Source organism: Phyllostomus discolor, chromosome 1 (assembly GCF_004126475.2).
Source record: "Phyllostomus discolor isolate MPI-MPIP mPhyDis1 chromosome 1, mPhyDis1.pri.v3, whole genome shotgun sequence".
Lineage (NCBI taxonomy): Eukaryota > Metazoa > Chordata > Mammalia > Chiroptera > Phyllostomidae > Phyllostomus > Phyllostomus discolor.
In genome coordinates, this window is record NC_040903.2 from 215,816,930 (window position 1) to 215,887,404 (window position 70,475).

The window sequence follows — 70,475 nt, forward strand, 5'->3', positions numbered from 1 at the left end:
TTAGCTCCGTGGGCAGTGCGAGCAGCCCGGTCTCAGTGACAGTCAGGCGCCCTGCCCTGGGCACTGGCCACATGCTAACACACGCAGACAAACATGGTCCAGACAGGAGGGGCTGACCGAAGACAAGGAGGCCAAGCTCTTCTGCATCAGGGATGCGCGGCCTGAGGTGCTGGGGTCAGGGGTTCTGGTGGAACCCTGGCGCCCTGAGGCCATTTCAGGAGGAGCGTAGTGAGTCCCGCTGTGTAAACCTACTGTGGTCCAAGAGGGGAGGAGTCAGCAGCACCCTTCTCTTGGGCTTTCTGCATCTTGGGCATGGATCTCCTTTGCTTTTCGTAATTACAAATGAGGTTACGAGTGAGGAAAGAAATGGGAGAATGAATGGAGACCAGGGAAGCCGCACGCTCAGTAATGAATGTTTTGAAACATTTCGGAAGCCGATAGACAGGCAGGCGTGAGATTAAACGTCGGGATTTCCGATCGATGGTGGGTTGCTGGTTGTTTGTTTTTATTAAGAAAAGGGCAAAACGTTCGCATGAATAAATAATAAATTAGCTGATTAAAAAATAGAACAATCCTGGAACAATGATGAGAACGTGTCCTGTGACAAGAATGATGATTAATTGTATGATCACCCACTAATATCATTCAAAGTTTTTGTCCAATGAGTTATAATTATAATAATGACATAATTACATATTATTGTAAGGGAGTGAATAGATTCATATTTTATTTAAAAGATGACAGGCACATACCAGCGAGGAGCCTTATTATGAAATAAGGAGAATGATTGCATGATTATCCCGTTTTACACAGCTGACATCCGTATTTCTGAAAACCCACGCTTTTCCCATCTCACGTGGTGTGTATGTGGTTGGCCAGAATAGTGTGTGTGGTGGTCCTGGGTCGCCGCCCATCTCACTGTTTTGCCTGTTCTTCGTGTAGTAAACAATCGGGGAGACCCTCCTAAGAGTCATGCAATCAGTGAATGAGTGAATGAGTTCAAGAACGAATGCATTAGGTGGAGTGAGGCCATTGTCAAGACTATGCCATAAAAGGATTTAACTTCTGTAGTCAGCACAAGAAAGGTCCGTTAAAGAGGACGATTTAGACTTATGTATAGCATTTGGACATATTTATAATCGTCGTAGTTCTGACTTGTGGGTTAGGTGGTAGAGTCAGTGATATTCAGTATATTGATTAAAATTAAATAATTTTCCCTGGCTGGCGTAGCTCAGTGGATTGAGTGTGGGCTGCAAACCAAAGCATTGCACGTTCAATTCCCAGTCAGGGCACACGCCTGGGTTGCAGGCCATAGCCCCCAGCAACCGCATATTGGTGTTTCTCTCTCTCTCTCTCTCTCTTTCTCCCTCCCTTCCCTCTCTAAAAATAAAATAAATAAACTCTTTAAAAAATTAAATAATTTAGTTAATAAAAGTTGTGATATTCTTGGACTAATGAAATGAAGTTTTACATCTTATTTATAACTCTACAATTAATACCCTTTAAATATACTTAAATTTACTTTTAAATTACTTCAAAGCCTCCTTTTCCCCCTCAACTTGGCACACCACAGCTGACTTACTCACGTTGGATGGTGGACACTTTCCCCCCGCAAGTCTGTGCTGTAGGAAGCTCGGACACCGGGGAGAGGAACACCCACAGTTTGTGTCCCTGGCCGGGGGGCTGGTCCCTGGGCGCCCACAGAAACATTTCACAGTGTCGGCAGCTCCATAAAAGTGTGACGTTAAAGAATGCTGTACCTCTTTGATCAAGTAAAGAGTGCTGTGCAGTGATGGGAACAGGCTGCGAACCATCGACGATGATGATGAACTCGGTTAATCCTTAACACAAGGATTTCATTAAGGGGGCTCCTCAGCAGAAGGGGGAAATGTTTCCTTGGTTTTCAGAGATGTTCACTCCCCCTTTCACACTCACACTCACCGCTGACCCCTGTGGGTGTTCGCTCCCCTCTATCACACTCACACTCACGGCTGACCCCTGTGGGTGTTCACTCCCCCTTTCACACTCACACACGGCCGACCCCAGCGATGTCCCGACAGGGGCTCCCGCATGCCTCCCCAGCACCACTGTGAGCGGGCGCAACCGGGCGAGCTCGGTGGCAAGGGCCTGAGCGTAGACAGGTCTTAGTAACGGTCGAGAATTGTGCTGTTGAGACTTTGTGCTTTACATGCATTGATTATATTTTCATTGGATCGCTGAACAAATCAGTACACAAAGGGATAAAGAACGGAAGGAGAAGAGTGCACAGGTTAGGCCCACGATGACCCCTGGAGTGGGGGTTGAGTCTGAATCCAGAAGTATAATGAATTTGCCTGGGAATCTGTGGATTATTGCAAAAAGAGATGAGGCGAGCTCTTTGGGCAGTAAAGGCAGGAATGGGGGAGGAAGTATGTGCGTGACTGACGGCGGGGAGGGGCCCCCGTGGACCAATAGGAAACGACGGAGCATTTGTTAGTGCCTATTTGAGACACCCTGACCCCTCCTGTGATGACAACGTGGACAGAGACATCCAAGAGTCTGTGTCGCTACTTCGATGGTGTGGTGGGCAGTTTTAATTAGAAAAGGACAAAAAAGAAGCTTACATACATACACAATTGCCTTGATGGTTATCTTTCTGAGAGAGAGGCCAAACATGAACCAATATTGAAAAGGTGTCATACGACTGGAGTTATGATTAGTCCAGCTCTATTCACTGAGTGTTTTAAACGGATAAACAAAGCAGAGCCGGAGGCGTGGACACCTGGAGCAGACGGACAGACCTCCGGGGGCGGGGTGGGGGGCTGGACGGAGGAAGGTGAAGAGGTCAGCCGAAGAACATGCATGCATCGCCCTCGGACACTGACAATGTGACGGACGCCGGGGAAGGGGGGCTGGCTGCAGGTGGGCACGGAGGGAGAAAATGGGCGACATCTGGAAGGGGGTCAAAACTGTGAAAAGCTAGAAGAGGGTCTGGGCAGGCCTTCCTGGGCCATGGGGGTGCAGACAGGGTACCTGAGGCCTCCGTCCAGCGCCTGGGTGTTAGTACCACTGTGCGCGCATAAGGGACCGGAGGAGTGCGTTCCCATGAAGATCAATGGTTCAGAGGGAGGCTGAGTGGGGGCTGATGGGGAGCGCACGTTAGGGGCCAAAGCTGGTGGTCCCCGGAGGTTTTCCAGATGAAGAAATGGAACTCTTGGTGTCCCCCGCTTTGGCTAAAGGACACATAGAAACTTGTCTGAAAGAAGTTCTCCTTTTTTTAAAAGATTTTATTTATCTTTAGAGAGGGAAGGGAGGGAGAAAGAGAGAGAGAGAGAGAAACATCAATGTGCGGTTGCTGGGGGTCATGGCCTGCAACCCAGGCATGTACCCTGACTGGGAATCGAACCTGCAACACTTTGATTCGCAGCCCACGCTCAATCCACTGACCTACGCCAGCCAGGTGGAGAAAGTTCTCTTAAAAAATGGGTGAATGATTCATGTACTTTAAGCCTCATGCTTTATGTGGATAAATAATCTTGAGCCGCATAAAATCAGAACAGGTTGTACACCCTTGGTGAGATGATGCTGTAAGACAAAGACTGACATTTACCCCATTCTGCACGAGGGAATCCCACTAAAAGCCATCGCCGAGCTGTGAGATTTATGAGTAGGGGGTGTGTGGGCAGATACTTAGGAAAAATCATAGTTCTTCTTCTCACGTTGCTGTGTGTTGTATTGTTTAAAAATAAAAATTAAAGAAGTCAATAAGAGACAGTGTGTGATTCTTGAGCAAGGAAAAGATTAGGAAATGAACCAAGTGTATAATTATTTTAATATTAACAGACTCGCTTCCATTAAAAAATACCTGACTGTACGCTGCTTCTTCCCCTTTGAGAGCCTGCGTCTCCCGACCCGCACCGCCCTGGACGACGCCCTCATCTCCCGTGCCGAAGTCTTTCCCGAAGTCCTTCCCCAACGGCGGGCAGGCAGAGCACAGCGCGATGTGAGTAACAGAGCGTCCGTGCTTGGGCCGGGAGGTTGGTTTCTGGGTGCGTCTTGAGTTTTTCTGAGTAATCCGTGAATACATTAATAAGTCAAACCGAATAGCGCCAGCAGAGGCCCAGACTGGGATTCTCGGTGCACCTGGTTCCGTGGCAACCGGTTCCGCTGCAGTTAGGAGCAGCGGCGAAGGGCTGGCCCCGGAGCCTGGCTCTCGGGGTCTGTGACGCGCGTCCCGAGTGGAGCACTGAGTGTCGTAGCCTCAACAGACCAAGTCTCTCTTCCTGTTTCCCATGAAGCACCGCTCCTGCTCCGTGAGAGCCCTCGCTGCTCTGGGTGGGTGGTGGGATGCGGGCTGTTGGTTTTATTTAACAAGGGAGCAAATCGTTTCCATGAAAATAACTGTTTAAATAAGTGCCTACTTGAAAGAAGACCAAGCGCAGACGGATGCTGAGGACATGACAGTAGGTGTGCTCACGGCGAGTCTGTTTACTGACTACGGTTTGAAAGCAAAACAGATCCGGCAGGCGGGGTCTGTGGACAGTGGGCACCTCGTGTATTAGAATTAGCCGACGTTGCCGTCCACTGTCCAAGCGCATTTGTTCTGAAGGTATTGTTAAAAGCGAATGAATGAATGAGTTCATGTTTTGGCCACTTAGTTAAAGAAGTCTCATTTGAGAGATGATCGGGTACAGAAGGTGTGGTACAGGCCCTGGCTGGGGTAGCTCAAATGGTTAGAGTGTTATCCCAGTTCGCCAAGGTTGTGGGTTCAGTCCCCGATGAGGGCACATACAAGAATCAACCGATGGGACGATGGATGATTGCATGGAACAGCACCCATAAATGGAACAACAAATCCGCCTTCCTGTCTCTCTCCCCCTTCCTCCGAAGAACTCCTGGACACGGACAGCAGCGTGCTGGGTCCCAGAGGGAAGGGGACTGGGGAGGGCAGCGGAGCGTCAAGGGGGCCAAGCACACAGTGATGGGGGGTGTGGCTGTGGGCGGTGGGTGGTCACAGTGCACAGGTGACTGTCACAGCACGGCGTCCTTGAGGCCTCTGTGATCTCGTGGACCAGTGGCACTCCCGCACGTTTAGCTAAAACCAGAGACAAGGCAGCGCACAGGTCAGGGAGGACTAGGTGTCATGGAATCGTTCCAGACGAAGAAAACGAAATCGAGACACAGCTCCCTTCAGTCAGAGGGCGTGTCCGCAGAGGCACGAAATGATATTTTAATTGTGGACTACTGGTGGGTTTTACTCTTTGTCTTTAAAGAACAAATCCACGATCACGGTATTCCTTGAGCAAGTAAATGAGAGAAACATGGGGCAGTCGGAACAGGTGTTAGTCAGGGCAGAGCTTGGGCCGATGCTTCAGAGCAGCCTCGGCGGCTCGCGCGAGCGGTCCTTCCGAGTCCGCGCGGGGGGCCGAGCACTCCCCGGTCTTGGCGTGAGCACTCACGGCGGGGGCTAGCCCTGGTCGGGGTCGGTACTCCCGTGTGGGGCGGCGCATCTGTTCATGAGGAGTTAAACGGGAGTGACGCCGGTGCACACAGAGCAGAGTCATCCCGAGTTGATGAGGAGAACGTGGTAGGAGCCAACACTGAGGATTTACCCAGAACCTCACGACTCAGGTCCACAGGGGACCGTGTAGTCTGTGCCGCTTCATTCTTGGTAACGTGTGCATTGTACTTTCCAGAATGACAGCACGGTAGCGGATTGAACCCTTTGGTGCCGGGGGGCAGTGTGGACGGGGGTCTGTCGGGTGGTCCCAGGAGGGAGCAGGGTGGAGGGTCCGCCGCTAGGCCGGTGGGTGGGAGGCCCCAGCGCGGTCACGGCCTCCTCACAGGGCCGGCCGCCCGAGTGAAGCCACCAGCCACCCACGGCAGGACCGCGGGCCTCCCCTGCAGCAGCCGGTGCAGGAGACGAGCGTGGCGGGCTAGGGATATTCACCGCCCAGGCCCGGGGGTCATCCACCGTCGCTGCCGCAGGGTTCCACTGGTCACGAGGCCGGGCGGGATGTAGTGTAGGAGGGCATGGCGGGCCGTGGACGCCCCCAGTCGTGGGTCACTGGGGGCCGTGTGGGAGGCTGACGACCCCACGAACCATCCTCCAAACGTGGAACATTCACGAAAGGAAGGGTTCGCGCGGACAGAATGTGAGGAACACGGGCTCGATGTGAAGCCAGGAAGGCGATGGATGTGCATGATGCTGAGACCCCCTGCAGAAAAGGTGTCGTTTCTGAGTTTTAAGGAAAAACAAGCCTATAGGTGCAGTTTGGGAGTATCCCAGGTTTTTGCTTTTAGGTTTTTTGATTCATATATATTGACGTTGTTAGTAGTAGCGACTTAATGAGGGGGTCAATACACGAAGGTATGAACGATACCGAGATGCATCGTTGGTGACTGTTTTTCCCGTTCACGGGGTTGTCCTTTCATTTTGTTGCTGGTTTCCTTTGCTGTGCGAAAGCTTTTTAGTTTGGTGCAGTCCCATTTGGTTATTTTTTTGTTTGTTTTCCTTGTGTGAGGGGATGTATCAGAAAAAAACATTACCAAGAGAAATGTCAGAGAGTTTACTGCCCTGTGCTTTCTCCTTGGAGTTTTAAGTTTTGAGCCTTACATCTAGGTCTTGAATCAATTTTGAGTTTATTTTTTATGTGGTGTAAGAAGGTGGTCTAGTTTCATGTTTTTCTGCATGTGTCTGTCCCATTTTCCCAACACCACTTATTGAGAAGACTGTCTTTACTCCATTGTATGCTCTTGCCTCTTTTGTCAAATACTAATTGACCATGTAGGTGTCAGTTTATTTCTGGGCTGTCTATTCTGTCTCATTGTTCTGTGTGTCTGTTTTTATGCCAGTGCCATGCTGTTTTGATTACTGTAGCCTTGCAGTATAGTTTGATACCAGGTTCTTCTTTCTCAAGACTGCTACGGCTTGCAGTTTGGGTTGTTGATGGGTTGATCACTGTGCTTTCTCAGAAAAAGTAAACTGATGTTTCAGTTATTCATGAGTACAACAATAAATGAATAAATAAAACCATGAATGAATAAATACATACATGCAGTAAGATCTAGCAGGGGCTGTTGGTGAAATTATGCCATGAAAAGATGATTTAAATTTATCCAGTCCTGCATGAGTGACTTTCATTCTTAGAAAAAATGTTCTATATTCTTACTAGGTGGGTAGAGGGGTACCGAGGACACTTGTAATAGTTTCACCTTCTTGTGCTGCAGTGTCAAATGAGTCAGTAAGCAACATGCCCAGGCACACTTGGGCCAGTGATGAACATGGGGCATGCATCGGTCTGAGATGGATCTCGTACGGGCTTACTGATCTTCTTCAAAAAATTGAAGTGTAGACTCTTCCATTCTTTTTAAATCTGCTTATATGCCACACAGTGGGTACATCACACCCGACATAATTATTCTCCGTCGGCGAAAATCTTGGCTGTCATTTCTGTGTGTTAAAAACTGTTGAAACAGGTTTAAGTAACAGTGAAAGTTCAAAGTTCATGTTCTTCAGTTAGGGGAGTGTTCAGTGGGTTTTATAATACTTTAATAGAACAACAAATGGGCAGATCCTTAAAGAAAATAGAAAGCAACATTCACTAACTGATTAGAGGGCCGTACTGTGAACGAAAACTAAGATTATTGCAATTCAACGGAAGGAGCCTGCCGCAGGTGACGGCATGCAGGGCGTTTCCGTCACTCTGTCTAGATTGCTCTTCCCCGTTGCCTGTTCGTGTAACAGTTACACAGGATCAGCCTGTGCACATCCCCAGGACAGCTGGCAGGGGGTTTTGACTGGTGTTGCACTGAATGTCAACACCGAGCTGGAAAAAACTGACGTCTTGCCAATCTTGAGTCTTCCTGTCCATGAACATGGGATACCTTCCCACTTCCCTCCTTCTTTCTCAATGACTTTCCTCAGCGTGTTTTAGTTTTCCTCGTCTCGACCTCGTACATCTTTTGTTAGATTTCTACCTAAGGGTTTCATGTTGGGGGCGCTAATGTGAATAGTGGTTTTAATTATAAATTGCGCTCTTTTCATTGTTACTATATAGGAAAGTGATTGACACCCACACGCACATGCACACACACACACACACACTTTCTACAGAGCTGACCGTGCCACACTGTTAACAGAGACAGTTTTACGTCTTCCTTCACTAATCATACACCTCCTACCTTTTCTTGCCTAACTGCAGTAGCTACACCTTCCAGTCTGGTGTTGAAAGGAAGTGATTGGTGGGACCATCCTTACATTGTGCTCGATCTTAGTGGAAAAGCGTCTCGTTCTCATCATTAAGTAGGGTGTTGCATACAGGTTCTTTGTCAGCTTGAGGACATTCCTCTCTGATCATACTTACTGAGTGTTTGTCATGAATGGGTGTTGTATTTTGTCAAATGCTTTTTTCTGCCATTGATATGATAATGGGATTTTTTTTAACCTGTTGATGTGATAGAGGACATTAGTTGATTTTTGAATGTAGAACCAGCATCGGTCATTGTGTATTTCTTTTCAGAAATTGCTGGGATTTGATTTGCTAGTATTTGTTGAAGATTTTTTTTCATTTTTTTCATGAGAGATGTTGATCTATAGTTTTCTTGTAATGTTTTTGTCTGATTAGGTGTTAGGGTAACACTGGCCTCACGGAACGAGTTAGGAAGTATCCCCTACTCCGTCCGTCTTCGGTAAGAGATGGTAGAAAACCAGTGTGATTTTTTCCCATAAATGTTTGGTAAAATTCACCAGTAAACCCACCTGGGCCTGAAGCTTTCTATTTTAGAATGTTATTAATTATTGCCCTGGCTGGCGTAGCTCAGTGGATTGAGCTCGGGCTGCGAACCAGAGTGTCGCAGGTTCGATTCCCAGTCAGGGCACATGCCTGGGTTGTAGGCCATGACCCCCAGCAACCGCACATTGATGTTTCTCTCTCTCTCTCTTTCTCCCTCCCTTCCCTCTCTAAAAATAAATAAATAAAATCTTAAAAAAAGAATGTTATTAATTATTGATTCAATTTCATTAATAGATATAGGCCTATCCGTATGGTCTATTTGTTTCTTGTATGAATTTTGGCAGATTTTGTCTTTTGAAGAATAGATCCGTTTCATCTAAGTCATCAGTTTGTGGCCATAGAATTGTCCGCATATTCTTGGCCTGTTCTGCTAATGTCCATAGGAACTGCAGTACTTTCGTCTTTCATCTCTGACATTGGTAATTTGTGTCCTCTCTTTTTTTGTTAGCCTGGCTAGAGGCTTACTGATTTTATTGATCTTTTCAAAGGACCAGATTTTGGTCTCATTGATTTTCTCTGTTGATTTTCTGTTTTAAATTTTATTGATTCCTGCTTTAACATTTTTTAGATTTTATTATTATTAAAATTTTTTTCAATAGTGGTTTGCACCCAGTGTTATCGTGTATTAGTTTCAGGTGCGTCGCCTCGTGGTTAGACTCTATTTTTAGACTCTATTTTTTTAATTTGTTCTGACCTTTATTATTTCCCTTCTTTACTCACTTTGGGCTTAAGTGTAGATTGTTTATTTGCAATTGTCCCTGTTTCCTGAGGAAGGCCTGCGATGCTATGAATTGCCCTCTCAGGACTGCTTTTGCCTGGCCCTACAGATGTTGGGGTGTTGCGTTCTCATTTTCATTTGATTCAAGGTATCCTTTGATTTCTTCCCTGATTTCATTGTTAACTCATTCATTGGTTAGTAGCACACTATTTAGCCTCTGTGTGTTTTTCAGTTTTTTTCCTCTTGATGGATTTTTAGGTTCATATAATTATGGTTAGAGAAGATTTTGCTTTAGTTTTTATTTCTTTTATTATGCATTCCTTGTATATAATTTGTTCTTTTTCTCATTCAATAAAGTAGAGACTTAGATTACTGATTTTGAATTTAAAAAAAAATAGTTGTTTATATTTAAGGTTCACATATGGTGTTTTGACACATACACATAGAGCATAATAACTGTAATCAAACTAATTAATGTTTCCATCTCCTCATATGGTTTCTTTTTCTTCATTTTTGTTTCTGTGATAAGAGCACCAGTAGCCTACTCTCTTAGCCAGTTTCCCACATACAAGATGACGTTATTAACTATAGTCGTCATGCTGTACGTTACTCGAGCTCCAGAGCCTACTCCTTCTGTGTAACAGCGACATTGCACCCTGACACACATCCCGTTTCCTCCGTCTGCTCACTCGTGATGACCGTTCCTCTGTCTGCTGCGGTGACGGCACCCGTTTCGGATCCCACACCTAAGCGAGGTCACGCAGCATTGTGCTTCCTGTGTCTGGCTTCTCTCGCTTCCCATCATGTCCTCCAGGTTCCTCCGCGTCGTTTCAAATGGCAGAATCTCTTTTTAATGGCTGAATGATATTCCACTATGTGTGTATGGCCCAGTGTCTTTATCCATTCGTCTATCAGCTGACACTTAGTTGTTCTTCTCTAATATATGCATTTAATGCTATAACTTCCCCTCCAAGCACTGCTTGGGCTGCATCCACTTTGTAAATAGAAGAAGCAGGAAACGTTTACAGAAACGGGCGTGTGGTTGAGTACATGTCTCATTGAATGAGAAGCAGCGATGGACACGTGTTGACAACGTGACACACGGGAAATGATGGGATTGGCCAGATGGTGTTCACTACATTTTGTCACCGGCCCCAAGACTGGCTCACTTCTTCCTGTGACGGACAGGCACATGGACGATGTTCGCATTGTTCAGGATTTGTTTCTAGCGCACTAGCATTCACAGATACTGTAGTCGTTTTATAATTAATGAATGAAGCCCTATCAATTCTTTAAAATGAGAGAAAGCACAGATTCATGAGTACTACATTTTTATGAATCAATGATACACATTAACTTGGATTTTCACTATTGACGTTTATGGAAACAAAAATTCCTGGCCCGCTCCCATTTTTGATAAGGGGCATGTAGGTCATTGCATTTAATAGTATTTCCATCCCAGAATGCTGGCTGGCTTACCAATTTGACTTTTTTTTATATAATGAGCATATGGCTAAATTATTTCATAGGTAATTAACTAAATGAATAAGTGAACAAATAAATGAAAATATAAAATAGAATCAAGCCCAAGTTATTGAAAATGTGAAATAAGGATTTAAATATAACCAGTTCTGCAAAAGTAAGATCCATTAAAAATGATCTTTTACTCTGTTAAGATTGTTCAACTACAAAGAATTTTTGATAGATATTGTTCTTATTCTAATGGAGGTTCCACAGTGGCTATTCTCCTTAAAGGTAAAAAGTAAAGTACTGGACTAAGTAGAAAGAACTAGAGTTCATTATTACTTAGTTCCATGTAATTAATATACGATAAAATGTAAGTTGATTCTGCTTTGCCCTCCACATAGTGACTGCATTCTTGACACATTTGGACAGCAGGCTCGCTCTTTTTCTAAGAAACAAAACCTTGGCAGTTAGCTCTGTGGGGAAAGACCATAGTGAGTAAGACTTGAAGTTCCCATCCTTGGTTAGAGTGTTTTGTTCACAAGTGTTTATGGATTTTCAAAAGAAGCAATGTGCATAAAAGAAATAAAAAGTCCCCACATATGGACCAGTGACGGGAATATGCCCCGAATCAAAAACTAGGTGTCATCTAATTTGGGACAACTGAGGGGATTAAAACAAATAGTGGGGTGGGGGGAAAGGCGGAAACCTGTACTTGAACAACATCAGCAACCAGAAGGCCAATGTAGAATAAAAAAAGTGGTGATCATGCCATTTGCTTTTTCAGAACAATTTCATATCACATTTTTAAAAAAAATTTTAATTTATTTTTAGAGAGTGAAGGGAGAGATATATATATAGAGAGAGAAACATCAATGTGCGGTTGCTGGGGGTCATGGCCTGCAACCCATGCATGTACCCTGGCTGGGAATCGAACCTGGGACACTTTGGTTCCCAGCCCGCACTCTATCCACTGAGCTACGCCAGCCAGGGCTCATATTACATTTTTATTTTCCTCCACAAATGACTCAAACACTGGCATGTCTGGGTAGCCTTGGCCGCGGTCCATGCGTGTGGCGGCCCGGAGCCCAGGGAGGACACTGTGTCCCCCGGGAGGGAGGGATCAAAGACGGGGGCTTCCCCACCTCTTTTCCCTGTAGCCGTCTCTGAAACGCGGGCTAATTAAACAACGGGGAGCCCCAGAGGCCCCGCTGCGGAACGCGGGTCCGGCCGGAAGCGTGTAGTGTTCCCCGAGGTCCCCTGGACCGTGAGCTCGCGCCTCCTCACTTCACGGGGAGAGAGCCGGTAATGAGAACATCTCGTTCCTGGCATGTCGTGATCTCGCCGTGATTCATGGATCGATGGGAAAATAAATGAATGCGTGGAAGCGTAAAGACAGGTGAACGCGCCTGGACCGGGCAGGAGCACCATGGGGTATCTGAAACAGGAGTTCTGGTGAAACCCACACGCACCTCTGAGGTCCACACCGCCACCCCCGAGTGGTGGCGGGGGGAACCCCCGGCGTGCTGTGCTGGCCCTTCGTGGGTCTGTGGAGCGGATTTCAGTGTGGACTGTCGTCCTGACCTCAGATCAAGGTGAAACGTCTTCATACATGAATAAAAAGAGCGGACAGGTCATTCACCGGTCAATAGGGAATGTAACGAAACGTGGATGGTTACTGGAAGTTGGCCGAGACTCGACTCGCACAGAACGGAGAGTGCGGGCCCTCCTGCCGGGCGGAGGGGCGGCCCGGGGCCTGATCTGTGTCCGCGCCCGTGCCAGGGCGCCAGGGCGCCACGGCGTTGCCAGGGCAGAGGAAACACGTGCACTTGTCTGCACGGCCCGTGAGCTCTCCCCACGAGCGAACGCCGCGCCACGCGGAGACCAGGAGGGACGAGAACGGTTTACTCACGGCGGCCCTCCTGCCTGCCCTTTCCGCTGGTGTTCATGAAAACACGGAGCCAGGAGCGAGTCCGTTCCTCTGGGCAGGCCACGTTCCGTGTTTTTGTCCGGTGTCTGAGGTCACAGGGCACAGACACCCACGTCTCTGTTGAAGGGAGAGGGAGCGTAATCCCACATCCCAGCCTGTTGTTCAACACTCGGCCAAACACTGACCAATCAGGGACGGGTATCGTGATGGGGGGACGCCGGCTCATCCTGTCCCCCAGTAACACACGTCCCGGGGAAACTCCAGGCCCTCCTGTGCTTTGGAAGGCGCACCGAAACCTGTCCGCGTTGTCGTCACTTGTTTCTGGGCCGGCGTTTAACCGTGTGGGGTCTTCTTCAGAAAAGTGAGGGCATGGTATTTTTATTTCCTGATTAAGAAAATAAATTAGTGAACGGACCGATAAATGCATGGACTGGAGGAAGGATGAGACTGTGTTGTGAAGCAAATTAAATGTGTTCAATTCTGTATAAATAAATCCAACCGAAATGTGATCTTGCTCCTTATGTGCGTATTTTGTATTGAGCCATGGTGTTCATAGTATTTCATAGTAAAATTTAAGTGTAAGTAAATAAAGGGTTTTTTTTTAAGATTTTATTTATTTATTTTTAGAGAGAGGGGAAGGGGAGGAGCAACAGAGGAAGAGAAAAACAGTGTGTGGCTGCCTCTCCCACACCCCCCACTGGGGACCTGGCCCCCAACCCAGGCCTCTGCCCTGACTGGGGATCGAACCAGCGACCTTTTGGTTCTCAGGCACATGCTCAATCCACTGAGCTATACCAGCCAGGGCAATAAAGGGGTTTTTATGGCCATTCTTGGGAACACGATGAGAGTGTTAAATGGGCAGGGTTTATGATGACATAAACTAGTCTTTCTGACAAATTTCAATTTAAAAAGTCTCTGTCATCATGTTTAAACACAGGCCGTGTTTCCCTGTGTAGCGTGAGCACCCCCCGATTCAATCATTCTCATGTTGTGAGGACCCTGCCCGTCACTTCGGGGACGGAGGGGCACGGGCACCGATGTGAGTGAATATATATCACTTCTAGGCTTAGATGGGGGTTATGCCCACAAAGTTATTTCAATAAATGGGGGTGCCCACAAAACTATTTCAGTAAAAGAAGCAGTTCAGTAATCTATGGGGCTAAGGAACGGCAATCCCGAGCCCATGACTCCATGTGCGGTGGCTGAACTTTGGAATTCATTGGATTCAGCGCCACTACGGAGCCTTGGGGGAGTGCCGGAGGGGGTCACACGTCTCCAAAGAGGCTTCACTCCCCATGTGGTGTTCTCGTCCCCTTCGCCCCATGGGTGCCTTCACCGACAAGGAGCGCAGTTGTCAGCTCTGAGGCTAGGGTCCCTTCGAAGATGGCAGATGCCAGTTTTGTCACTTGGGGGCCGTGGGGGCGGGTCTGTGGTTACTGGGCAGGGCGGCCTGAGTGTGCGGACAGACGCAGTGCCAGGAGAGGCGGGCTCGCCGTGGGCAAGGGGCCGGCGGGAAGGACGGCGCTGATGAGCCCCGACGCGGGAGACAGGCTCGCCGTGGACAGCAGCTGAGACTCTGCGAGCAAGGGCTGGGCACGGGTCCGGGTTGCGCGGAAGGCTCTTGTCCTCTGTTTCTTTGTGTGTCATTAGCGGTGTATTGATTCTATAATTATTATCCGTGAATCTGTGAATGAATTGATCTGCTCCCAAAAGCATAAATGAGGGAAGCCATAGAAAGCCGTGCGTGGATCAATCGGGGGGGAGTACTGGTGGCTGTATCTGAGTCCACACACACCTCTGATTAAGCCCCCCGTGTGAGTCTGAGGTCCGCCACGGGGGGGAGCGCCCGTCGATACGCCCCGCAGAAATGAGCGAAGAGGAGAGGTTAGGAAAATTCAATAAACTTGTTTCTGGGCTTTTGTGGCTCATGGGTATAGACTGTGTTATTGCGGGTGAATCGATGCATGAGTAAGTAAAGAAATGTATATATGAAAGGTTGCAAGGCTTGTTCGTGGGACAATTAGGAGACTCCAATCAAATAACTATGAGTGTGAGTGTGATTCTTAGGTAAAATGAACAGGTTTAGCCTGCAATCCTTCTTCACAGATAACATGGTAGCATCTGTAGTTAAGAGGCAGTGTTTTGAGTTTTTGGAATTTGCTGGATAGTTTTTTTTTATGTTAAGAAAAGAGAACATGTTTGTGTCAGTAATCTATTAAATAACTACCTTTTTAACAGATTTCCATATAGGTGGAGATTTGGAATCATTTTAGATCTTTCCCTTGGGCTAGGTCGTGGGCTTTTTTATATTTTTTAAAGCTAAAAATCCATACTGGATGAATAAAAAAATCTCATTTTTGAACCAAAGTTTATTGTTACCCAGATCTGCCTAGCAGTCATTCAAAAAGCGTAAATCCAGTCTAAACCTGCCTTTCCCACCGCGGGGGGGCCGAGGACAGCTGAGTTGTCGTTGTGGGCAGGGGATGTAAAGACCAATATAAGTCCCCGAGTTTACATTCTTTGTTTGGAGTGTTTGTGCGTGGGTGTTATCCTCAGCATTTTAAAGTAATCATTCTGCGCTCCATACGTTAAACACTCCAAGTGTGGGCCAATGGTGGGAATGTGTTATAAACCAAAAATTATGTTTAATCTACATCAGTACAGCTGACGCGATTTTAGGAGGATGACAGAAGTCATTTAATTCGTCGTTGGGCAGTCTCATTACAGCTGCGGCTGGCTGGAGCGCGCTCCGGTGCCTAGGGCTGGTGGGGGGGGGGGCTCTTCGGGGCGGGGCGGGGCCTGCAGAAGCTGGTTTTATTGTTTTTCACTGAGCTGCCTTTGGCATATGGACACACTAAGGAAGAGAAGGCCACACAGGAAGAACACACCACGCAGGGGAGTGGCTGCACCCACACGTGCAGCAGCCTGGGTGCCGTCACACAGTTCATTAGCTCATGGGGCTGGAGCCGAAACTCAAGGATCCCGTTTGGGAATTTTGCCATTGTATTATTATTTGTGAATCAGAAAATTAGTCAGTTTTAAAAAATTCCCATCACAAACCAACGACAGAGGTCATGGGGTTTCTGGAGCAAGACTTTGCGTGAAATCACTGGACACTCTGGGGCCCAGCACCATGGAGCACCTTGTGGTCCCCTCACGAGCCCACACAACCTTATTCTGGGGCTCTGTGGCTTGGGGTACGAACTGCATCATCATCATGAAATCAGTCCACAAATAAAGAATACGTCAGCGAAGGAGAAGAGAGATATGTGTCGTTCTAAGGCATTTAGTGAAACATGGAACATTATGAAGACAGTGTTGAGATTCCCAGACCCAGTAAGTGACCGGCCAAGGCTCTCCTCACCTGGGGGAGGTGCGTGAGGTCGCGGGTTCGGAGCCGGGGTTCCGGTTCTGCGCTGGGGCAGACCGCCAAGGGGTCGTTTTATGGAGGAAGCGGAAATGCATTTACATAAATAGTTGATCGCATAAACTGTGCGACTGAATGGGAGGACACGGAGCAGTGATGAGACGGTTTTATACAAACACAGTCGTGATTAATGCCGTCTTTTAATGCAGTTTTGTGTAAGCAAACAGACGGTAAAGGAACCGGTTTGCTATTCTTTGGGCTGATGACATCAGGACCCATGTAAATATTATCCAAGGTACTTAGCCCATGTGGGTGGGCTCGCATACATCGAGGTACAATTCCACGTGAGCAAATGTATACATTTATACTTCAGGCGGCTAACAATACCTCAATGGGAGCATGCACTCGGGCATAAACATCACGGCTCATCGCGTCCCACACAACTCACGTCCCCGGGAAGACGAAGAGCTTTAGGCCTCCGCAGTGGTGTGGACAGACATTGGCAAATGATAGTGTTTCCGTTTTGCTTTGATATGGTGGTTTACGGTTTTTGGAATTCTTCTAGAAAAATGAAGGGTAGGTCTTTTTGCCCCACAGTCATGAAGGAAAGCAGTGGATGGATAAGCATCCTAAGCACGGCTAGGCTCGGACCAAGCGTGGGCGAGCGTGTGCCATGAACCGCACCTCCCGTGTCTCCCGCTCCGCACGACGTGCCGCGGGAGACAGGACCCGGGCTCTCACCTGCGTGAGAGTGACGTGGGCGCGCATCCCCGGTAATCACAGTCATTATCATTCAGTTCTCGGTTCGCCGGTGCTCACGGTCGTTGGAAATGCGAAATCGTGCATGTTGATGACTAGGAGGAGGCAGCGCTCCGTCGTTCTGGACGCTGAGAACTGGATGTCAGGCTCACGGTTGCCTGATGATCGATTATGTAAAATAGCTCCGTGAAGACCGATTCTTTTTAAAAGTTGTTTTGTGCTCCTCAGAATGAACACGGTGGCAGATTCGATTATGATGGTGCGATGATGATCTTGCTTTGCATCTCTTTGGGTAAAGGGAGAAGAAAGTTAGTGTGACAGTCCAAGTGCAGGGTCCTCCTTGGGGGGGGCGGGGCCGTCCCCCGAGTGTTCCGAGGGGAGGAGTGGCCTCGTGCGCGAGCGGATCGGAGGTGGTCTCGCCCTGACCGCTGACCGTCTCGCCCTGACCGCTGACCGGAATGCGCTGTGAATCCAGAGTCAGGAGGAGCCCATTGCGGCATTGCTGCGTCCACAGGGGGCACAGAGAGAGAAGGCATTTCGGTCGTTCTCAGAGCGCCTTAATAATTGCACTCCCCTTCATTTCCGTGCCGCAGGGGATCGGAACTCTTCCCCCTGTCGCCCTTGTGGCACATGATGCGTGCCATCTTGAACATGGGTGTTTTGGAAAGAGGCCCAAGTGCGGACCAGTGACTGACACGGGATGGGTGGGGCGCCGTGGCGCGGTGCGTGGAGGGCTCGTGTTCGGGACTGTGGGAAGTTAAGGTTCATAGACACGCTCCTGCCCTCAAGGGTCTTGGTTTCATTTTCCTAGTTCATGGACCTTGGTTGTATTATTATTATTAATGGCCCAATGACTAGGTCAAGGGCAATCATGCAGGGAAGGCACAAAGCACCAAGTCCGGGCCAATGGGGCGTGTGCGTGGGGCACCTGAACACCGTCCTTTGGTCAAGCCCAGCCCGCGACTCGGAGACCCACTCGTCAGCGGGAAGTGTGCCGACAGAGGGGCGAGGGAAGTTCAAGGGCGTGTTCCTGACCTTCTGTTGTTCGTGAATATGGGTCCTATTGTTATAAGTAAGTCACTGTGTGGGTCAAGTATAAATAAAGAGGAGGTTACACTTCCTCCGGGAGCCGATGCACTAAGGGTTAGTGTTAACACGCTTCTGAACTTCGGAGTTCAGACAGAGTCGACCGCAGGCCGCTCCCCCTTAGGGAGCGCACGGGGCGCTTGGAATGTCGGTGTTGCTTTTTGGCATTGTGGTGTCTCGTGGTGCATGCCTCCTCTGCAAAAGGGACAAAAAGTTAATGTAGTTTCATAATAATCAATAATACTAATATAATACAATATAGTAAACTCAACAATGTAACACATCACAGGTGAACGCATTAGCATAAAACTATTGTAGTATATAGTCATTTAAAATAATCAATAATAAAAATGGAATACAAATGATTACATAGATGCTGAAACATAAAAAAGGTCTAGTCCTGAACACTGAAAATGTGCATATAGTGATTACCAGTACTCTCTGTGTTCACTGATTTTTGTTTAAAAAGAAAAATGTAAATGCATTTTATTGAGTTCTATGAGTAATAAACAAATGGATAGATTTAACTCCGCTCATTGTCCTTAGGGTTCACAAATGTTGGTGCTATTATTAAAAGTGAGCTAAAGAGCCCTGGCTGGTATAGCTCAGTGGATTGAGCGTGGGCTGCGAACCAAAGTGTCGCAGGTTCGATTCCCAGTCAGGGCACATGCCTGGGTTGCAGGCCATGACCCCCAGCAACCGCACATTGATGTTTCTCTCTCTCTTTCTCCCTCCCTTCCCTCTCTAAACATAAATAAATAAAATCCTTAAAAAAAAGTGAGTTAAAGAATAATTTCACGCCTGAATCCATTGTTTCAAAAAGCGTAAAGCACGGGGCAGTGAGACGCGTGAGTGGCGTGTGCAGGAGCCTGGGTGACCCTGTTCTGACCTCTTGAAGCCCCTCAAGTGGGGAAGGTCCAGGCCCCACTCCCGAAATGCACCTTGCCATTAACATTTAAGTTCAAATTCATTAAAAATGAAAATTCAGCTTCTCGTGAACACGAGCCACATTTTAGCCGTACGGGGTGGGTGGCCACCACACTGGGCACTGCCCCGAGGGGCATTCCCATCGCTGCAGAGCGTTCCGTCGGTGCGGGCGGTGCCCAGGTAGGAAGTGTAATGCAGCACTGTTTAGTTTGGGTAGCGCATGGCTCTACCAGTTTTGTGTTTTCTTTAGGGAAAAAAATTATTAAAGAAGCGAGTACATACATTAACCAATAAATAGGTGAGGTTAAACCCAGTGTGGCCCTTTGGCCGGGTTGTTGGTGACATCATCTCATTTTGGGAACTTCCCCCCATAAGAAGCGGCGTGTTTTGCTGTTCGGTGCGGGAGTGTGGGCAGGAGTTCGGGACGGTCGGAGCCCTTCTCCTAGGCGGTAGGCTGGAAGGTCTTCGCTGGGTCGTTCACCGGAGTCGGGGGGAGAGGGTGCAGCTGTTGGATGGATGGTGCATAAGTGACACAAGCCAATGTTTATGATTAATCTAGGAATGGACAACTGACTTCTATGTAAAAATCTAAATTTACAGCTCTCCATTCTTTTACAAACCCGCCGTTGGACACGCCGCGCATGAACACGCCGCACTGGATGCAGCCCTTGCCCAGTGACGGGGGCCTTGGGCCAGGAGCCATGTAAGTGACAGAGTTTCTGCCCCTGGTGAGGTTGGTCACGTGTGGTCACTGGCAGTGCCACCAAGGCTATAGAAGGCCAAGGACCCCGAGTGGAACAAAGATGGGAGTGTGGTATGGGCCTAGAAGCAGGATTACATTTCAGCACAACTGAAGTCCATTCTTTTCAAACAATGGAGAGCATTTAATTCACGTCCACAACTGTTCGCTGCTCCGTACTGCTTCCGGCCCACGTCGATGTGAGCATGTCCTTGCTGGGTAGAAACCCAGAGGAAGCCCTCAGAAGGGGGAACACGTGTGGGTCCTGGCTGTGTGACGCCTGCTGTGGTTTGTGGTGGCCTCCGACACCATGTTTTAACTTGGCCAAACTACATGGCCCCAGCCCGGATCGTGGGCCATTTTCAGTGGTGGTAGCGCACGGAGCAAGCTTTGCACTGAGACCCAGGTCTCAGAGCTCTGTGGGAAGGCAGTTCGTTGTCACAGCCAGGACCTTGGCCGTGGGACTGTGTGAGTCGTGGGGAGGTGAAGGTGTGAATGGATAAGAGAAAGAGGGCCAAACCCGGACCAATGATGAGATTGGAGGGTGTCTGAATCAAAAGTATTGATTAAAGTCATCTGGAAGTCTGAGGTCCGTGAACTATGCAGTAGCCTCCTTTTTATCCTTCACGGAAATGAGCTTGTAGCAGAAGTTGAGAGTATCCAGGTGTGTCGATCGTGGGCACCTGCACTTTCTGGACAGAGGCTGACTTTTTCCGTGACAAACGTGAGGCTCGAGTCCCGTACAACTAATGTCGTTGCATCGGTGCCGATTCAGAACGTTCGTTACTTTGAACACTGGTGTTTTCCGACCCCACAGATGGAAGGCCGTGGCTGCTGCGACCAGTCTTCCGGCGGAGACCTGGGCTGTCGGGGTAAGGAAGCTGGAGACTGGAGTAGACGACAGTCAAAAGGTCTCGTCGATGGGGTGTATTTTTTTAGGTTCATTGAGTTATTTAAATTAACCCACACACAGACCAATAATATGAATGTGTTATGAGACAAAGACGGCGGGTGATCCAATTCAGTACAGTTGTGGTTAAAAATAAGGTGCGGGCCGCACTGTCCGATGTGGTGGCACCTTGCCACGAGGGGCATTTAAATGTAAAAGAAATCAAGTCAGAGGAATGCTATATTCAGCTCCTCAGGTGCAGTAGCGGCAGCTTGAAGTCCTCACCTACAGGACATGTGGTTACTGCTGGCCATACTGGGGAGCCTGGTTACAGCACATTCATATTATCACCCCAAGTTCCACTGGCACGCTCCTCGTGGAGGGGGGGCCCAGCGGAGATGCAGGGCCGCGGGAATGGGGCGCACGTGAGGCAAGGACGGTAACTGACCCGTCCGTGGCCTCACCGACGGCCACTGCAGGAAGAGCCTAGTCTGTTGAGAAAAGAGTTTAGGGGGAAAGAGCCTATGCACGGATCTTGGTCATATTCCAGGATCATGCTCTTGGCTTTCATAATAAAAATTATGAATATTGATTTTATTACTGTTAGTGGATCAGTGAATAGATCAATAAACCAAGGCAGAAATGAAGAAAAAGATTGCTTAGCCTGGATCAATGATGAGTACCCTGGGGTGTCTGAAATCGAGGATTTTGATTAAACCCTTAACTCTGAGGTCCACTGCCAAGAAGATTCCTCTTGGGCCCGGGTGGTTTTTAAAGGATATTTACTATGTTGATAAAAGAATCCCAGAAGGCCACCCAGGGTCCAGTGAGAAATACGACATTGCCACTATGTCATATGAACATAGGACATGCACATTGCGTTGATTAGTCCATATTGGCAAAAATGAGAATGATTAATGATAGATATAAGCAAGGCAACAGATGATCACATAGATAGTTACTGAAGATACTTCAAGGTCTTGCTCTTGAGTTGTTGTGATTCAGTTACTTATTTAGTTATTAGTGAGATCATGAATCGATCAATAAATTAGTGGAGAAGAAGAGAGCCGGTCCTGGACGAATGATGACGACGGGTGGCGTGTGAGTCGTGGACAATGAGTGCTGTGTCAGGAATGCTGGGTCCGACACTGGCGAAGTCTAGCCTGTGCCTCCTGTCGGCAATGACCGCAGTGACGGATGCCAGTCACGTGCAAGGGTCCTGTCCTTGGTTGATGTGGTCACGGATAAGGATTGTATTAGCATAGGTAGATCAGTGAGAGAATTGTAAACACACGCAAGTAATGAGTAAGTGTGGAGCATTGTAAATAAGGTAAATGCATAAAGATTTAAGCGAGGAAATGGGATGCGGAAAGTGAAGTGAGTGCAGAGATGCTCAATTTTTTTCTCCTTCTGTTTTGAACTTCCCAGAAAGGAGGCACCGGAGCTGAGGAAAGGACTCCCCCCCGTTCACGGATGTCTGCTGTCTCCGTGTTGGGGGCATGGAAACGGATGTGAGTGTTATGGGCGTGGTCCACTGGCAAATGCGGACTCGAAGTGGCGTACTGTATTTATGGATCCCTCGATGAAGCTTTGAGAGGGATTAATGACATATTTTGGTGAGGCAGATGATTCCACAGGCAGATGTAGGACGATTTAAGGCTCATGGTCTAGGTTTTGTTGAGCTTCGTAGTTAAATGTATTATACTCAGATAAACTGATGAACTGATAAACAGACATGAAGGGGCGTGGATAAGACGCACATGCCAAACGTGGACCAATGATGACACCTCGTGGCGCACTGAGTTATCGGTGACGAAACTCCGGTACTCTGAGGTCCACCCTGCGAAGGATTCCCGATCTGTCACCCAAGGTAGCAATTGTTTTATAGGGAGGCTTAGGATTTTATAAGGATCCAGTTTATGGATTTTGATTCCATTATAATAAATGAATAAAAGAATCAATTTATTAATCAATAAAGATGACGGTGAAGCATCATCCAATTATGATAAAAATGTAGCAAGGCGAGAGACAATATTCATAAATATTGAACGACTAAGTCACTTGAGAAATACATGGATCCAAGGCATTACTACTTTAGCTGAGGTTGTTATCGATAGTATAAACAATGACCCATATTCTTGTTTAGCATTAGTGGAAAGTTTAATGTTTGTTAAGAATAAATCAAATCTGTATTCCCCCCAATTAATATATCACTTAATCATCAAATAATGAAACATAGATGCAAGGATCAAAGCCGAAAATGTCTCACTCGTGTTTCCATCTCGTCTCCTCCCCACGTTTCAGAGTGGACACGGACACGCCCACGCCGAGGTCGGCGCTGTGCCCGGTCAGCGAACTCTGCACCGACCCAGAGGGCCGTGGAGTCCAGTGTGAGTCATCGTCAGAGTCCTCACTTTCCGTGGTTTGTTTGGGGGATTACACGTATATATTTTTAAAAATATTCAACATAAGAAAAAAACAGCAGCCATGTCCCAATGATTAAGTTTGAAATGCATGAAATATTATGCTGGCTAATCTGTATATCTTGGGAGTAAGGAGGATGATGAACAAACTTGAGTGAGCCAAGCGCTCTAAGGAACAGTGGTCGAGGTGCTCAGGCCCTGGTCCGTGAGCGGCCGCGGCCCGCACTGGAGCGGCCGGGCTGCGGTCGGGTGATGCACTGGCGTGCACGCCGGCGCGCGGGCAGCGGGGAGGGAGAGGCCCGAGCCTGGACCGGTGATGACGACTGGTGGCGGACGAGTCCGAGACGATGACTGCTCTGTGTCTGGAAGTCTGAGGTCCGTGCGGAATGCGTGGGGCCTGTTTCCTCCCGTGCAAACGAGCCTGCTACTGTGCCTGCAATTTTGGATTTAGGCCTTTTTATAGTATTAATATACAGGAGTCAATCCTAGCACCATAAACAAACGTATCATGAAATAAACAAGAAATACCGTTACTATAAACTGGAGAAACTGATGTTAAGATCTAAATGGACCGAGGGCATCACCTCCTAAGGAACCATGTTATATTTATATTTATTTATCCTTATGTAAAATATAATAAGTGCCTTTATGACTGAGTAGATGAAATAAGGGGGCGGGGAGGACCGGTTTGGAGGAGGCCTCAACCTTGTCATCTCCCGGTCTGTTCTGCCTCCTCAGAACGCACGTGCCGGAGCGGACGGGCGCGCCCTCTGTGGTTGCGTGCCCCGTGGTCGCCTCTTTGGTGCTGAGCATGGACACCGAGGTGAGTAAAAGATTGACAGAAGTTCATGTGTTTTTTCCTCAAATACTGACTGTATCATTAGGAGTGTGAAATAAAATGTAATCCCCGTTGCCAACTATCACAAATGAGAAGTATGGCACTGGTCTAAATGATTACCCATATGAATTCATATATGAAATATTGATAATTAATAAGAGATATATCAATGTGGCCGATGATTTTATACGCAGATGTAGAATATTTATTGCTCTTATTCTTGTTGTTTTATGAATCATACAGTTTTAAAAATTGATACTGGTGAACGAGCGAATTAATTAATGAACTTGTGCAGATGTGAGTGATAGAAAAGATGAACGTTTATTGAAAACTACTGAAGTTTATTAAGTTGTTGTCTTACATTGGGTCATTTGGGTAAAGGTATTCATTGAATTATTACAAGTGTTATTAGACACAGAAAAGTTGCCTGTGACCCAGTGACAGACACGGTGTGAAGCACCGCGCTGGGCGGTCAGCGATGGGAGGGAGAGTCCGTCCGAGTGGGAAAGGACGTGGTGGACCAACGTGAGAGGTCATCAAGGGTCCCGTCCTTGCGTTTTGTGAGTCATGTGTTCAGCTCATTGTAGTTTATGGATTAGTGATTTATCCGAAACGAATGTGGACATGAATGATGGGAAGGAGGCCCAAACCTGAATCCGTGGCAGCGGCCGATGGCGCGTGGGTCACGGGTGGTGACTCGTCTGTGTCTGGAATTCTTCGGTCCTGCCCAGAACAGACGGAGTCAGGCCCCTCTTGCGCAGATGGCCCTATGGACAGACGTTGGAAATGCACAAAGATCACCTTCTTACCCCGAATTTACCACCTTATGTTTATTATCAGTGGATCAATGACGGAACCTCCGAAGAAACTACAGCAGACCTCCCCCCTTGCCCACGGGTTTTCTTCTGTGGGTTTGGCACCCACGGTTAACTGCAGTCCACAAACACTAAGTTTCCCAGTCATCAGTGTTGTCTGTTCCTCACACCCCAACTCTGACCTTGGCACCGCACGATGACCCAGAGTCCTTGGATCAGGTAGACGGCCCCCTTTCTGCCTGCTCGCCAGCAGGTTGGTAGTGGCGCAGCGCTCCGTCACAGTGCCCGCGCCCTTCCCTCCCTGCACCTCACCTCGTCGGCGCGTGTCCCCCCACAGCACCCCAGGAAGAGTGAGGATGGCCCAGACGACATTTAGAGAGAGACAGAGGCCACATTCACGTGACTCTCACGCCCAGCGCAGAGAGAAGCACCGTCTCGTGCCTCTGCTGGAAATGAGCCTGTAGGCGGGTGTTTCAGACCTCACAGGGCCCGTCATCTCAGTTCTCGTGGCTTTCGGTCCTTTCATTGCCAACGGGGTGACCTCACACTCAGCGTGCAGGTATGGACGTGGAGGTGAGGAGCGTACACACCCTCGTCTGTGCGGAGACCGTGAACTTGGCTCAGTGGTGTTGGAAGTACCGAATTCCACGGCAAACGGCCTTGGCCGTGAGAGCGGCCCTCATCCTGGGTCCCCGGCAGGTCGGAGGGAGGTGCTACCCCACATCATTGCATCCACGTGATCAACCAAGTGCAGGGCGCGGCAGCGTCTCGGTGATGCCACCCTCTCCTTCGCTTTGTGCCCCTCAGATGGAAGCGCCCGAAGGGGTGGACGCGTCTGCCGGGCTCAGCAGCTCCACGCGGGAGCCCACAGCGCCAGTGTGAGTGGTCACGCGTGTCCTCGTCTTGGTAGGGTGGTCTCTATGTAGGGTGTCGCCATAGGAACGCGCAAGGCATTAGATAGAAGGAAAAAGACAACCGAGGTCCGGTGGTTAAGTTGGAAATGTCTGAGACGTCATGTTGACTTGTCCATCCTTGGAATAACGAGGGTGGTCAGTGAAAGAGGTGTAACCCATGAGGCGTTGGTCCTGAAGAAGAAGGACAGTGACCCGGAAGGCTCCTGTCCTTTCACGGATGCCTGTTCATTATCATAGTAGACGGGTGAATTAGTGCGTGGGCAAACGAGGGTGAGGATGAGGAGGCCGAGGCCCGAGCCTGGACCGGTGATGACGACTGGTGGCGTAGGAGTCCGAGACGATGACTGCTCTGTGTCTGGAAGTCTGAGGTCCGTGCGGAATGCGTGGGGCCTGTTTCCTCCTGCGGCCGGCCCCGCGGATCGGCGTGAGGGATGCGCAGGGAGCTGGTGCTCGTGGTTTTGGGTTCGAGGATTTAGTAGCACTGAGTCAATGACAGAACCCATAAACAAATGCATAGCTAAATAAGAAAAGGACAAAGCCTTATCGACTATGCATAGATGTGGCGAGGCAAGAAATACTGTTACTATAAACGGGAGAAACTGATGTTAAGAAATAAATGGACCAAAGGCATCACCTCTTTTTCTAATAAGTAACATTCAGGTTTACAAACCTGTGTCCATATTGAGCGAGGATGTTAATGTTTTAATATATATATATAATGAAAATGAAATACGTAAATAAGTGAAAAAATGAAACGAGAAAGACAACGACTAATGGAGGAGAGGCTGCAATCGCTAATCATGCGCTCCGTCTTGTACTCCTCAGAATCAACACTCGCCAGCTGACTGAAGGGTTTTCTATGGTAACGAGGACGGCGGCGTGCTCCGCAGAAGCTGGAACGCATGTGAGTAAAGGTTAAGTTCCTGTGTTTGTTGGAGACATTTTCTAAAAGGGTATTATTCACTATATAGCTAAAAGTATAAAATACAATCCGAAACACCAACCATGGAACATGATACATACGGGCCATGATGAGGCATTGTGTTTACCAATGCACATCAGAAATATGGGTGATAATTAATGAGGGAGAGGTAACCGTGTGGCAGCCCTTCCTGTAACAGACGGGGCGTGTTCGCTGCTCAGTGATGGGGTTCTACACATGAGCAAATGAAGGCGCGCAGGACCGGGGCAGCGCGCGCGGCAGCAAGAGCAGGAGGCACGACGCGGACCGATGATGACAGTTGGTGGAGTATGAGTCTCGGACAGACGATGATCCGACGTGTCTGAAGCCCTGAGGTCCGGTGCAGACAGCTGCGGTCGCTGCCTCCCTTCGAAGTGTGCCTGCGGGCAGGTGCTAGGGAAGGAAGCAGGACCATTTTCCTGGTTCATTTTCGGGACTTTTGCTTCTATTAACATAAGTGGCTCAAAAAGGAATCAATGTACAGATATATAAATTAAGATGAGGAGGGACAATAAAAATTATTAGCATTTATGGAAAATAACTGCAGTGCATTAAAAAATGTGCATGGTTGAAGGGTCCGCCTCTTCGGCTAAGGACGGTGCGGACCACCAACAACCATCAGAGCCCTCCCTGTGGCTCGGGGTCCAGTTCGCTACCGTGCGGTGTGTTAAGAGAAGATCAGCGAGGGCGTGCGCGTGGCGGAGGGAGCGAGCGGACGAGAGGCGGGACGAGCGCGTCAGGGCGCCGTCTCTCAGCCGCGCCCTTGTCCGCTCTGCTTGTGCTCCTCAGGGCGACTCGCTGGCGCCGCTCCGGCCCTCGGCCACCAGCAGGGGCTCCGCGCGTGGTCCCCGTGCACGGGTACACGTGAGTGATCGTCACATTCGTCTCCCCGTTTGCGTTGTTTGTTTAGAGTATTGACTATAAGGTTGAAAATAATATTAAATACAGTCAAAGAAAGCGCGTCACACCCCCAGCACAAATACGGGATTGACATGAACCCTTGTGTCAGCTGACAGGTACTGGCCATCCATGAAGCTGATGAAGAAAGGAGGCGTATTCGTTGAGGAAAGTGTTTCTGTAGCGAGATATCAGAGATATTAAGGATCTTATCCCTCAGGATTTGTGATTCCCAGGTATTTATTTTATTACTGCCATTATCAGTGAGTTGGCGAACGGCTCGGGTAACGGGGTAGGTGAGGATGCAGAAACCGGGGCCCAGCCGGCACCGATGTCTGGGTTTTGTGTTCATACAGTTTATGAAATATTATAAAAATAAATGATAAAATAAGTACGGGTGAAGAGGGTGAAGTATTGTGTATTGTTGAAATATAAAGAAAAACAATACTAGTGTATATTGAAATCAATATTAAATGCATCAAGTGTATTACATCTTTGACTAAGAGTAATATTTAAAATGATAAGTAATAGCTACTACTCTGAGTAGTTAAAACTCTGATGCGTAGTTTATTCAGAGGGAAACCAGTATTACTATTCTTCAACAAATACCTAAAGGACTAAGTAAATGAAATGTGGAGGTCAAAGAGCAGTGGAGATTAGATTTCAGTTTTATTATTATTATCATCCGCTGTGCTCTGTCCTCTCGGAACGGAAGCACGTGAGCTGATCCCAGCGTCCTCCATGCTCTCTGGTTGCCTCTGTGCTGTGGGGGCGTGCAGAGGGTGGGGGTGATAGTGGAAATTCTTGCCTTAGTGCCAGTGTGTGTAGTGTTAAAGGGTACTCACTGTATCATCAAAGGGTGTGAAATATTATCTAGTAGGGCCAACTCTAGCCCAGTGGCCAATACCAGCTTTATTTTATGTACTGATAAAAATTGATTAGATTGATGAATGGATATAAGAAAAATAAGATGAGAGAGAGATTTATGGGGCAGTGCTTCTGTGCACGGGTTAGGGTTATAAAGGCTTTTTTGAGTTTTTGAATAAGAGTCTGCTACTGAATGAATGAATTGCTCAGTAGGCAATGCGGAAGAGCAGGAAGAGCAGGAGGGACAAACGTGGATCAACGATGACTCCTGGTGGCGCCTGAGTCATGTACAACGAACGTGTGTCTGTCTGCCTGGGAGGCCCAGCACAAAGGACGTCTCCGCCCCGTTTCCCTGTTGGAGGGACCCGCTGGACAGGTGTCAGGGGTGTGCACGGGTCCCGCTGGTGGTTTATGTCCCTGTGTTTTCTTTCTGTTTTCCGTTGGGTCAATGAGACAATCACTACCATCGTAGAAGTGAGTAAAGATCCAGAAGCATTGCCCACACATAAAAATATCTAGAGAGACATTGGTTTCCTTGGGAGGATTTATTTTATTTTTTATTTTTAAAGATTTTATTTATTTATTTTTAGAGAGACGGGGAGGGACGGAGAAAGAGAGGGAGAGAAACATCCATGTGTGGTTGCCTCTTGCGTGCCCCCCCATTAGGGACCTGGCCCACAGCCCAGGCATGTGCCCTGACTGGGAATCGAACCCGAGACACTTAGGTTCCCAGGCCCATGCTCAATCCCCTGAACCACACCAGCCAGGACTCTGGAGAATTTAAACATTTTCCCAAATTGTTGGTTTCCTAAATGACTCATTACAAGGTAACCGCAAGATCAATAGATCGTAGGTGTCAACCTTTTGAAATCCTCTCCTGTGCTCTGCCTCCTCAGAACGGACGCACGCGGGCTGAGTTGGGGCCCTTCCCTGCCCTCCGTCCGGCTCTGCGGCCGGGTCTGGGCGTCAGGGCGGGGAGACCACATGAGTCACGGCAGTGCCCCGGCTCCTCTGTTTGGGGGGTTTATTTCAGGGTAATCACTGTATTCCCAAAAAGTGTGAAATGTAATCAGTAAATGTCAACCAGGGCCCCAAAATGCAATTAATGTGAAGCATTAAGTTGATTAATTCTTATTTGAAACATTGAAGTCGTTTAATGAAAGGGATGTGTTGCTCAGGGAAATAATTCTATAGACAGATGGGAGAGATTAGCCCGTGCCAGTCCCGGATTAATGAGAAAGGGTTTCAAACGCAGCCCGTTAGCTCACTTCCCCACGCACGCGGCGCTGGCGGCGATTAGCGGGGCGCATCTGGTCCGTTGGCCCGTGAAAGTCACTGTAGATCAGGTGTTCGGGGATATTCAAGTTTTTGAAAAGTCATGGGTATATGTTTTTCATTAGTGAATTAATGCTTTATGTCTTAAGGGAATTAGAGTGGCCCAAGAGCAAGAGGAGCGGGACAGATGAGTCAGGGGTGCCCGTGCCCACCTAGAAGTCTGAGGTCCCACGCAGAACAGATTTTATTGCTTATTCCAAGTTAATAGGATAATAAGTCCACAAGTGTATGAGTAAATGAAGGAAAACGATGGCCAGATGTGGAAGAACAATGGCGTGTAAAATGAAACGAACATTCCCCACCCATTTCCAGAGAACTGGAGCCCGTTAACAATAGGGAGAAGTAGGCTTTACATCCCAGCCTACGGGGCCCGGGGAGAGATGTAATTGTCGATGTTCAGTTTTTGCGTTGTGTCTGGGTAGCAGGTGTGTTGTTTTTAATTAACGAGCAGGAAAAAATCATATAATTTAATCACCTAATTGCATTAAAGAGGGCCGAGGATGGACCAGCGACAAAATGAAAGGCTTAGAAGCAGGTTTGTCACTTATCCTCCAGCAAAGATGGCGGCGAGTGGCTAGTCCCTGCGACCCACGACAGTGAGCCACTGTCCCCAGTCCGCGCTGGACAGTGTCACTGCCTTCAGATTGTCCAGATACGCTCCTCATCATATGTCAGTAATGGGCCAGTAATCGAATCAGGTCCCAGGGGACAGGGCCCTCGAGCGGGGGTGCGTGTGTGCGCGTGTCGAAGCGTCACGTCCTGGGCGTGCGCCTGGCGTGTCCCTGTGCACAAAAGTGTCTCCGCTCACACCGGTGCGAGGGAGGGGGTTAGCCAGAGGCACCCTCTGGCATTTCTCTCCTGGGCTTCTGGGGAGTTCAACAGCTTTCATTTGGTTACAAAAAAGCCCCAATAGTTTGTCCAGTTTCTCACGGATGAAAGAATGGATGAAGGAAGTGAAAGCCATTAATATATAGCTAGGCCCACATGTAGAGTACGGATCTTCGAGGAAGATACGCTGTGGGTCCATTTCAGTACAGTTTTTCAGAAGTTTGTGGATTTTATATTCACCTTCCAGATGACTTACCAGTCCCTGTCCGGCGTGCAGCACAGTTTATGAACATGCCTCCGAGGGGGGACCTGAGCTGGTGGTCCATCCGGTGACACGACTCGGCGGAAGATGCAGATGCTGGAGGCGTGCGGACCCGGTGCGGACGGTGCGTGCACGGTGGTTCCTCCTCATGTCCGTAAGGACCATACACGTGAGATGAAAAGAGCCACACGCGGGTCCGTGATGCGAGCACAATGCCTTCTGAACGTGTCTCGTGATGGGTTCACGTCTGCCTTAGTGAAGTTCATGTCTCAACAAGAGCTGGCACGTTGAGCAGCTCTTGTGGCAATGAGCTCTGAGCTAGACTTTAGTCATTTTTGAGATTCTGATTGTGGGGTTTGAGTGGACCCTGGGGACTGATTGCATTATTCCAAGGGAAGAAGTGGGAGAGTCAGTAGCTGCACCAACCAGATAGGGAGGTGATAGGTAGTTAGAAAAGGTGAAGATCGCTCAATTAAGAAAAAATATTGTGAGGCGGAAATGACTTTTAATATGACTACGAATCAGGGCGGGGTGTTAAGAAACCACAGCTCAAGGGTGTGCCCTCTTTGGGTTAGGGCACCACGGAACCGTGGTCCTTACCCCGGACCCGGAGGATCCCCTGGAGGGCGAGTGGAGGTGCAGCCTGTTTTGGTGGGGTCGGTGTGGGCTCCAGCGATCTGTGTTTCCTCCCGTGTTCTCAAGCGCCACTGGTGCCGCCACCTCCGGGGACAGCATTTGGATCGACAGACAGAGGCAATGATGAGTAGTGCCCGTCCCCTGGGTCAGAGGAGAGTTCCACTTGGCTTATTTTATCAAGAACAACAAGGCAGTTAATAAATATCTAAAATTCTAAGTAAATGGAAGGGGTATTGTGCATAGTTCCGTGGAGAAAACGTCTCATACTTTCCACCTCCTTTTTCCAGTAGGGGCCCCAGAACCGAGTGGGTATTCCGAAGGCCCGAGGTCTCCAGGCGGCCCCTGCTCCGGGGGAGAGACTCTGAAGGAGGAAAGAGCCGCACACACGAACGCAGCCAGAGGAGGAGACAGGCTTGTGCTCATACGGTTTAGGGTTCCTTGGAGTTGGTGTTGTTTAGGGTGGTTTTAATAGTCGATCGGGACCATGTCACTCATTTTAATGGCTCCTTAAATTTCTATTTTAGGTTGCACCCCAAATCCCATAACTGATGAAGATGCACCCTGTTTTCCTGGTGAGGGAGGAGCCCGCAGCGGCTGTGAGTACCGGTCGGTGTTGGGGTGCTGATGCTGGGTCCGTTCTGTGCACACACTGGGTGGGCACGGCCCGCCGTGGACCAATGATGTGCGTGGAATGCATTCTGAACTATACTCTGTGATCAAAACGTCTGCGACCTTCTGAGGTCCATCACAAATGGGGTTTAAGTGTTGAAGTCGGTGGGAGCAAGGCCGGGATGGACAGATGCCAGCACTTCTTAAGGGCACTGTCTCAGCCGCTGGTGCCTCATGGGCTTTCATTTTATTATCGTAAGTGAGCAGACGAAAGAATACACAAACCAGTGCAGACCGATGGGAAGGGCGAGACAGTGAAGCCTGAGCATACGGGGTCAGGCGAGGGTTATCACTGACATAGCTTGGAAGCGCCGGAGTCATTCAGCATGAACGGGCCGAGGGGTTCCGCCTTGGGGGTCAGAATGGTAACGCTGAGGATATATAGTACTCTGTAGTCTTGCTCGGAGGCAGCTGGAAGTGTGAGTGGGTCATTCGGAGAACGAAGGAATCACCCTCCAAAGTTAAGTGCCGAAATGGCTAAGGAAACGAAATGAGAAAACACATTTTCATGGCGAGGACGCCTCACTGTTGTGTCTCTCTTGCTTACCCTCCGAGGGCCGCACCGAGCTGGGTCCCGACTTCCGCCTCGGCCACGGACCCTGTGTGCGGCGCGTGGGGACCAGTGGGAGTCGGCGAGCCCGCGTCTCGGTACGGGTGACCTGTTTGAGAACATGCCCTGTCCTGGTAAACCATGGCCCACGGCGGGCTTCGCGTGGAACCTGTGGCCTGGGTGGGTTCGTGCCAACTACCATCGTTAGCAGCGAGGGAGATAACAAAGGGGTCAGGGGGACTTTACAGCCTTGTTTGGGGGTTATTGTGCTTATGTAAATGTATTTTGTTATTATTAGTCAACTGAGACGTTAATGAATCAAGAAACAGACACGGCCGAGGGAAAAGAGGGCAGACCCTGACGGCGATGGGCCGCTGGCGGCGCGGGAGGCAGGGGCTGGAGCTCGGAGGGACGACGCGGAAGAGGTCCCGTCCGTCGTCTCCGCCGGGAGTGACCCGCTGGGCAGACCGGGAATACACAGAGATCTTCTCTGTGGGCTTCTGTGCCTCGCTGATTTTTGTTGTGTTATTGTGAAAGAGTCAATAACTAGTCCATGCAATGACATAGATGAATCAAGATGCAGACACTGAAGCATTGTCCAATGGTAAGGCTATAGAGGACGCAAGAAATGCCGTGATGGTAACTGGGGAGTGCTAATGTCCCTTAGGGAACAAACAGATCGAGGGTGTGTGACCCCTTTGGCCATTGTCATACACAGAGTGACAGCGACAGTGGAGGTGTCTTCCGTGGCTCTGCTGCGCCTTGTGCTCTGTGGGTCGGACGCGCCCAGCTGCCATGCGGTGGCTGTGGCCGGGGCTCTGAGACTGCAGCTCCGAGAGGGTGGCGGCCTTGAGGGCTCGGCGACCCCCGTGAGTAGTACCCCATGTTTCTCTGTTTGTTTTCCTTCTTTCCAGAAAGGGTTTTCTCTGTGTTATTCTGAAGTGTTAATATAATCCAAGAAGAGGAGGCACGCCCGTGTTCAGTATCAGAGTGACACGAAACGTTATGTTGATTGATCCGCACGCGCATCCACATATGAGCTCAGTTCGCGAAAGGGATCGGGTCTTGCTGGCAGGGGTCGTACAGACGGGTGGACGCCAGAGATCATCACGAGCCTTATTCTCGGCTTTTTCTGACGTGCGTGTGTTTCTTTATTACCGAATCAGACAGTGAACATACGTGGGTGATAACAGAGACCGAAGGTCAGTGTCAGACCCACCGCCACCCCCGGGCCACGTGGGGCGTGTAGGCCAGGCAGGTGTCGGAGCGCCCTCGCCCCTCGCAGGTGGCGTGCAGTGCGCATGCGTGTCAGGACAGGGGCCTGCGGGCAGATGTCAAGGGCACGGCAGGCTCCTGCTCTCACCTTCAAGTTCATGAATTTTAAAGCTGTTATTATTAAAGATTTCATGGCCGAATAAATAGGCAAATGTGCTAACGAATAAAGATGACGAGAGCGACACTTTGTTCATCAATAAAAGATGTAATCATGAAAATGAATATCCATAGGCGGGGCACAGGGTGAGGAAGCGGCCACTCGGATTAAGTGTGTGACGGGGCTGAGCCCACGCGGGCAGGCGGCGATGGTTGCGCCACCCCAGGAATTAGTCTGAAGTTCGGTTTATTAAGAGAACAATAAATAAATATCAGCAGGAGCTAATACATGCCCAGATGAATCTGTAAATGAAGAGTGGAAAATCTGTTGCAATGGGGAAAAACACCTCCATAGTTGAATTTTAAAAATACGGTCTGATTGCTTGTCACATCTGGATAATCTGTCGTGGTGCATTTTTATGATGGCCAGTGTGTTTGAATGTGTTTATGCATTTCTAACTTTTGTGCTGCTGCTTTATTTTTTTCCGTTTCCCTCCCTTCCTAATTTACTTTTGATGAGTTACGTGTGTTCGTTTATGAGTTTATTTATTTTCTCTACTAATTTGATACACATTAGTTCTAATTATGTTCCCATAGGGGATATTGTTACATTTTCATGAGTATATCTACATTAAATTATAAAAGTAATCAATGTCTTTGTTTGCATCGTCTCCTTGCACTTTTCAGAATGAGCTCCCTGAGCTGACTTCCGCCTCCGGGGGGCTGACACCACGTCATCTGCGTGCTAGACAAGAGACCCGCGTGAAGACTCGTCAGCGAGCTTACCTGGGCCCGGATGATGTTTCAAAAGCGCCGTCGTGGTGTTACTATAAAGTAGCAAATGTAATAAAAAGGTAACTGTGGCTTAGTGACCAATATGGAGTATTATGCTGATGAGTCGATCATGTGCGCCGTCGAGGCCAATCAGTGAAAAAGATACAAGCTACGTGTACACAGACGAGGCTCAAGGGTCTTTTTCTTGTGATTTCATGAGTCATGTATTTCTTTTTTTCATTGTCGAGTTCGTGATTTAATCATTACGAACGCAGAAACGAAGGAAGGTGGAGAGACCCGTCCGTGCACCGATGACGGTGACTGCTCGTGCGGGAGTCGGCATTGGGTGGACACCGGGTGTCCGTCACTGTCGAGTCCGCAAGCGACAGGATCTAGTTCCCCTTCCGTTGTGAATGACCCCTCGGGTCAATATCAGGAGTATACGAAGATCGTGTTCTCATTTTGAGTTTATAGATGTAGACTTACTGTTATCAGTGAATCAGTGGCCAAACCACTACGAATGTAATCAACAGCTAATGAGAAGGGAGTGGAACATTGTCCAGCTAGGAACACAGGTAGTGAGGCAGGAATGCCTCCAGTGAAATGAAAATCACGCTTCCTCAGCAGTGATGGGAGAGGCACTTGCCCTTTTGTCTGAGAACCACGTGGACACTGATGAGTGGGACTCAAAGTCATGGCCCCGGGTCAGTGTCGAGTTCAAGGTTTTCTTTCATTAAGAGAAAACATAGTGCATTGTAAAAAATTAATGAGTGTCTAACTAAAGAAATAAAATGCAGAAAACAAGGATCAGTGAAGAGAAAGTTCTAATTTTTAAAAAGATTTTATTTTATTTTTAGAGAGGGAAAGGAGGAAGAAAGAGAGAGAGAGAGAGAAACATCAATGTGCGGTTGCTGGGTGCCGTGCCCTGCAACCCAGGTATGTGCCCTGACTGGGAATCGAACCTGCGATGCTTTGGTTCACAGCCCATGCTCAATACACTGAGCTACGCCAGCCAGGGCAGAAAGTTCCAATTTTTTAAAGGATGCATGCAATTTTTTTATTATTGTCCCTCAATTACAGTTGCCCCACCCTTTTCCCTATTGCTCTCCCCCGCCCTGCCCACTCCCCCGGCCGGCCCCCACCCCCTTGACCGTGACCATGAGTGCTCAATCCGTGTTCCTTGTTTTTCATCATCTGCTCTGTACTCTGTAGAATGGAAGTTCTCCGGCTGATCCAGGCACCTCCCGTCGTCACGGGCTCCCTGGCTGCGTGTGGGGTCAGGCGCGCGGGGACCATGTGAGTAACAGTCCAGGTTCTCGTCTTACTGTCACTGCTTGAAGGGTCTCACTGCACTGTTGAGAACTGTGAAGTGTAATCAATGAAATCCAAATAGCCCACTGAGAAATGCGGGATTAATATGAAACATTACACTGATTAATGAACGTAGTAAAAATTGAATAAGTAATGAGAGATATTGATATGAAAGTGATTCTAAACCTCTATGGGGGATACCTAGATTCCTCATGAATTTCTGTGCATAATCATTTTTTACAAATTATAATTACTGAATTAACTGATCAATAAATAATTACAATTACTGAATTAACTGGTCAATAAATGAATCATAATTCTACTGAACGAGGAGGAGAGGTCCAGTGTGGATCAGTGATGACTCCTGGTGGCGCAGGCGATGACCACGTGTCTGGGACCCTGGCGTCCAGCACACGGGGAATTCGGTCCGTTGTTCCCGCCGGGAGGGACCCTGTAGGCAGGGGCGAGGGACCACGGGCGTGGGAACAGGTCCTTGTGTGTGTCCATTGTCCTATTGTCATAACTGGGTCAGTGAAATCAGTACAGACGTGTGTAAATCAATAAGAATGAAGGCTATAAAGTCTTGTCCAATTATAAAAATCTGTGACTAGGCAAAACCACTCCCGCAGAGCCGGCGTTAATGTGTACCGGAAAGACCAGTATTTACGAGGGACGCAGCAGTGTGAGGGTGAAACCCTTTGGCTAAGGATGCTAAACATTTTTTTTAACAATGTAATTTCTTTTTTTTAAGATTTATTTATTTTCAGAGAGGGAAGGGACGGAGAAAGAGAGAGAGAGAGAAACATCAATGTGCAGTTGCTGGGGGCCGTGGCCTGCAACCCAGGCGTGTGCCCTGGCTGGGAATCGAACCTGCGATGCTTTGGCTCACAGCCCACACTCAATTCACTGAGCTACGCCAGCCAGGGCGCTAAACATTGTTAACTAAGGCTCAGGGTTCGTATTCTGTGTCAGGGTAAGATCCCAATACTGGTCACTTCACAGAAGATGAAACAAGTGGACTTCCAGTCAAGGTGGGGCGGGGTGAGTGCACTCGGCCTCCCGGCACAAGCACAGGAAGAACTACAACTCAACCCCGTAACAGAAACACCCAGAGAGGAGAGGTTAGGGGGCTGGGCGAAAGGCGAAGGGGCTGAGAGGTTCAGATCGGTGGTTACAGCATAGTCATGGGGCGTGAACTATGGCGTAGGGAACACCACCAACAGACAGCATTGTGACAACTGTGTGTGATGCCACTTGTCACAGGGATACTGAGGGGACACTATGTAAGGCATGTGACTGTCGAACCATTACGCTGTACACCTGACAGCAATACAGAAACAAAATTCAGGGTGGAGAACCCAGTCAGTGAACTGTGTCCACAAACCCCCATGCATGTGTCTCCCTCACCGGCTGGGCGGGCTGGGCGGGATGCAGGGGCAGCCCACGGTACCATTCTCCTCCTGTAAAATCCTAGAACTGGCAAAACCAGCAGGTCATGATGTTTGGAAATGCGTTCACAGGTGCCGAAACTGTTAAAGTAGAGCAGAGACTGCGTGACTGGAAAACAAGCAAATAAAAGTAGGTGACATCGATGGGCATTTAAGACAGATTGCCTGTTTCGGCATGACTCCGTAGAACGTAGCAAGAGATACTCAGGTGTGTCCTGCTCTGGTGTTCGGTAGTTACAGATACGTGAGTGGGCGAGCTGAAAGCGAGCCTTCAGCGGGCCGTGGCCACGGCCGGCGGCCTCTGCGTCCCGGGCGAGGACGACAACAACGTGTGTCTGGGGTCCTGAGACCTACACCAACCCAGCTCGACTTTCTCTGTGTATTCTATCCGATTTACAGAGGTTAAGGATGCATAAAAATCACGTCCTTATTTTGGATTAATAGGTTTAGATTTATTTTTATTAATGGGTCAGTGATAACATTAGTAAAAATATATAAATAATAGTTGCAGAAGAAAGGGTACGTTATCTAACTATAGACACATGTGATGGGATAAGAAATATTAATAAAAGTTGTGAACACTGATGCCCGTTATGAAATAAATGGATCAAGGACATCGCCTCTTTGGGCAAGAGCGATAGGACATGAATAATGAAGAGTTAAATTTTGTTGTTCCGGGTCAGTCTCAAGTTTGAGGTTGTTTTTTTGGTGAAAAGAAAAAATAATCTCCATTATGAAACATTTATGAATATTCTAAATGACTGTGTGAGTGAATTGTGGAAATTGAGACTCCATGGGGATAAAAATTATGTTTGTGGGTTTTCTGTGGCTGACCGCGGCGTTTGTGCTTGCAGAATGGAGATGCAAAGTGCGCTCCGTGGCGAAGGCCCTGATCTCGCACCCGTGAGCGGCACACGGACCAACGTGAGTGACCGTCGGGGTCCTTGTCTCGATGTCAGTGCCTTTCTTTGGCAGTGTTCCGTCTGTCATTCAGAAGGTTCACATGGAAGCATCGAAGGCCAGCTGCAGCTCAGAGACACATACCAAATTTTGTGATACGTTACACGGATGAATGTATAAATGAAGAGCATAGTTTTCAAAAAGAGACCCTGACGTGAGAATGATTCTATTTCCAGAGTAGGGGTATCGTGGCTCTTCCTGTGTTTTTGTGCATAGCAGGGTTTTTAAATTGTTAGTGAGTTAATGAATTAGTCCATGAACAGGGTAGAAATGAATGAAAAAAACAGGGGCAACATTGGATCAGTGACCACTGGTGGCATCTGGGTCATGCACAGTGACTACGTGTCCAACCCTGAGGCCCAGCGGAAGTGCGGTGTGGCCACGGTCTCGTCTGAGGTGCTTCTGTAGACAGATGGCAGGCCTGTACAAAGGTCTTGTTTTTCTTCTTTATGTTCATGTATTTTCTTTCTGTTTTTATAATTCGATCCATCAAATCAATAAATATATAAATAAAGATGAAGGGGGTGAAATATTGTCCAATTATAAAAATATGTGGTTAGGCAAGGAGTAGGATTCATGCATATTTAAAACGCAAGGGTGTCGCTTTCTGATGAAGGACGATATAGTTATTGATAAGTAATAGTGAATGTTTTTGTTCTCTCGGCAGCTAGATCGATATTGTTCATTTACTTAGAGAAAATAAAATACGCATTTTTCAATGCACTGCCTGGTAATGAGTGGCTCCATGAGAGCAGGCATTCAGGGAGTTATGAGCATAATCTCATTCTTTTTTATCACCTGTGTTGCTCTCTCCCCCTCAGGGCGGCTGCATTCGAGCTGACTGAAGCGCGTTCCCCGTGGGCACGGGCTCCGTGGCTGCCTCTCCGCGTGCAGCGGGAGGACGGAGATTAATGTGAGTGACAGGAGAAGCTATTTCCTTGGGCTAAGTGTTTTTGTAAAGCCAGTCACTGAATTATTAAACAGCACAGCATGCAGGTAAAGGAGGCAGTGTCTCTCAGTGATAAAGATGGGACAGAGGAGTCGTTCTAGTGACCGACCCACCGCGGAGACCTGAGGGTAATTAACGGAAGAGACACGCGGGAGTCAGGACAACCTCTGTGCACGTCAGGGACGTACGGGCTCTTCCTGAGTTTTTGTGAATGATAGTATTGCAAATTACTTGTGAATTAATGAATAAGCGGATAAACAATGAGAGATGGATGAAGGAACTGATATTGGGTCAGATACTGGTGGCGCCTGCAGTTGGATAAATGTGAGAATGAATGAATGAACGAATATATAGAGGAGTGTAGCATTGTCCAAGTATAAAAAATGTGATTTTGCAAGAAACACCAGGCCCGTATCATGAATGCCCTGGGGTGTGATTGAAGGCAGTGGCACATGACTGCGACCTCTGCGAGGGTGACATGAGTCTCAGATAATGTTCAGATTCTGGGTCAGTTTGCATGACCAACATCTCTCCTTTTGTTAAGGGAAAAATTATTTCATGATGGCCCAGTGGCTGAGTAAGTGAGAGATAAAAGACAAAGGTCAATGGCGAGAATGTCTCAACTCTTTTTATCATCTTCTGTGCTTTGCGCTCCCCAGAATGGAAAAGCGCCACCTGCTTTCAGGACTCTTTCTCGACTGAGAGCCCTGCGGTGACAGTTCCGTTCCGGGACCCGGGAGACCAGCGTGAGCAGCAGTCAGGTTCTCCCTTTGTGCGGGTGGCGCGTCCGTGGGTGGTCGCTGTCTCAGTAAAAAGTAGGCAGCGTCGTCAAGGAAGGTGAACCAGGCCTCGGGACAAATGCAGGTTTAATGGAAAGAATCGCATTGATTGAATTATTGATGAAAAGCAAGACAAGTAATGATTCTCTGTACACATTAAGGATATCAATGCCTTTCTTGGCCTTTTGTGAATCATATAGTTTTAATATTACAGTTAGTGAGTTCACGGGTTAACAATGGCCGCTGCTGGCGTCTGAGCCGTACATGATGATTACTGTGTCGCTGGACCTCTGAGGGCCGCCGCAAACAAAAGTCATCCTGTCCAACTCTGCACGTCGTAGGGAGCCTATAGGCAGAGGTTAGGAAACGAGAAGGAGTTTGTTCCTAGTCTTTGTGTTCATGAATTTTACAAACTAATTTATGGGAGTATTGGCGGTAGAGTACATAAACAAGTGTATAAAGGGGCCGTGGTGAAGAGGCTGGAGCATTCTCCTCGGTAAACATGCAGTGAGGTGAATGTGCATGCACGTCCTTCAGAGTGGGTATAAGAGGGCCACGTGCATCGCATCTTTCCCGAAGGTTGACAGAGATAATGGAATGTCATAGTCGGCGTTTGCCTGATTCAGACGCAAGGTTTAAGTTTATTTTTAAGATAAAAATGCCTACATATTTTCATCAGCGCACGAGCGCCTAAGTGGCTGTGTAATGATGATGGCGGAACGGACGTACGGAGCGGCGGAGCGAGGGTCTCACCCGCTCTCTCTCCTCCTCCGTTTGCAGCTCCGCAGAGCAGGCGCCCGGCCCACGGCGTCCCGTCGCGGTCAAGGCTGGGTGTCACGTTCTCCTCCTTTTAGGAAGGAAATCAAGGTGAGTCAGGGTCCAGTTTCGTTCTGGTTTGGGTCATTTGTTTGAGCGTATTCATGGTGTCGTGAAAAAATAACAAAAGAAAAGTCAAGTGTAGCCCAGGGATAAATAGGATATAAAAACATCCTGTTGATTAACTTAATAGGTAGCAGCATCGAGGTTGATGGGTGAAAGACATCTCACGTAGGCTGGCGAAGGTTCTGCAGCAGAAGGCAGGGGCATTCAAACACCTTCTTCCTAGTGTTTCAGAATCAAAGGTTTGTTTTATTGTTTTTAGTGAATTAAGGGTTTTGTCGATAACACCTGGAGAAACGAGTGGGGAAAAATTGGGCCTTCCATGCACCGGTGACGCCCACTGGTGGCGGGTGTGTCGCAGACGGTGAAGGGCACGTGTCTGGGCTTCCGAGGCCCATCGTGATGGTTGTCTTCCCTCTGCTGTGTCCGACCTGCAGACGGATGTTGGAAAGAGGCGAAGATCATGTCCTTCTTTCGAGTTTGTGGACTTAGATTTGTGGTAACAGATCAAGTGTGGGATCAGTAAAGACAGTAAAAATCAATAACAGGTAAAGCCAAAGGGGGGAAGCACTGTATTGTCCACCTATGAACATACACGGCGAGGCAAGAAATAGTAGTAACGCTGAAAATGCTGATGCCCACGAAGGAGCCAGGGACCCGGGCGTTGCCCCGGGCTCGTGTCCACACAGATCAGGAAGAGCCGTTCCCTGTTCCAGGGCCGCCGTCGTGCTGGGAGGAAACCGCATTGGCCTCGAGGACGATCCGTAAACCCCTGAACGAGTCAGCGAAAGGTGGACAGCAGGGGTCAGCGGAGGCAGGGACGCTCCCCGCCCCTTCCCGAGCACCGCCCCAGTGGCACGCCCTCTGGCCGCACCTCAGCGTGGCCAGCACCGAGGCCCATGTGAGTAGCAGTCCAGACACTTGTCTTGGTTTCCCCCTTGTTTTTGAAGGACACTTACATGTATAAAAAGTGCCGTTTGGAGTCAAGATTTGGGGACGATAGCCCAGTTACAACTATTGAACTAATGAGACATTATATTAATTACCACATACATGAAATTTAAGATAATAAAGAAATTATTGATGTGCGAATGAGTCTATATGCAGATGGAGAATACCATAACCCGTCCTGGGTGTTGTGAATAATAGCATTTAAAATGACTGTTAGTAAATTAATGAATTAGCCCATAAACAGTGTGGAAATGCTGAAGGAAAAGAGAATATTGGATCAATGATGACTAAGGGTGGCGTATGAGTCTCAGACTGTGACTCTGTGTCTGTAACTCTGAGGTCCAATATAAAAGAAATCTAGTCTATCTTTATAATGGGACCCATGAAGTAATCGGTGAACAAACATGAAATAAAAAGATGAAGGTGGTGAAATATTGTCCGATTATAAAAATAGGTGGCTAGGCAAGGACTAGTATCAATGTATATGTCAAACCCCGACATTGAAAAGGATTATGTGGCACAAAGTCATGAGTCTTGGACCCAAGTTGATGGCGATATTGACAAGGGGTGGCCAGGGTTCCTGTCCATCAGTGGTCAGGTCAACATTGTTCATTCGCTCATGAGAAAGTACACGTGGTCCTAACGCACTGACTACGTGACTGAGTGACAGGATAGGCGAAGGCAGTGACCAACGGCATGACGTCTGAGCCCCCGCTGTTCTCTGTTCCGCCCTGTGCTCCTCAGGCGGCCGCCTTGCGCCGGGACGGCAGCCCCTCCCACGGGCAGCAGCCGTGCCACTGCCTCTGCAGAAGAAGACGGAGGCTAATGTGAGTAACGGGAAAAATTATTTTCTCGATTTCCATGGTTTTTACAAAGATAACTTACTGCATTATTAGAAAGTCTGAAATATAATTAAAGATGGCAGCTGCCTCTCGGTGATAAGTATGGGCCATTTGAAACATTATATTGATTTAACCCAATGGAAAACTGATGATTAATGAAAGAGACCCATCGATGTGAGAATAATCTACGTACGGCCTAGAGATACGATGACTCTGCCGGGGGTTTTACATCAGAGTTTAGAAATCATTAGTAGTGAATTAATGATTTGATCAATAGACCCATAGAAGAGACTGAGGGAAAAGAGACAGTATTGGCCCGTGATGACCACTGGGGGCGTATGAGACGTTCACGGTGAACACGTGTCCGACCCGGGGTTCAGCGTGGGAGAGTGGGGTTCACGCCCATTGGGTACAGGGGTCCCACGGACAGACGTCAGGAATATACAAGGATCTTGGTCTTGGTTGTGGTCTTCCTCGCACTGTCATTCTATTATAGTTGGATAAATGGGAGGATCTATAAACCTACAAATGAATAAAGATGAGAGCAGTGAAGCATTGCCCAATTATAACATTGTGTGATTATGCAAGAAATACTATTGATAGATTATGAAAACCCTGAAGTTCAATTAGAAATAAATGGCCCATGACGGTCCCCTGCATGAGGATGGCAAACGGTGTGAGTCACAGGCAGCGTTCGGGTGCTGGGCCAGGTTGCAAGGTCGACGTTGCTCTTTTCCTTAAGGGACACAGACACGCCCAGTTAGTGATCGCTCAGACTGCCGGCTGATCAAAATGTGAAGAGCAAGGGGCAGTGGCAAGAAGGTCTCAACTATTTCTTATCATTTGCTTTATGCTTCTCGGGACAGACGCCGGACCTCACGGAAGGACTCCTCCCTGGCCGGGAGCCGTGGGGTTGGCCGGCGTGCGTAGCAGTGCAAGTTCCGGCCTTGGTTCTGGTGCTTTGTCTCAGGGTATTAACAAAAAGTGTGAACTGGCATCAAAGAAGGTAGACCCTATCCTGGTAACAACTATGGGATTCGTAAGAAGCATTATATTGATTGAAACACATTAAAAAACAGAGTGTAATGATGGAGATATTGGTGTAGGAATGTTTCTTGATACATGGGAGGGATATTAAGGTCTTGGTGAGATTTTGAGGGTCATAGAGTTTAACACTTTTCACTAGTGAATTAGTGGACTAGTCACTAAGCCGTGCAGAAGTGATAGAAGACCAAGTGGTCTCTGGGTCAGTGGGGATGACCGCCACGTGTCGTGGGTTCGACACCCACAGTGAAGTCTTCCCTGCGCATTTTCATTCCCGCGTAGAGTTGGGCCGGTGAGTGATCAGTGAAGAAATCTATAAAGATGAAGCTGAAGGGTCGTTGCCTCCAGTGGTTCAAAAGGTGTGGGGCTGCAGTAAATCCTATTAATACACCTCAAAAATGTGCAGTCCAAGGGAAACGAAGGGCACATGACTGGTGAAGGGGGCCGCGTCGCCAGGTCAATTATAGCTGTGTTTGTGTTCTGGGGCAGGGGGAAGTTCAAGGTCCTTTGTGTTTACAAAAGACAATGAGGTCCACGGACCTCAGTGACAGATGCCCGAGTGTCTCCGTGAAGGATGTGAAGTGTAAGGGTCAGGGGGAGGAAGTCTCTGTTTTTGTCATCTGCCCTGCCCTCCTCTCCTCGGGGCGGACGCCCTGCCGCCGAACGTGACATTTCCCCGCAGCGCTGGGTGCGCGGTTTCCGTCTGCGTTGCAGAAATGCGGAGCCCGGGTGAGTAATGGGCGAAGTCATTGTCTTAGCTTGAGTGCTTTGTTTACGGATGTGCGCTGTGTTTTCCAGAAGCAATTAAATGTGGCCGCAGAAGGTGGAAACAGCCCCCTGTAAAACGTCACATTTATTAGGAGCATGTCACTGCCAACCTGTAAATAGAATGCGGAAATCAGCATATTCTGGGTGGAAATGATCTTACGGAGTATTTCTGTGTTCATGAACAAACGTTTATGAGACGGGAAAGACAGAGGGACGGCCAGGGACCCACGATGACGACCGGGGGACCCTGGGTGCGATGCACCCGGAGCTCTGCAGTCCACGCTGAGGGTCACAAGTTCATTCCCCGCATGTCCGGGGATCCTGCAGACGGGTGTCGGGCACACACAGCTGTGCTGGTCTTTGGAGTCACGATTTTCATAATACTTACAAAGGGTAAAAAATAAATGTATAGATGAAGAAAGAAGGAGAGGTAGAACATTGTTCTTTGATGAGCACAGAGCAAGGTAGAAGAACATGAACGTGCATTAGGAAGAATGCTAGGTGGACCAAGGGTGTTCCGTCTTTGTCTGAAGTTGATGAAAACAATGAAGTGTAGTTGTCAGTTATTGCCTAAGTCAGTTGCAGGTTTGAAGGTTATTGTATGAAGTTCAAAGTAAATAAATATCATCATAAATTCACGCCTAAATGACTCTACAGAGGAAGGGTGACAACGATGAGTAAATGGAGCGAGTCTCAACGTTTTCATCAGCTTCTCTGCTCGGTCCTTTTCAGGAGAGGCGACCAGGTTCGTCTTGTCCCCTCCGGGACCGGACGGCCACGCTGCCTTCATACCAGAGACCGCGTGAGTCAACGTCAAAGGTCTGGTTTGGGTTGCGTCCTTGTTCCAGGATATCTGTGGTATCATTAAAAATAATAAATATTATCAAAAAGGTATCTGCTGGCCAATAATAAATATGCTACAAAGCACTCCCGTGGTCCATTGATGTAACACGGAGGCCGGCTGGTGAAAGACAGGTAACCCATGTTGGCGGTGTTCCCACAGAGAGGAGAACTTCAGGATTCTCACGTGTTAAGTTTTTGTGAGTTCTGTATATATTTTGTTAGTATCACTGAATCAGTGAGGTGACCCAACAAACAGAGGAGCGAGGGGAGAGGAAGTAGACTTCCCATGGGCCAGCGACGGTGGTGTAGCCATTGGAATCACGTGTGTTGAACTCTAAGGTCCCACTCGATGCCTTTGATACTGTAGACAGATGTTAAGAAAATACAGTGATTGTGTTTTTATTATTTAGCTTCATAGATCTCACATTTATTATTATTAATGGGTATTTGGAACCATTAAAGAAGTATGAATAATAAAGAAAAAAAGGGGGAAACATTGTGCACAGCTTGATCACACATGGTAAGGAAGGAAATACTATAAACAGTTGGAAGTCCTGAGTCTATTAAGGATGCACTGACCAGTGGTGTCACCTGTTTGGCTGGGAACCACACAGACTTGCCTTGCGAATGTCACGCTGTGCGAAGTCAGTCAGAAAAAGTCGGGAATCGCGACTTCCCTCCTGTGCGTACGACACTGAGAGTAACAAGGGAAGAAACCAGAGAAACAAACAGAAACTCGGGCACAGCAGACCACAGCATGGCGGGCAGCAGAGGGCAGGGGGCGCGGTTTGACCTTGGGCCTGGGGCACGCAGTGTAAGAGACAGGTGACATGGCACAGAATCGTGCACTTGAAACCTGTATAATCTCCTTAACACATTCAATTAAAAGCATAATCAAGAGAAAATGAATTGTTTTGGGCCAGTCTCAAGTCTGAGGTTAAGAGAAAACTCTGTGCATGGATTTTAAATGCCCGAACAACTCAGGCAGTGAGGTCTGGAAGCACAGCTCCCGCCAGGGTGATCAGATCTCGGTGTTTGCTCTCGTTCAGCCACGCTCTGTGCTTCTCAGAACGGATCCCGGAGCCCGGGAAGCATCCCCCCATGGCGTCACCTCCAGGACACCGTCTCCAGGTCCGGGACACAGAGACCGAGGACAGCGGTGGTAGCAGTTCCTCTCTGGTTTCAGTGAGTCTTTTTCTGGAGTATTTCACATGTTTCTGAAAAGTGCCAGTACACAACAAAGAAGGCCAGCGGTGGGCCACGCATCGATGTTGAATTAATATGAAACAGCATGTTGGTTATCGCTTGAACCATTGAAAATATGAACGAAAGAGGTATATTGATGTAAGAGTGATTTTAGTTACCCAGTGGGGATATCAGTGTCTTCTCAGGGGTGTGGGGCTTCACCCAGTTTTAAAATCACAAGTAACGAATGGTTCGTCAACAAGCAACGCAGAAATAAATGAAGAGGAGAGGGGCGGTGTTAGGTCAGCGGTGAGCCATGGCTGCTGAGCAGTGGACCTGGTCCCTCGCTCCTGCCGCAGGTGGTGCTTCCTGTCTTAGGGGAAACTGGGGTAATTCAATCCCCGTGTTTTAATTTTGGTACATGGGGATCTCGAGTGTTTAATGACAACGATAAAAAGTAAATTAAGACAAAAAAAGGGATGCTATCATCGGGTCTCAGGGAGCATTCATATAAGGGTCTTGTGTTTGGTTTTTATGTTCATGCCTTTCTTTCAGTTTTATAATTGGATCAATAAAATGATCAGTAAACAACACACAAAGAAATCAATGTGGAGGGAGTGAAATATTTCTGATTATAATCGAGGCAAGGAGTTTTACTGATTTTATAGACCAACTGTTTCTCTGCGCCGATGCCAGGATGAAAACAAATGGATACAAAGGCCGTGTTTCTGTACTGATTTCACAGATAGGTTATTAGTGATAGAACTGACGAAGTATTAAACAAACAGTTAAAAACGTAAAGAATAGGGCGAGGCAGTGCATAACCGTGAATGTACACGGTGAGGCCCAGGGTGGCATTAAAACACTGAAAAGACACGTTTGTGGAGACACGGATGTGGCGTGGGTTTCCCGTTGGGCTGAGGGTCACGCTGACATGGGTCCGTATGACTCTGTTGCGTTGTCCCGGGTCAGTGTCGAGACTGAGTTTCCCGTCCCGTCAGGGTGACTGCGTGCACATGAGGGCAGGAGACGTGTCTCCACCCTGCGTCTGGGGGGTGTGCTCAGCCAGGGCCAGTGCCCCTTCGCCCGCCACCGTGTGTGTCACCTGCGCTGCACTCCTCGGACACGCATGAGCTGCCGCAGTGTCTCCGCGGCCACGAGGTCTCTGGCCGCCGCCTTGGAAGGGGAGGATGGAGATTAATGTGAGTAATAGTCCACGTTTTATTTTCTTGGTTGAGTGTTTTTTTAAGGTAATTCACCGCATTATTAAAAATTAGAAAATATAATTAAATAAGGAATGCATCCCAGTGATAAACATGGGATATAGGAACCATTATATTGATTAATCCAGGTATGAAAAGCAGGGATAATCAATCAAAGAGATACACCGATGTAAAAATAATATATACAGATTAGTGGTGTAATAACTCTTCTTGGGTTTGGTAAGTCATAATGTTTACATACTATTATTAGTGAGTTAATGATCTAATCAACAAACAATTAGAAAGAAGACATCGAGGGGTGATGGGGTCACTGATGACTCCCGGGGATGCCTGCATTGTGGGCGGTGACCACGTGTCTGGACCTCTAGGGTCTGACACTGGGGACGCCAAGCCCATGCCCACCGTGGAAAGGGCTGCTGTGGACACACGTTGGGAATACTTGTTCACCTTCTTTTTGCTGTCCGTGTTCCTGCATTTCCACTCTGTTATCACAGCAGGATAGAGGCGAGAATCTATAGATGAATATATAAGTGAAGATGAATGCAGTGAGGTGTTGTCCAATTATAAAAATACGTGGTTATCCAAGAAACCCTGTTGAGGTATTATGAAAATCCGGAAGTCTAATTAGCAGGAAATGGCACGCGACCGTTCCCGGTGTGGCTGAGGGCGACGCGGTCAGTGGGAGTCCCAGGAGGACATTCACTGCGGGAACAAAACATGTGAAATAGACTCGGAGGAGGCGAATGGTCTCCTAGTCACAGGTACGGCATGAATACGAATTGTTCTTTTGATGAATACGTATAGGAAAACAGAATAATCAGAGGTGGAGATAGGTTGTTGTGAGAATGATTCTCATTATACCGAAAACATCAAGGCTTTGTTGGGTTTTTCAATGCTCGGGTTCTGAGTGATAATCAGTGGGTGGGCGAATTCATCAGTCCTCGACGTGGGAATGAATGGGGACGCGGTGGTCTTCCGGGTCAGCAGGGCCCCTGCGGGGGAGGGGGCGCGAAGGACAGCGGGCCCGAGTTCGGAACTTGGCGTCTCTCTCCCCGCGCACAGCGGGCCTCACTCCGTCGTCATCGGCTGCGTCCCCTCCCCGCTCCGAGCACCTGCCGCTGGTCCCAGCGCTCCGGCTGCCTCCGTGTGGTCGGAGCGGGGACACCCCTGGCGGTCACATCAATGTTTTGGCTTAAGTGGCTTGTTTGAGGGTATTCACTGTATTATTCAAAATATTAAATATAATGAAGTAAGGCCAAACAGTAATGGAAAATATCAGATTGATATGAAACATTACATTGATTGATGTATAAATGTAACCTGGAGGCCAGGTTTTGGAACAGAGTTGGTCAAAATCCTTGTCTGGGTTTCCATGCTTTTGGTGGTGGCGGGGGGCGGGGGGTATCCTGTGTTCCCGTGTGTTACTGAAAAGTGCCGAGTGTGATAAAGGTGGTCGCTGTAGCACACTGACTGGTAAGTGTTGAATTAATCTGAAACATAAAAATAGGGGATATTTAAATTAAAGAAAGAGGTATTGAAGTGAAAATAATTCTGTGTGCAGAATAGGGATTTCAGGGCCGTTTTTGAATAAGGGGGTTTACAACTGTTACTGGTGAGTTAATGAATTTGGTACTTTGGAACGGATAAATCCATAAGTAAGTGAATGGACCGCGTGCATTGTGTCGGTTTTGACGGTAGGAGGTAGTGGTCGGTGATTATCCTGAGTCTGTTGCAAGTTTGAACCTGATTTTTATGCAGAGAAAAAGAAATGTTTTGCCATCAGTGAATAAATACCTAAATAGTTACGGAAATGTTAGATTCACGGAGATAATGTCTCCACCTCGTTTCCATCTGCTCCAATTTCACTAAGAGAAACAGAGGTAAAGGAATCCACCAGTGAGGCAACGCCACGCAGCGGTGGATCGAGGGGGACCCGAGGCAACAGGAAACCCTTTCCTCTCTCTTTCCTTTTTTGGCAACAGATATTCTCACGTATTTTATTTAAAAATGTTTAAGCTATTAAAAATGGTTCCCATGTTTTCCTTTTTCCCCTCTGCTTTCTACTCCACAGAACAGACTGCTCGGGCCCATGACCATTCCGTAGTGACTGAGACCCCGAAGGTTCCGGGCGGGTCAGGGTCCAAGTTCCGTCTGTGTCGGGCGGGCTGTCGGGGCACTCAGTGTGGGACGGAAGGCCGGGCGCAGACTCACGGGAGCCACCGGAGGACCAGCGGTGGGGCCGTGTCCTCAGGGCAAGTTCATGATGAGGCCCATGCAGCACAGCAGCCGCCGCCGCCGCCCTGTCGGTGCTGGTGTTGGGTGGCTCGCTGGAGGGCGTTTATTATATTTTTATTTATTTGTTTGTTTTTTATTAGAGGGGAAGAGAAGGAGAAAGAGAGGGAGAGAAATATCAGTGTGTGGTTGCCTCTTGAGCGCCCCCTACTGGGGACCTGGCTCATAGCCCAGACATGTGCCCTGACTCAGAATCGAACCGGCAACCCTTTGGTGCGCAGTCTGCACGCAATCCAAGGAGCTACACCAGTCAGGGCCCATTTGTTATATTTTTAAAGTGGATAAGTGAATACTTTAATAAAATGGAGGTCCATTCAAGAGCCAGAGATAAGGATGTGACCTAAACCATTGTTTACGATTAATTTCTTCCGAGGTTGCCTGATGTTCAAGGAATTAAATCCTAGCCTAGGCTTTTTCATTTGCCAGCATCTTCTCACTATTCCACAGGATGGGGCGCGCCGCAGCTGATGCAGCGATTGTCCAGTTGTGAGGGTGTCTGCCCTGCCCTCCGGGGAAGCAGTGCATCGTGCTGTGTAAGTGGTAACGTTCTAGTGCTCAGTGGTTAGTCCACGGGTTTCCATTATATCATTCAAAAAAGAAAAAAAAGAAATGTGATTAAATCTTTAAATGCCACATATAGATTCATGAGGAGAATATGTTCTGAACCAAAGCATATGATAATCCAATTCAGCACACAAGAAGTGCAAGAAAAAAGTTAGCTTTTCCCACCCATTTCAAAACTTAAACGTCTCATTTTACGTTTTTGTCTCATTGATTTTTAAAAAAACTTTTAAGTGTATTGGGGTGACAGTGGTTAGTGAGATTACGCAGGTTTGGGGTGTACAGTTCTCTAACACACCACCTGTACACTGCATTGTGTGCTTACTGCCCCAGGGTACATCTCCCTCTGTCACCCCAGTGTGTCCCCTGTCCCCTCTTCCACGTCCTCCCCGCCTCCTTCCCTCTGTTCACCGCCACCCTGCTGTCTGGGTCCGAGGGTTTTTGTATGTAGGCACCCCCTCTTGATAAAGACCGAGGCTACTTCTCACTCTGGAGCCGGTTTCCCAGCTGCCGGGTAGGGTAGTGGTCGGTGGGTGTTCACTGTGACATCCCAAAACGGTTTAAATTAAATGCGGAAGAGCCACTCCTGGACCAATGATGTAAGTGGAATGCATCTGAATGGCAATTATGATCAGTCTTTGTTTGAACCACTGAGGTCCGCTGCAGAAAGAGAACGAGCATGTGACTCTTGGGGGAGTCGTCTTAGGAAAGTTTGTGTTTAGTTGAGAGGGTTCATGGCTGTTGATCTCATGTCTTCAGTGAATAAATGAGTGGATAATAAAAATATATTCCTAAGCAAAGAGGAGAGCTCAGGGCATGGATCAGTTTTGAGGATCCTGGGAATTCAGCTCTGGAATGCCTCAGTCCGCTGAGACACAAAAACGGAAGTTGTCACTACTGGTGTGAGGAGTGGCGAGATGATGGTGACATTACACAGATGTTAACTGGGTGAATCGGCGGCAAGCACGAGCCGACGCTGCGTGTGTTTCACGTCACCAGTTTTGCAGTCTGTCTTGTGTCCCAGGGCAGCGGCGTCTCGGCCATCTGAGTCCTCATCAGTGACGAAGATGCCCCGTGGAGCACCGGGGCCGGGAGAGTGCAGGACCAGGGTAAGTAACCCATTCAGCTCGTGCTCTTGGCTTGGTCATCTTGCTGTGTATGGGTTACGGTCACACTGGTCTGAAAGAACAGTTGGTCTCGTGCCATCACGGAATGGAATCAGAGAGCGCTGTGTATGGACCTGATGCGAGTTTGCAGCGACAAGGGTCGTGGCTCATGCATTCAGTGAAACCGAGGCCCATTGGGACCCTCGGCTCGGGCCGCCCCGTGCCTTCGGTGAAGCAGCCCAGAGACACCTGTCCAGTCCTCAGCCGGAGAGCCCATTCTTGGGTTGTGGCGCGTGTTCTCCTCTCCTTCCCGAAACAAACAAAAGTAAATATCTTGGAAAAATGACAGTGTCCACTCGTGGTCAGTGCTGTATTACTGATGAAACGAGGGCTTGTTGACCTCGGCTTGGCTGTTTTACCGTCCCGTGTCAGGAGCACGCAGAGAGAGTTAAGTCCTGGTCAGCTCGCTCCCACCTGTCTGGATGCGGAGTCTTGGCTGTTGACTTGACCTTGGAAAACAAGGTGCTGGCCAACATAATACACAAGGGAACATTCACAAATCAAGAAAATTAAAATGACCAAGAGTATTCCAGTGAGAAAATCTCACAAAACAGGAATTCCGATCAGCCCACCTGGGCTTCTCTGAACTCCACGTGACCGGAAAGATGCGATCCGTTGCTGCTGTGAGTGGCGAGGCCCCACGCAGGTGTGAGAACGTCCACTCTCCCCGCCCTGGCGGTGTGCCGGGCGCGCGGCCACGGCCGCTGCTGTCGCTGTCATTGTTTAGTAAGTCAGTCTACAGAAAAGCAAATTACACGGGGCGGAATCATGGACCAATGATGAAAATGGGTTTTGGAACAAGGGCTGTGATTATTGTAGTTCTGCACCACTGACATTTTTGATATGAAACATTTATCTTTTTACATCTGTGTTCTAAGCGTGCACAGTATGTGGCCCTACTACGCATGCTATACTGAACTCATTTGGGTATTTTTGCATACCTCTTGTGTGGATTGCTTTCCCCTGTCTCTGGCATGAGTCCCAGAGCACTTTCGCCAAAATTAAAGTCTTAGTAAATCAAGACCCGATGTATTTGGAGATGCAGTCAGGAGGCCCCACGCTCCCCACTTTAAACCATTACGGCGCTTTGTTGTTGGAGAGCGTTAGCGACAAGGACTGAGGCCGAGGCAGTGATTTCAGTCCTGCAAGTGAGTAGGGCCCGCGCTGGGCAGGACCTTCGGGTCTGAGCCCCAGCCGGGCCCCGCCGGCAAGGAGCCCTTTGGGGTCACGTGGGAGCTACTTGCACATGTCCCAATCCCATACGACAGGGCGGGTACACGGGCTTCCCAGAGCACAGAGGGGGGGCCTCAGCTTAGTTTCAAGCACCAGACACCTGATGGAAGAGGTGACGCTTGAGTCAGTGAGCAGCTCCCGAGGCTCCAAGCCCCGTGACGGGGAGGCCGTGTCCGTCTTCCACTGGGCCTGGCAGGTAGAGCACGTGTAATGCATTGTCGAGTGAGTAGTTGAATGAATGATGAGTGAAACAATGAATGAATGCAGCGGTGAGCCCATGATGGAACGAGCAAGAAAACATGAATGACCATGTGAAGGAGCACACCGGCGAGTGAATGAACTGACAGGGAGCTGGGTGGTAAGTCAGTCAATGAGTGCCTGCGTGCACGGTGAAGTGGTGAATGGATGAGTCGACCTGCGAGTACAAGTTTCAGAAAGGGAACGAGTGAGTGAGTGAATGCAAGTAGGTCAATCACTGCGTGCAGTAATGGGAGAGTGAATAAATAAGTGAATCTCCGCGTTTAGGAACTGATGGATAAGTGAAAATTAATTAGTAATGAGGGAATAAAGGAACCAGTGAGTCAGTGAGGGAATGAATCAATGAGTCATGGAACAACCAGATGAGTTAATGGATTAATAAGTCAAAGAATGAGTAAATCAATGGAAGAGGAAAACATTGAGTGACTCCCTAATGAGTAAGTCACTGAATGAAGCGCGTCCATGGGGACTGCATCAGCGAAGGGACGAAGGGATGAATACATTAGAGCGAAGGAACAAAAGATCGGATTGGTGAGTGAATGAACCAGTGAGTGTGTAATCCAGGAATAAATTAGCTGCTCCGTGAATGAATGAATGAATGAATATGCAAATTAATCAGTAAATGAGTGAGTGAGTCGGTCAAGGAGGGGATGTCTGTGGTCCGCGTGTGAGGCGGTGACTGAGCGGTCTCACACTGGGACTCCTTCCTGGGCGCTTGTTGGCGTCACCACTAACCAGGTGCGCCCCTAGGGCCCTAGGGCCGGGACCTGGGTCAGACTGTTCCCTCTGGCCCCAGCGCCTGCTCAGCCCCGAGCCTAGGAGGTGCTGCAGGAACGAGTGAGCAAATAACTAAACATACACGTGCCTTTGTCCAGTCGGCCGGCCCTTCTCACAAGCGACAGGGAGCTGTTTCGTGGGGAAGGGTGTTGTGTGTCGGACGGTTGGTGGCGGCCTCCCACACGAGTCCAGACTCTCCCTGGAGTCTGGCTCTCCCCGTCCAGCGCCAGACAGCGAGACAGAGTGCTGGCAGCCCCGGCGGCCCTGGGCGGCGGCCCATGCTGGGGCAGCGTCGGCTTGGCACGGTGCGTGGCAGCCCCGGGTCTTCCCGAAAGCTGCTCCGCCTCTGCCAGGCCGGAGGTCGAAAATAGCCCGGGCTTGTTCTCATGCCTCAGGGAGCAGGCCCACTCCTCGCCTGCCCCTCCAGCTGTGGGGCTTTGGGGTGCACGTGGCACCCCCTCCCCCACCGGGACCCAGCCTCCACTCACGGGTTAGGTGGGGCAGTGATGCCTGCCTGTTGGGAGGCTGTGTGAATGGAACTTGTCTATCGACAGCTCGTCCCGCGGCCCCTGCAGGGTCTGTGTCCTGCGTGCACATACTGGGTGGGGTATCTGAGGGGGGACCAGACACCTCCACACTCGGCCGAAGGAGCCGTAACTGATGATTCCAACAGCGTTTACTTAAGAGCCTCCAAATGGGTGTGATACCCGAACGCCCCTGTCCCGGAGGAACGGGGAGTTCAGCCGAGTCCTCCCAGAACGCCCCTCGGGAGGGGACGAGCCCCCAGACCAGGCGCATCCAAGACGCCCCACGGACAGCGAGAGAGGTGAGTCTGCAATGCCTTCGTGGGGCACTTGCCCCAGACGCGTTCCCCACCCCTTCAGCACCCGCTCGGGGCCGCACGCTCACCGCTCCGCTCTCTCTCTTGTCTCGGCTGCCTCCTGACCCTGGACCCACCCCCACTCCCAGCCTCGCACCCGTCCTTTGGGCCTGGAGGTGGCACGTGGCCGTCTGCCGTGGAGCACAGCTCTCCTTTGCAAGGACCCGATTGCCGCGCAGACCCGTCCAGGGCCTTCCTGCTTCGGGCCGAACCAGGTACCACCTCCCTTTGTAAACGTCTGGGCGTCTAGGACCTTAATTTTAAGTCTCCTAGGCCGGCGGCCTCCCATCTGGGCAGGCTCCAGCCCCTTGCACGAGGAGCTCCGTCCGTGGCGGCTAGTGGCCCTCCAAACGCAGGGTGGGTGGGCAGCTGGTCCGCACCTGCATCCTTTGGGCTGGAATCCAAGGTGGGACCGGCAGGTGTGCAGGTACAGGAGACGGGAGTTAAGTTCTCACGCCCCCAGAATTCCCGGGCGAACGCAGCACGCAGCACCTTGGGGTCACTGTGATCCGGCACTTCCTGCTGGCCTGCGCGGTGTCTCGGAAAGCCGTCACAGGTGGCACCGGCTTCTCCCCATCCTCCGCCTTGGTGGCACACCTGGCCGCCAGGGCTGCCCTCGCTCTTCCCTCCAGCCTCAGTCCCGCCCCTTTATCAGCTTCCCCCGGGGGGCCCTCTGGTCAGAAACGCCCCCTGTGGCTTGCACGTGACCTGTTTAGGTGTCTGCCTTCCCGAACAGGCTTCAGGCTCCCTGGCCGGGTGCTCGGTGTCAGGGTCTCAGACCACCCACCGCCCGGTCCAGGACCCGTACCAAGTGGGTCCTGGCCTGGGAGAATCCCAGCTGGAGGACAGAATGAACAGAGGCACCAAGAGTGATTGTGAGGCCGCGCTGGGGACACACTCCGTCCCCGGCGCAGACCAGGGTCCCTCGCCGCACCCCTCTCTACCGATTCCCGCCCCCCGCCCCCTGTCCAGCCAGCCCCGAGTTGCCTCCACCTGTGTCTCGTTAGGAGACGTGTGACCTTGCTCCCCGAAACTGCCTGGGAGGGAGGGTGTCTCCAGTCCATGCACAACGGGGGGTTCATTCCTGTCTCCGATGCATCTGGCCCCCCGGGGAGTGTGGACAGGATGTGGGCAGCCGGACCGGGGCCTGACACCGAACGTTCTGAGAGAGGCCCTGTTTCCAAGTTGGAAAGCCAGTGGCCGCTGGCCAGAGTGGCGTCTGGTCTGAGGGGTCGCCGGGGCCTCCCCCGTGAGGGGGTGGAGGAAAGCCAAGGCCAGGCTCTCGCCGGGCAGGCCGAGGGTTTGCAGAAGAATCCTGCGGTTTGGTTCGCCGCTCCAAGGAGACCCCAGTGAGCTCGCTGCCCCTCAGGGGCCCTCTCCCACGCTTTCGGCTGAGGCCTCGGACCCCCCAAAGCCAGAGGGGAGGGAGGGTTGGCCCTGACATCGGTGGGACAGGTGTGTGAGCCCCAGGTGGGACTGGGGCTTTGTCCCTGGACGTTGAGGGCCCCAACGTTGAGGAGAAAGAGCGAGGATGTCACATGTTGCCTCTTGTCACTGCGTTTTCCTGTGTTACCTGGAGGTGTGGGTGTCATCGGTTTCCTTGGTGTGAGCCTTTGCACATGCTGCTCCTTCTCTGGTGAAACAGTATGAGCCGTCCTGCCCATCCGGCGTCATGTTACAAAGTTGTGCACCTGGAACTTATGTGCTGTTATTAAGCAATGCTACCCCAGTTGATTTAGTTTTCTAAGTGATAATACAATAAACAAAACAATGCAAACCTTTCATCTAAAGAAGTAAAGGGCTCCAGGTTTGATTCCCAGTCAGGGCACATGCCTGGGTTGCAGGCCATGACCCCCAGCAACTGCACATTGATGTTTCTCTCTCTCTCTCTTTCTCCCTCCCTTCCCTCTCTAAAAATAAATAAGTAAAATCTTTTTTTAAAAAAAGGTCAGAAACTAAAAGAGCTTTCAGTGGGACCCACAGTGGTGAGCAGTCGGGCTCGGTGGGCCCCGGGGGCGGAGACAGTGGTAATGACAGAGAGGAAAGCGGGACTCCAATGGGGATGGGGCCGATCCGCTCCGCCTGCCCCTAGCTGTGCCCCCCACCCCCATGTTCTGTATCCCCAGGAACCCCGGGCCCCGCCCACAACTCCCCCTGCTCCAGTGAGTCCCATTCACGCCCCAGCAGCTCGTTGCTCCGGGAGCATCTCCCCAACATCTCTGCCCCCCCGTTAGCCCCCTCGCACGAATGGGCGGTGTCCTCTCCCTGGGTTGGGCCTCGCTGTGCCCAAGGGTCCCCTGTACCCTGCGGGTCACACACGCGCTCAAACGGTCGGTTTGGTTTGGCTTGGCTTGGTGACAAGACCCTCTTGCCTTGAAAGGTGGTCCGCCTGGAGCAAGGAGACCCGGCGGCGTGGCCGCCTGAGCACAAGCCTTCCCAGAGGTCGCCTGGACACACGGCGGAGCGCCGGCCTCCTGGGTGAGTCCCGCGTCTCCTGGCGACTCTGTAGAGCACGCGTGCCCGCGAGAGAGGGCCGGGCTGGCCGGGGTGGCAGAAACACTGCCGGCGATCAGAGACGGGCTGGGGCCCGCGGGACGGCCGCCGAGGGGCCGGGTGCTGCGCTGCCCGCCCGCCCGGAGCAGGCCCGGGGAGGTGGGCCCTGTCTTGGCAGCTGCTTCTCTGAGTGGGCGGCGGGGCCAGCCAGAGGAGCTGCTCAGAAGCTGCCCAAGGCCCCACTGAGGGGGAGGGGGAGCCGAGGGGCGGGAGGTCAGCAGGGGCTGGACCCCAGAGCGCTGCCCCTCCTCGTCTCTGGCCACACCCAGTGGTGGGGCCGTGTGCCCTGGGCAGCTGACCAGACACCCGAGTCCTCACTGGCTGCTCGAGTTGGGGCCCGGGGTTCCCTCCACGCCCCTGCTCCAAGCGACAGGGAGCCGGTCACCGCGTTGGGTGAGCTAGCGACCGTCACAGAGAGTGCGGGAAGCTGCGGCCCCGTGGGGTTCCCCACCAAGGACTCTAAACTAGTAACTGAAATTCGTTGAACATAATTCTAAAAAAATAATATTTTTCTCATTAAAAAAGAAATTAACAAGAAATGAAATCCAGCTCTATTGTAAAATGCTAGAAAGGATACTCTGGCCCCTCCCCTCAAAGATGACCACCGCCAGCATCGTGGTGACCGGCCTCTCGTCTTTCACTTGCCCCTGTCAGCTCCCTGAGAGAGAGAACGTGTGTGTACACACGTGTGTGTCTATACACGTATGTGTGTGTGCATGTTTCTCAGTGGGTTCATCTTTGTCATCTTAACTTGCTCACGTCACTCCAGCTCCTCAGTGCTTTCCCATGCCATTCAGTAATTTCCTGTGTCGTGACATTTTTCTGTGTTACCTAGCATCCCAGCCAATGACCAGGTCCCGACTGGTTTCATGGGCCCACGCTTACCAGGTGTGCAGACCCTGGGAGCCTGGGCGCGTGTGCGGGGTGAGCGTGTTTGTCCGTCCGCACACACGCCCTGCGGCCCGCAGCGCCTCTGACGGGGAAGGGACCACCACGCCAAGGGGCGTGAGCGTTTCCCAGCCACACGCCCCTCCTCCAGCTTTGTAGCTGCTTCTGGTCTCAGACTTAGTTGGAGACGTGCCCCGTTTCTCCGGCAATTGCTGAGGTTTTTAACACGCGCTAGTGTGCCCCAACACGCTATTTCATTCTCCTCACTTTTCGTTCTTTCATTCCTTTGGTGGGAGCATTCCCCCCGTATCTCATTGGTTCTTTGCGTCTGAATTGCCATTTAGTTTATTCCGGGCGAAGCACATGCCCGTGCATCACTTTGAAGTCGAGTGGTTCTGCAGGGCCGTTTTGGGGGCTTCTGCCCTCCCAGTCCCTTTCAACCCCCTCCCCCCAGAAGCCACCGCTCTGAGCGCTCTCGGCCGATTCCCCTGACATTTACATCTATGGTTCTACGTAATTCTCTTATTTTTCTTCCTGACTTTTTTTTCTTTTTTTGGCTTGGGCATTATCTTGACTTTTTGCCCGTAGGAGATGTAAACCAAACTCGTGTAAACGCCCTGGGCCTCGCCACGGCCCCTCCCCCTGAAGGTGTGCCCTTCAGTTTTGGCTTGCTCGGTATTCAGTCTTTACGTCATCGCAGCGGAGCGCACACTCTCAACAAGGTGACAGCATAACGTACGGTCGCGTTCCCCTTCTTCCTGACCGTCTGTTTTCCCTGGAGCTGGCCATGGTCTTGGTGTTAGTTGTTGTTGTTGTTGTTGTTGTTCGTGTGCTTCTTGCTGTCCCTCACTGTTTTCCTTGGTGTTTAATGAACTCATCACACGTTTAGTCTAAGCTTCTCAGTCCATTCAGACACGTCAGTGTCGTGACTTTTCTTTCGTGCTCTATCTTTTGAGGAGACCCCCCCCCCCGCCGAGCCTTCTCGCCTGTTCTGTGTGGGTCGGTCTTGGGGTGTCACGCCCTTCTTGTGGGGTCGCCCCTCATTCTCTTTCCAGGGACTCCCTGGCCCCTTTCTCCTTGGCCGGGTCCCTAATGTCAGAAACCCCGTGTTCCCCTCTCTCTCGGTTTATTTCCCTGTTTGGCGAGGATACATCCTTTAGTACAGTGAGGAGGGGTTCTGGGAGGTAAGTTTTGACAAAAGTTTCACATCTGAAAAGGAAAATGTCTCGTTCCCACAGGCATGGATAGTTTGGCTGGGTATCGAATTCCAGTTGGTCATCTTTTTCCTCGGATTTTAGGAAGCATAAATGATTGTCTTCCGACTTCTAGTGTTGCTGAGGAGAAGTCTGAAGCCTTTATGATCCCCTGTGCCTTACGTGTGATCCTGCCCCCCCCCACCCCTTTCTGGTAATTATAGGCTTTTCTCATTGTCTCCTGCGTTTTAAATTTCATGCACACGTGTCTTGAGGTGGACCTGTGTTCCCCCACTTTGCCAGGCTCTTTTTGATCTGAAAACCTGTGAAAACCTTACCTTATGAAAATTTTTCTTGAACAATTCCTTGGAAGGTCAGTACCTTCCATCTGTTTTCTTTGTCTACAACTTACATTGTTAGAATCTTGGGTCTATTTGACTGGTTCTGTAATATTCTCCGTGTTTTTCCTCTGGTTATCAACTCTTAATGTCTTTTTTCCCATCCGGAGAGATTCTCTGTCTTCATCTTTTGACCTGTCTTCATTTCCGTAATCTCTGATTTTCAAGATTTTTTACTATCCTCTAAGCTGCATTTTATAACATTTCGTTGAATGGATCCAGTTCCTTCTTTGATGTTCCCGATAATAGTAGTAGGTTTTCTGAAATTTTCTTCTCCCTACAGAGTCTCTAAGCTTTTTTTTCTCGCAGGTGCGTGCATCTCCAACTTGAATGTTACATGCGTTTTTTTCCACTCACTGGTGATACAATTAGATAGACATACATACAGGTGATCTAGAAACGTCTCTGTTCTAGTGCCCTCCGCTTTCTTCATGGGACACAGGTCTAGTCTTCTCTCAGCACTAAGGAAAGCTTCAGAGTGGGTGAGGGTTTGGGGCGTGGGCTTCTTCTGAGATAGACTTCCCGCCACTTCACCTCAGTCGGGCCCAGGGTCTCCCACCCCTCGGGGCACCTGGCGCTGTCAATCCTGGGGACTCCTGCGCATTCCTGGAACACAGCGGGCTCTATTCCTGCTTTCCTTGGGGCCAGCGCAGGGTTCCCAGCTCTGAGTCAGTTACACCTTCGACCTTCTTGTCTTTTTCCCGTGTCCTTCCGCTCGAAATGAAAACGCCTTCCTGCTCACATGAGCAGTTTCAAGGGGCACAGGGACAGGGGAGCACCTTTATTCAGTTCACTGTAGTGACCTTGGAGGTATTTACCCCTTTTTCCCAGTTGGCTTTGTTTTTTTGGTAAGACTCTTAAAATTAGAATAGGTACTCTTATTCTATCATATATGACCAGTGTCTTTCCCCCACTTTTCATTTGCCATTCCATTTTGTTCATGAAATTCTTTATCTATCAGAAATTTTTCTTATAGTTTCTCCTTATTTCGAAGGACCTTTCCCACCCTGAGTTCAGCCACTTTTATTTTCCTAGTTATTTCATGGTTTCATCTTTTATATTTGAATCTCTCATCCATTAATTAAATTATTGTGAGCAACAGCTGTGTATCCTGTTTCCACATTTACCACGTGCTGGGTATTTTCATAGTTTTTGTTTCTTGTTGTGGCTTTCTGTTACTTCACTAATCTGCCTATTCTTGCACCAGTATTGCTTTGTTTTAATATATGGTATTGTTCTAATGTGTGTTGTTATTTGGTAGCAATGGTCTTCCTTTGTTCTTATTTTTCAAGATTATCCTGATGAGTCTCCCTGGTTGATACTTCCAGATGAATTTTAGTCATACTGTGAAGTTAAAAAAATTTGTTACAGATTTTCTATGGAATTTTATAAAGTCATAAATTAAAGAAAATTGATGTTTTTGATACTTGGGCTTTGCATGCTATCTTGCAGTTTAATGTATATAATTCACAGTTTGTCAAATTTGACAGATTCATCGTTTGTCATTAACTTATCCAAGGAATTAAGTATTGCTGCTATTGTGAATTTATTTTCTTTTCTTATATTTTCTAATTGGTTATTGCTTTTATGTAGCAAGAGATTATATATTTATTGTTATTGGCTGTCTCACTGAATTCTCTCCTTTGTTCTACAAGTTTTTAGTTGAACGTTTTGGAATTTCTAAGTAAAGAACCATTCATATCTATATAATGCAAACTTTGCCTTTTTCAATATTTTATCTCTTTTATTTCTCTTTCTTGTCTTATAGCATTGGCTAGATCTTCCAAAACATTACATGGTTGATAATAGAAATCTTTGTCTCATTTCTGGTTCACTGTTAAAAATGATAATGAATAAACTTAGGCTATATATTTTTATAATGCTAATGAAGTATTTATTTCCAGTTAATATATGACTAAAATCAGAAATGAATTTAGAATTTTGTGAAATGCTTTTTTTGATATCTGTGGAGATATTTGTTAATTTTCTCTGTTGATGCAATGAGTTATAATAATGTTTCATAAGTTTGAAACATTTTTGGATTAAATTCTATCTATTTGTGGTATACTGTTCTTTTAATTGACTACTTGATTTGCTTTGCTGGTGTTTCATGTAGGTCTTTTCAAATGATCTTCTGTTGATTTTGGTACCAAAGATATGCTGGCCTTGTAAAATGAACTGGAAAATATTCCATCTTTTTCTGTATTCTGTACCATATACACATCATTTAAATGCTCTAGTTCATGGAACTTGAAAGAACTCGCCCGTATAACTTTCCTGAGAGGTTTCTTCCCGTTTCCTCTGTATATGTTGGGTTCTTTGTATATTCTACATCTTCAGAATTTTTTTGTTCTTTTTCTAATGCAGCTCAGTGTTTAAATGTTTAGGCATTGGAATCAGACAACTGAGGCTTAAATTCTTTCTTTGTCATGGTCCATGTGACCTCAGGAAAACTGTGTCTTCCCAATTCTTAGTTTCCTGATGTGTTAAATGGTCAAACGAGAGTCTGTAGCTGCCAGGACGACTGTGAGGAGTAAAGAGATAAAGTAACTTGCACTGTGTCTGGCACAGTGGACCTTCAGTGACTTTTTATAACCTATGATTAACCCTAGAAAATAATGTATTTTCCTGTGATTTAAAAATTCTTAGCGTAGAGTTATAAATATTATTCTTAAATAAAACTTTAACCTATATGATTATATGCTATTTTCATTCTTAATTTTACATATGTGTACTTTATCTCTTTTTTATTAGATGAGCTAGAAGAATGTCTATTTTAGAATTTTTCAAAGAGTCCATTCTTGGAATAACTTATCAATTCAACTGTTGGTGTGTGTGTTCAAATTCAATAATATCTGCTTATACCTTTATTGATTACTTCTTTCTGCTGTTCTGAAGCTTGTTTTATGGATCTGTCCATGTATCTCATGTTATTCTTCTTTAACAATGAAAACATTTCATGGTATGAATTTGCCTCTGGTTGCAATTTTGGCTGCATGTCTTAAGTTTTACTATGTAGTCTTTTCAATATTTTAAAGTATTTGTAATTGTGCTTTCCATTTCTTCTTTTTCTCAGAAGAAGTGATTATTTGAATTAAATGTGCAAAAGTAGAGCTTATTTTGAAAGTAATATATTTCTAATATATTTGGGTTGTGTGTTGTTGCTTATAGTTTTCATTGAATTGTGGTTATATTTCATGTGGATTATAGATGTGGACATAAAAATTCTACTCTGGGGAATTTATCGATGTCTTTTTTGCCTTACACAATCAATTTTGTAAATGTGTCATGGGCCTTTAAAATAAGGTGCACATATTGTTTATAGGGTACAGATTTTGATGTGAAGACATTTAGTTTTACTAGGCTTTCTGTTGATTCTTTTGGATTTTCTGAGTAAAGAATTAAGAACTCTATAAGTAATCATATTTCAATCTCATTCTATTAGTTTATAATATATATCTCTTGTTTTGTTATATTGGGTAGAGCTTTGTGGACAGTGTAACCTAATATTGATGATGTAAGCACCTTTTATATTTCTTGTTTTCTGTTAAGTATGATGTGACTTGCCTCTAGGCTTGAGGTATATTTGTCATTTCCTTTTTCCCCATTGGATGTCTTTTGACTGCAATTGCTTTGGAAACTCTTTGGATCTGTTTACCCCCCTTTGGATGCTGTTTTACTCCTAATGTAAATGTCTGTGACTGTTACATCATTGTGGTTGTATCTTCCATTTCCGAGAGGTGGTTTTCATCAACCTGCTTAATGATTTTGCTTTTGGGTGTTTGAACTTGCAGGCTCGCCTCTGCTTTATTCTCGTTTGCGTTCCTGCGTCGGGCGACCTCACTTTCACACGCCCCTGTTTCTGGAAGCCTGTTCTCAAGGCAGAGTGTTGTGCGAAAGTCAAAACAGACTCTCGCATGTTCCAAAGAATTCTGCTCCTCGAGAGCTCAGTATTCTGCACGTTCCCAGACAATTTCTAGCATTCCACAGATGTTCTTTAATTTTCTTCTTTGCAAACACATAGTTGATTGCCTTAAATTCAATTACTGAGACTAAAGATGGGCCACATTGGATCCACCTAATGATTTCCATCTTTGTCTTAATTTCTTGAGTATATACAAGATCTGTGCTCTTACCACAGCTATCAGCAATTTTATTTTTCCACTTTCCACTTATTTTTGTAAAACAATATGAGCAAAATGTAATTAAATCCTGGGGTTTGGATGCAGCCAAGCCCTTTACTCAGACCAAATATGACCCAAAAGTCCAGAGAATAAAAGAGATCACGTCAAGGCCGTCCCGTTCAGAGCGGGGCTGTGGCCTCCAGCTTTGAGCCTCCCTCTGCCCGGGGCGTGCAGGGCCACGAGAGCCCGGGGCGCCCTGTGAGAGCCCCCGCCCTGAGATACGGGACCGGAGCTCATCGCTGTGTGCGCGGAACGGCCGGGGCGCTGGCGGCGGGCGGCGGGCGGCGGGGGTGGGCTGCTGGCGGAATGCTGTGCGTGTCCGCGTGTCCGTGCATGACTGTGTGGCTGCCGTGAAGCCCGCTGCATGGAAACTGAGGCCTGCCCCTTTATCTGTGCCCCTGTCCCTCAGGTTTGGGTTGTGTGTTTTTCTTTGGTGGTTAATTTATTGAAAGTGTGTTTCCAATAGACACATAGAGTTTGGATTTGAGGCTTTTGACTTGAATTGCAGGATTCCCTTTTAAAGGGTGTGTAACCCATTTACATATTTTTTTTTCTTGATTCTCTTGTTTGAACTTTAAAATTGCACCCAGTGCTTATTTGTATTCTTTCTCTCCTGCCATCTTTTGTTACATGGACTACACCTCTCCTTTTAAAAATTTGACTTTGGTGATTCAGAAACTACCCGACCAGCTTCTAAGTCTCTTAGTGCTTGTGTTTTAGTTTTTTTTTTTTCCTGAAAACCATGGTTCTATATCTATATTTCTTCATGGTAAAACGAATGAACTATGTGTGAGTATCAAGTTCAGCATTCCTGCCCACCTCCCATTCGCACCCCTCCCAGTGACTCGGTGTGGCGGGTCTCCTCGCCGCCCCCTCTCCTCGCCGCCGTGCCCGCCTCCTGCCTCCGGGAGGGGAGCATGGCCTCTCCGTGCCTTCCCTGGTCTGTCCCGTCTGCAGGAGCCCCAACTCCTTGCTGTTTCCAGACTCTGGAGACCGTGAGCCTGGAACCCTCCCACTTTGTACCCTTCCACGGTCTACCACCGTGTGGCCCGAGCGAGGCTCCTCCTTTCTCCCCCTCCCAGACGGTGCGCCCCCGAGAGGCAGGAACACTGAGCTGGGGCCACTTGAATCAAACGTGGCCGTGGCTGCGTGTCTGCGAGGCTGTGTAGGTGAGTCCGTGCAAGGACACGGAGCCGAGGAGCAGCGAAGGAGTGCACTCGGACGATGAGAAGCATGTGTGGATGGGGCGGTGAACTGGTGTGCTGTCGAGAGAATGGCTGAGCAGGTGGACGGGTGCGGGGACAGGTGGTGACCGGCCCCGAGGAAGCTGAGCAGGGCCACCAGCCATCTGAGGTCAGGCTGGGCGACGGTGTGTTGGGAGGCTTGGGTAGGGCGTGGGTGTGCCCACCGCTCTAGACCTCCAGGGAGTTACTGGCTAGGCGTGGCACTTTATCCAGAAGGACAAGGACAATTTCAGGGTCCCTGTCTGCTGTTCAGAGCTGTGCCCTTCCCTCGTCCCTCCGTACTCCGCAGAATGCCGTCCTGGTGGCTGCAAACCCCAAGCTGAAACCAGTGACCCCCCTGCCCCTTGCCCAGGGGCACTCTGATTCCAAGGGTGGGGGAGACTCCCTCTCAGTCGTGGGCAGAGAAAAGAGAAGTCATCAGAGTGAACTCCCCCACCCCCCACCATTAGCCCGGTCCCGCCGTGTCCCTCCTTGACGACCCGTAGAGGAAGCAGCCAGGCGGGCCCAGCGGCCTGCCGCCCCTGAACTCGGGCTCCATCTGCCAGCTCTCAGGAGCCTTCATTACCGCTGTTCCACCCCCATCCCGTCCTGGAGCCCTTGGGACCTACCTGGAGCCCTGCACTTCTTACCACCGTGCAGGCAGTCCCTTTAATCTGAAAAGTCTCAGGAACCCGCTTCCCCCGCGAGCACCCGCTGTTTGGGTGGCTTCTTCGTATTTCTCCCTCTTGCTTGGCCGTCAGCCCCACTGCTGGGCTCAAACGAGCTTCCACCAGGCCGCTGGGGCCTCGGCGTCCCCCCCCCCCCCCCGCCCCCACAGGGTTTCCCGTGGCCCTTCAAGTGCACTGCCCTCAACACGGAACTCCGCCCACCCCGCCCCCGCCCCTGCCTCGGTACTTGGTGCTGAGTGTCGCTCAGCTCAGGGGGCGGTGCCACTCTCTCCCGGCTTCATGTGCCAGACACCCGGACACCTACAGGGGCTCTGGGCGTTTTCCTACTGCTCCCTGCCCCTCCCCCCCATCTGGGGCACAGCCACGGGGCCCATGCTCTTCTTCCTGTGTTCACACGGGCCCACCTGTCCCATCGCCCTGTCCTGGGGGCCGGTCCCCTTTTCTGGACCCCTGAGCTCCTTGTCCGCACCCTCACTCTGGCCCCCAGCAGCACTCCCTTTGTCGGCAGTAGGAGAGAGCTTAGGAAAGTGCGGGACCTGTGCTCTGGATCAGGTAATAAGGACTTTCCCTTGGACTGAGGATAAATTCCCCGATCTTTATTCAGCCTTTGTGTCAAGGGTCTGAAGGATCTGCCCCCACCTACCTCCTCAGTCTCATCATCGGCCCATTTTTCGCTCTCCATTCACTGAGATGCTCCTTTATTGACCACGCTCCGTTCAGCCTACGCTCTGCTCACCTGGTCCATGCTCCATCTATGTGGTCCACACTCCATCTCTCTGGTCCACGAGCCATCTACGTGGTCCACGTTCCAAGTCTCTGGTCCATGCTCCATCTATGTGGTCCACACTCCAACTCTCTGGTCCATGCTCCATCTACATGGTCCATGCTCCATCTACATGGTCCACAAGCCATCTACATGGTCCATACTCTATCTACATGGTCCACGCTCCATCTCTCTAGTCTATGAGCCATGTATGTGGTCCACGCTCCAAGTCTCTGGTTCACAAGCCATCTCTCTGGTCCATGAGCCATTTACGTGGTCCACACTCCATCTACGTGGCCCATGTTCCATTTCTCTGGTCCACGCTCCATCTGGGTGGTCCACGCTTGATTCCTTCCGTGCGCCACCCAGTCCTCTTGATTCCATCTTTTATTGTCAACTCTTGTCCCCTCTCTTCCTGGATTAGCCTCCTCAATTTTTTTCTTTTTTTAGTCTTTTATTCTTCATCTTTTGTTCTAAACTTCTGAGAAGCTCCCCTTCGTTTGGTCAGACCTTCTTGCTGAATGCTCCTTGCCCCTTCACAACACTCAGGCCTCTTTTCACTTTGGAACCAGTGCCCTGCAGCAAGCCTTTCGATGTGGGTTCCCCTGCTAGGCGGGCAGCTGCGGCGGGGCGGAGACCGTCTAGCTCCAGCACCCAGGGGTGCAGAGTGGTTGTGATCTTACTTCTGCAATGGTCCCCAAGGACAGCGTGACTGGGCCGGAGGGGCAGTACAGGCAGGGTGCTGGGGGGGGGTGCAAAGGCCTGGCCTGGCTGTGGTAGTGTCAGGACTCAGGGGCCGGGAAGGGGAGGCGGGAGAGGGACGAAGCCTTGAATGTCACTCTGAGGAACTCGGTCTTCAGCACCGTGTTGTGAGCGGGAGGATGACATGCCATGCACTGGGCTTTAAGACTCTGGGGAGTCACCACGCCCTCCCACCATGCCGCCTAGGAGCCTAACTGCCTTGGCCTGAGCCAGCAGCCCGTCTCTCAGCTGCGGGTCCTGTTTGTCGGGGGCGGGGGCAGTATGAGAGGGGGTGGGGAGACCCAGGGCAAGGCCTCCGGGAGGAGTGCCGGTGTTGGGGCGGAGCTAAGAGAGCCCCCCTCTCTGTGGTGTGAGTAGGCGTGGTGGTGTGGCAGGGGGCGAGGGCCGTCACAGCTCGGGCGGGCTTGGGCGGGTTGCTCCCCCACACGGGAGGGGCTACTTTTGCATACGAGCTCCGCCCCTATGGCGTCCCATTCCCTGCCCCGCGGAGAAAACCGCCGCCCTTCACCGGGGTTAACAGAGAGTTGACCGTGTCATGGCCGAAGCGTGGGCCCCGTTGCATGCTCTGCCTCCGCTCCCCCTTTCCGAGCTGGCCTGGCCTTCCTACGGGAGGGGCTGCTTCTGGGGGTGGGGGGATGCCTCTGCCCCGCCAGCTCCGCTCCCCACCCTCGAGCACCGGGGTGTTTACGTCCACACGGGCCGGCTTCCCAATGCCAAACCAGGCCTCGGAAAGCTTTCTGGAAGTGACGCCAACGTCAGGTTCTGGGGTCCGCACCAACCACTGCATGGTTCCTGAAGAGATGGTAGACTATGGAACGTAGGCTGTATGATTTTTGACCTATGTAACATGGTCCACTAACTCTCAGTATCCACCTCATCCTCGGAGGGTACCCCGGCCGTGTCGCCAGCGTGGGGGACGAGAACACTGGGTTAGCGCCAGCACTGCTCCGGGGTGATTCCGGTCGCCGGTGTCACGTCTGAATCGCGCAACAAGGCCTGGGAAAGGCATCCTCTGGGGGGGGGGCGGGGCGCAGGGCTCCTGGAGGGGGCAACTTGGGGTCAAAGACGCCGGCCGCAGCCTCAGCCGTGGCCCTTGAAGACATGGTTGCTGGGTGGCGCATGCGCGAGGGAAGATGTCCGTGGCACGGCCCACCGCGCGCCGGGGAGGGCTTCACGGAACCGATGCTCCCATCAGGGGACCCGCCAGGCCGGCCGCTGCCCGCCGTGCGCTGTGCCTTCGGGGAAATAACACCTTAGGTCGAAGCTCCGGTGTCCGTACTGCTGTCCGCCTCTGACCGATCGCTAGGCCCCCTCTGCGAGGGTTTTCCCGGGGCGGAGCCCAGGTTGGCGCGGGGGGTGGAGCTTCCCGCCACCCGGGGCGGGGCCAGGGTTGGCGCGGGGGGTGGAGCTTCCCGCCGTAGGGAGTCAGTTCACCCAACCCGACACCCGCTTTGTTTGCGACATTGGCGTGGCGGCTCCTGCCGCGTGCGGTCCAGCCTCAGAGAAGCTCCTGGGGGCGCCCTGACTGCCGCCCGGGCAGTGACGGCTGTCGGTGGCGTCGTTTATTTTCATGCCCCAGACCAGGGCTCCCAACCCGGGCTTCACGCGCCCGGAGACCGCTCGCTGGGCCCGCGCAGTTGTCCAGACAGGGGCTCTTTCCTGTGGCACGCAGGCCGTCTTCCAGCTGGGTTTTGCTCACCGCGCCCCACACAGTTCTGTCCGCCATCCACAGGGCACGCGCCCCCTCGCCCCCCGCTGCGCCCACCTGTTCATTCCCTCAGATCCACCAGGGTGCCCGGCACAGAGTAGGCACTTAATTGGTATTTCTTGAGCGATGAAATCCCTAAGTCCACTTCTGCTCAGTGGGACGTGCAGCCTTGGAGGGCTTCCTGGAGGAGTTGCCAGCTCTGGGGATAAGCCACCAGCCAGTCCAGCGTCAGCAGCAGCTCCTGACGGTGGAGACAAGACTCCTCCTAGCCTGTGTGTGCTTGTCGCATGATGCATGTCCTGTGCTCGACCTGCCTCTGGTTCCCCCCAGCTCTGGACGGCTTTCTGGACACGCCCTCCACCTCTGTCCTCGGCGTCCCTGTGTGGTACTTGGAGAGATAGTAGACCGTATAGCGTACGCTTTATCTGTGACGTATGTAACACGGTCCACTAACCCTCAGTATCAAATCCATCCTCGAGGCTCCCGGAAGCGACGCCATCTGCAGGGAGGCGCCACCGGACCCGACGGGAGGCGTCCCCGTGACACTCGAAGAGATGGTTGTCTGTAGGGCATGCCCTTCCCTGCATGGCGCGGACTGACTCACTCTCGCCCTCCTTGTGTCGAGCTCCGCCTCGGGGAAGCGCGCCGTCTCTGGGGAGGAGATCTCGGTTCTTTCCGGGATCGGTGCTGCTCCGCGGCACTCAGCGACACGGTCGCCGGCTCGGCTCTTGTCTAGTACCCACCATGACCTGCTTCTTCTCAGCGTCCAGCGCAGCCTTGGAGAGGCCCCCCCGCCCCGACGCCGCCCCGCCGACGCCAGCCCTCCGCCAGCCACCACGGCCATCGTGCGGTACTTGAAGAAATGGTTTACCGTCCCACATACATTTTGAGTATGTATGTGGGACGGTAAACCGCTTCTTGGTATCCAGCCCAGCCATCCAAACCGTCCCGCCGCGGAGAGAGCCCGAAGCC

General features: G+C 49.6%; 8 non-coding genes and 3 pseudogenes across 8 annotated transcripts; all 11 read left to right on the top strand.

Annotated features, from left to right (window-relative positions):
- The first annotated feature begins 20,285 nt into the window (after positions 1–20,285).
- LOC114493646 lies at positions 20,286–20,359 on the top strand. Its single transcript, XR_003684264.1, has one exon. It is a non-coding gene; the product is annotated as a small nucleolar RNA SNORD113/SNORD114 family (small nucleolar RNA).
- A 959-nt stretch (positions 20,360–21,318) lies between these two features.
- Positions 21,319–21,390, top strand: LOC114493648. Its single transcript, XR_003684266.1, has one exon. It is a non-coding gene; the product is annotated as a small nucleolar RNA SNORD113/SNORD114 family (small nucleolar RNA).
- Positions 21,391–21,727: 337 nt separating this feature from the next.
- On the top strand, positions 21,728–21,799 carry LOC114493647. The gene has a single exon (XR_003684265.1). It is a non-coding gene; the product is annotated as a small nucleolar RNA SNORD113/SNORD114 family (small nucleolar RNA).
- A 624-nt stretch (positions 21,800–22,423) lies between these two features.
- LOC114493649 lies at positions 22,424–22,492 on the top strand (annotated as a pseudogene).
- An 890-nt stretch (positions 22,493–23,382) lies between these two features.
- LOC114493644 lies at positions 23,383–23,457 on the top strand. Its single transcript, XR_003684262.1, has one exon. It is a non-coding gene; the product is annotated as a small nucleolar RNA SNORD113/SNORD114 family (small nucleolar RNA).
- A 2,485-nt stretch (positions 23,458–25,942) lies between these two features.
- On the top strand, positions 25,943–26,017 carry LOC114493643. The gene has a single exon (XR_003684261.1). It is a non-coding gene; the product is annotated as a small nucleolar RNA SNORD113/SNORD114 family (small nucleolar RNA).
- An 850-nt stretch (positions 26,018–26,867) lies between these two features.
- Positions 26,868–26,945, top strand: LOC114493650. Its single transcript, XR_003684267.1, has one exon. It is a non-coding gene; the product is annotated as a small nucleolar RNA SNORD113/SNORD114 family (small nucleolar RNA).
- Positions 26,946–38,808: 11,863 nt separating this feature from the next.
- LOC114493652 lies at positions 38,809–38,875 on the top strand (annotated as a pseudogene).
- Positions 38,876–40,466: 1,591 nt separating this feature from the next.
- Positions 40,467–40,541, top strand: LOC114493651. Its single transcript, XR_003684268.1, has one exon. It is a non-coding gene; the product is annotated as a small nucleolar RNA SNORD113/SNORD114 family (small nucleolar RNA).
- A 1,802-nt stretch (positions 40,542–42,343) lies between these two features.
- On the top strand, positions 42,344–42,415 carry LOC114493645. Its single transcript, XR_003684263.1, has one exon. It is a non-coding gene; the product is annotated as a small nucleolar RNA SNORD113/SNORD114 family (small nucleolar RNA).
- An 808-nt stretch (positions 42,416–43,223) lies between these two features.
- LOC114493653 lies at positions 43,224–43,292 on the top strand (annotated as a pseudogene).
- The last annotated feature ends 27,183 nt before the right edge of the window (positions 43,293–70,475 follow it).